This window comes from Thermobia domestica, chromosome 10 (genome assembly GCF_964235325.1).
Source record: "Thermobia domestica chromosome 10, izTheDome1.hap1.1, whole genome shotgun sequence".
NCBI classification, from domain to species: Eukaryota; Metazoa; Arthropoda; class Insecta; order Zygentoma; family Lepismatidae; genus Thermobia; species Thermobia domestica.
Genome location: NC_137463.1, coordinates 226,479,569 through 226,551,657, shown reverse-complemented (window position 1 = coordinate 226,551,657; position 72,089 = coordinate 226,479,569). Strand labels below are relative to the sequence as shown.

Here is a 72,089-nt window from a genome sequence, read left to right as displayed (position 1 = left end):
AAAGAGAAGTGAAACAAATAGAAGATTACAACAACGTTCTTACGAAAAATGAGGAACAGAAACAGTTTCTTTTGCGGATAGTGAAGGTCCGCAGATAATCTTTTCTTAGATGTGTCCAAAGTGACCTGTGTAGCAAATAAGATTGAAAACTTCTTCCAAGTTATAATTTTTCTCTTTCCTCATAATGGTCTATTAGTCATCTTGATGAAAACTTATTTTTAGTTCATAGCGAAACAAAGATTTAGGTTTCTCTAGCAGTTTGTTTCACTTTATGTAAAAAAAAAAAAATCAAAATTCTTACAAATATGTTGTCTATAACTACAATAAGAAGCATTTTGTTTTTCATGTGTAATAACTCTTACATGATTGTGTCATAACGTATCTTGCAAATAATGCCAGATTTGTGCTTCTGGTAAAACGCTACCCCAAAACGATATGTCCTGTGACCCTCTTCCTATCTAAAACTTTTTACCTGAATTCAAGACGGCAGATTTCAAGATGATAATGCTATACAGGATTACATTGGTCTGTTTTTCTAGTTCCATTATTCAAGATATCTTCCCATTTCCTTAAACAGTTTCTAAATTACAAAGGATTCTTCCAGCCCATATACTACGTATTGCAATCGGATTCAAAACTTTAGGTCGCTTGAGGCACCACTTAAAATTATTCAATGGATCTAATTTTTCTTTTGGCTTAATTTAGTCCCATATGGAACCATTTTAGAGGGCTCGTCCAAGGAAATTTCTAAATTTATTTTCCCCCATATAAATAAGGACCACCCTAGTAGGACAGCTACTCTTTTTTGATAAAAATCGTAATTTGGCAGTTATTAAAAGCAATATTTCTGTGTCTAGAGGTAGAAGAGAGGGGACTATGCAAGTTACTATTGCCAAGTATAAAAATGTAACCTGTGTCCAACACTGACTACGTATTATTCAAGGATTTTTTTTAAAGCGAAGTGCCTTTCCAAAAGTAAAATTAATATAATTACTAAAAAATACATTCATTGAAAAATTCAGGGTTAGCAGCACTCTTAAATCCACTTGAGAGCGTTCGAGTGCAAATTCAAGTAAAGTTAACGCATGGAAGACCCAGGTTCGACTCCCGTTGGAAGTTCATGTGATTCGGATTCGACGTTAATTAGTAGGTCCACGTATCATATAGCTTCGCTGCTGAAAGGGACGTTAAGTTCAAAATCAACTAAAGAAAAGTTAAAACAATCAGAAAGTTTTCAGCTGTTTCGGAGTATTCAATTCTATGTTAATTAAAACTACATACAGTATTTGATAATGGAAGCATCGTCAGAAATACAATATCCAATAAAGCAAACTTTTCGAGTAGGGTTTGTCTGAAGATATATACAAATTTGAAAATAGTTTTAAAAGATGCATAATGCAGAAATACTATTTTATCGCGTATGAACTTGAGGCTTCTAGAACAGCAAGTTCTGACCAGGTATTAACATCGCAGAACCAGGATATGATCAAGGGATGGACTAAACCATAGTTTCCAATTTTACCCAGTGTAAATAAAGTAGGATTGAAACCCATTTTATCCAGTGTATACCTGAGCGTCATCGGGGGTTGTAGCCCCTATAAAATTCCACTTGGATCCGCACCTGTTGAAACCAATTCATATTTCATAACTTCACACACGGCACGATCAACCCTGAATCTATTGAAATCTTACTACCTAATAATTATCGAGTGTCTACGCTTTTTCTATTAAAGCTCATAGTATATTCTATTATAATATAAATTCTCACTCATGTAGTGTGTGCTAATGTAACTAGGGATGCGCACGAGACAATATTTGTGGCTGTCTCGTCTCGAAAATGTGCTGTAAAGGTGATGTCTCGACTCGAAAAAAGTATATTTCTCTATTGGAAGAGCCGTGTCTCGACTCGAATTTTGTCAGGGGGGCCGCGGTGGCTCAGTGGTAGAGCGTTCACCTCTGGTGCTTGGGGTCTCGGGTTCGATCCCAGCCCCCGCCAAGTGAACTTTGTGGTGGACAAACACCGTGTGCGTGGGTTTTCTCGGGGTTCTCCCGTTTCCTCCCACTTTCTTCATTCCACCATTTCACTCATCTCTCATTATCACCGTCTCCTTTAGCCTAACCGGCATAACCGTGGGACGTAAAACTCAAAGATTTTTTTTCGAATTTTGTCAGGAAAATCCTGTCTCGATTCATCTCGTGCGCATCCTTAAGTGTAACTCAAGATAACAATGTTTTGTTTTCATATGAAATGAAACGGTTGAGGTGGACGCTGCCGAGTAGAAGACATGCAATATATTAAATCGCCTCGCAACCCACTTGGCCACATACTTAGGTTACACTCTTCAACCTTTTTCCCATGGTATCTAAAGTATCGGCTAATCTTAAATTTGCATTGCCGATTCGGGTTTCCTAACAAGAATTATTATGTTGCAACTTAATTTGGATGTAAAATCCTGACTTAATTAGCATTTAAGAACATTGCAGTGTGCATTAAAATCATGACAGAAATATAGTTAAATCTCAGTTTCAAATTTCATGTCTACCTTGCATCCAAATACTTGTACTATCATATGTTTCAATGTTTCAATGAAAGTTCCAATTGATCCCAATTTTTCGCTTTAATTCCCTCTATTTGTTTGTAAAATTTTAAAGAACTATTATTACTAACAAGTAACACTTCCGAAGCGTAACACTCCGATTTTGATAAAATTTGAAAGGTAGATACTACACATGAAATAAACGAATACGGGTTTCTTATTTTCTGCGGAAAAAACGGTTTTAAGGGACAAAAGCCCCCACCCACAATTTTGAATGTTGGCGCCCGAAAAGCAAAAACAAGTAAACCGAAGTAAACGAAATTTTACACACATATTGCAGACATAAAATGAGGGAACACATGTTTCGTATTTTCCTGGAGAAAACGGTTAGGTGGGGAACGGACCCCTCCAAAACAAAAGTTAAGGCCCGGAAGGCAAGAGGAAGTGACTCGAAGTGAATGAAATTGTGTACAGATATTGTAGACATAAAATGAGGGAATACGTTTCTCTTATTTTCCTGAGAAAAAGAAAACCGGTTAGGTGGGACACAGACACCTCCAAAACTTTGATCGCGAAATATCAAAACTGCTAATAAGAGTATGTCAGAAATGCTTGAAAGACATGAAGAATTGGAACAACACATTGTGTAGGGACAATACGCAAAATAAATAAATAAATAAATAAATACGGCTTTTCTTTTATTTTCTGCGGAAAAATGGTTTTAGGGGGCAAGAGTCCCCGCAAAAATTTTGAAATTTAAAGCCCAAAATGCAAGAAGTGCACCGAATTGAATGAAATTGTGTGCATATATTGTAGACTTGCAATGAGATAATTGGGTTTCGTATTTTCCGAAAAAAAAGCGGTTGAGTGAGGCACGGACCTTATAAACTGTTGATTACGGAATATCAAAAGTGCAAATAAGAATACGTCAGAAGTTCCTAAAGAATATGGAGAATTGCAACGAAACTTCGTAAAGGGACTATTTTTAAAACAATATATGAAACGTGTTTTAATTTTTGCGAAAGAACCGTGTTGGGGCCTAGGCCCCATCCGAAAAAAGGAAAATATTACCATAATAGCGAAGGAAGAAGTGGACCCCAGGAAATCAAACTTGTGTGTAGATATTATATAGACCATATGTAAAATAAGTCCTATCGTGTTTCTCAAGTGTCCCTATCCGGTTTGCTTCAAATTTGACAGATCAACAGCAATACGGAAATAAATCGACACGTGTTTTTGCTTATGCGGAAAAACACTGCAAGGGTTAAAGGTGCCTCCTGAAATACGATAAAATACGCTATACTGTTTGCACTTGCTGTTACTTGATCTGCCAAAATTGAAGAAATCGGATGGAGACACGACATTTGTGAAACACGGAAGGCCATATTTTACATATCCAATATCTACATACAATTTCATTCGGTTCGGTCCACTGGTACCGCCACTCAAAGCCTCGGTTCACTCAATAGTTTTTTTCCTTTCAAGAAAATACGCAACATGTATTCCCTCATCTTACTTCTACAATATTAGTGCACATATCATTCACTTCGGTCCAATTCTTCTTGCCTTTTGGGGTCAAATTCCAAAATTTTGGACGAGGGATTGTGACCCAAAAACCATTTTTCCCTTGAAAATAAAAAAAATTGTATCCATTTACTTTTTGCCTATTGTTCATACAAAAATCTTCATCGCAATTCTTCATGTCCTTTATACACATCTGACATAACGTTAGTAGCAGTTTTGATATTTCGTGATCAAAAGTTTTGAGGGGTCAGTGCCCTACCCAACCGTTTTCTCCAGGAAAATACGAAACCCATATTCCCTCATCTTATGTCTACAATATCTGCGTACAATTTCATTCATTTCGGTTCACTTCTTTTTGCCTTTCGGAAGTCAACTTTCAAAATTTTGTTTGGGAGCTTCTGCCCGCTAAAACCGTTTTCCCGCAGAACATAAAAAACCCGTATTCATTTACTTTCTGCGTATTGTCCATACAAAAAGTTATGTTCCAATTCTTCATGTTCTTTACACACATCTGACATACTGTTACTACCACTTTTGATTTTTCGTGATCAAAGGTTTCGAAGGGTCCGTGCCCCACACTACCGTTTTTCCAGGAAAGTACGAAACTCGTATTCTCACTTCGGTTCATTTCTTCTTTCTTTTCGGGCGTCAAATTTCAAAATCTCGGGTGGGGGCTTTTGCCTCGAAACCGTTTTTCCGCAGAACAAAAAAACCGTATTCGTTTATTTTTGCGTATTGTTAATACACAAAGTTATGTTGCAATTCTTAATGTCGTTTGCACACATCTGACATATTGTTACTAGCACTTTTGATATTTGGAGATCAAAGGTTTGGAGGGGTTCGTGCCCTATCCAACCCTTTTTTCCTGGAAAATAGGAAACCGTATTCCCTCATTTTACGTCTGCAATATCTGTGCACAATTGCACTCACTCCGGTTCACTTCTTTTTGTCTTTCGGGAGTCAAATTTGCAAATTTTGGGTCGGAGCTTTTGTCCCTAATACCGCTTTTCGAAGAACATAAAAGAACCCGTATTCCTTTAATTTTTGCGTATTATCCATATAAAAAGTTTCGGTGCAATTCTTCATGTACTTTGCACACATCTGACACACTGTTATCAGCACTTTTCATTTTTTGTGATCAAAGATTTGGAGGAGTCGGTGCCCAACCCAACCGTTTTCTCCAAGAAAATACAGAACCCGTATTCCCTTATTTTATGTCTACAAAATCTGTGCAAATTTTATTAACTTCGGTTCAATTCTTTCTTCCTTTCGGGCGTGAACTTTCAACATTTAGGGTGGAAGCTTCTGCCCCTAAAACCGTTTTCCCGCAGAATATAAAAAACCCGTATTCGTTTTCTTTTTGGCTATTGTCCATACACAAAGTTATGTTGCACTTCTTCATGTCCTTTACGCACATCTGACATACTGTTACTAGCAATTTTCATATTTCGTGATCAAAGGTTACGGGGGTCCGTGCGGCACCCAACCCTTTTTCCAGCAAAATACCAAACCCATTTTTCCTCATATTTCTTGTGTCTACAATATCCGTGGGCAATTTCATTCACTTCGGTTCACTTCTGTTTGCCTTTCCGGCGTCAACATTCATTATTTAGGGTGAGACCTTTTGCCCCTTAAAACCGTTTTTCTGCAGAAAATAACCCTTATTCATATATTTTCTGCGTATTGCCCGTTCATAAAGTTTCGTGCCAATTCGTCATGTCCTTTACACAAATCTGACAAACAGTTAATAGCACTTTTGATATTTCGTGATCAAAGGTTTGGAGGGGTCCGTGCCCCACCCAACCTTTTCTCCAGGAAAATATGAAACCCGTATTACCTCATTTTATGTCTACAATATCTGTCCAGAATTTCATTCAATTCGGTTCACTTCTTTTTGCCTTTCGGGCGTCAATTTTCAAGTTATTGTTTGGGAGCCTCTACTTCCTAATGACGTTTTTCCGCAGATCATAGAAAAACCGATGTTCCTTTATTTTTTGCGTATTATCGATACAAGAAGTTTCGTTTCAATACTTCCTGTTCTTTACACACACCTGACATACTGTTACTAGCACTTTTCATATTTCGTGATCAAAGGTTAGGGGGGTCCGTGCCGCATTCAACCCCTTTTCCCAGCAAAATACCAAACCCATATTCCCTCATTTTATATCTACAATATCCGTGGACAATTTCATTCACTTCGGTTCACTTCTGTTTTCCTTTCCGGCATCAACATTCATAATTTTGGGTGAGAGCTTATGGCCCCTAAAACCGTTTTCCGCAGAAAGTAAAAAAAAAAGTTTTCCTTTATTTTTTTTAGGTATTGTCCATACAAAAATTTCTTTGCAATTCTTCATGTCGTTAACACACATCTGACATACTGTTACTAGCACATTTGATTTTTCGTGATCAAAGTTTGGGACGCATCCGTGCCCCACCCAACCGTTATCTGCATTAAAATACGAAACTCGTATCCTCATTTTACGTCTGCAATATCTGTTCACAATTTCATTCACTTCAGTTCATTTCTTTTTGCCTTTCGGGAGTCAAATTTGAAAATTTTGGATCGGAGCTTTGGTTTCCAAGTACCGTTTTTTGCAGAAAATAAAAAAATCCGGTATTCCTTTAATTTTTGCGTATTACCGATACAAAAAGTTTTGGTGCAATTCTTCATGTACTTTACACACATCTGATATACTGTTACTAGCTCTTTTCATTTTTTTGTGATCAAAGGTTTGGAGGGTCCGGTCCCCACCCAACCCTTTTTTTCAGCAAAATAAGAAACCCATATTCTCTCATTTTATGTCTACAATATTCGTGGACAATTTCATTCACTTCGCTTCACTTCTGTTTGCCTTTCCGGCGTCAACTTTCATAATTTTGGGTGAGAGCTTTTGCCCAGTAAAACTTTTTTTCTGCAGAAAATAAACCTTATTCATTTATTTTCTGCGTATTGCCCGTACATAAAGTTTCGTTCCAATTCGTCATTTCCTTTACACAAATCTGACATACTGTTACTAGCACTTCTGATATTTCGTGATCAAAGGTTCTGAGTGGTCCGTGCTCCACCCAACTTTTTTTTCCAGGAAAATACAAAATCCGTATTCCCTCATTTTATATCTACAATATCTGTGCAGAATTTCGTTCAATTCCGTTCACTTTTTTTGCCTTTCGGATGTCAATTTTCAAATTATTTGTTGGGAGTCTTTGCCCCCTAATGCCGTTTTTCCGTAGAACATAGAAAAACCGATATTACTTTATTGTTTTGTGTATTATCGATCGAAGAAGTTTGATTTCAATACTTCATGTCCTTTACACACATCTGTCATACTCTTACTAGCACTTTTCGTTTTTCGTGATCAAAGGTTTGGAGGGCCGGTGCCCCACCCAATCGTTTTTTCCAGGAAAATACGAAACGCGGATTCCCTGATTTTATGTCTACAATATTTGTGTACAATTTCATTCACTTTGGTTCACTTCCTCTTGCCTTTCGCGCGTCAACTTTCAAAATTTTGGGTTTGAGCAAACCGTTTTTCCGCAGAGAGTAAAACAAACGTTTTCCTTTATTTTTTGTGTATTGTCCATACAAAAATTTCTTTGCAATTCTTCATGTTCTTTACACACATCTGACATACTGTTACTCGCACATTTGATTTTTCGTGATCAAAATTTGAGACGGGTCCGTGCCCCACCCAACCGTTTTCTACATTAAAATGCGAAACCCGTATTCTCATTTTACGCCTACAATATCTGTGCACAATTTCATTCCCTTCAGTTCACTTCTTCTTACCTTTCGGACGTCAAGTTTCAAAATTTTGGGTGGGAGCTTTTGCCCCTAAACCTGTTTTTATGCAGAAAATTAAAAAAAGCCCATATTCCTTTATTCTTTGCGTACTGTGCATACAAAAGTTTCGTTAATTCTTCATGTCTTTTGCACAGTTCTGACATACCGTTAGTAGCAATTTTGATATTTCGTGATCAAAGGTTTGGAGGGGTCCGTGCCCCACCCAACAGTTTTTCCAGGAAAATACGAAACTCGTATTCCCTCGTTTTATGTCTGCAATATCTGTGCACAATTTCATTGACTTTGGTTGAGTTGTTCTTGCCTGTTGTGTGTCATCTTTCACCATTTAGAGTGGGATTTTATATTAAAACTTTACATTATGTACCTTTTTCTTTTTTATGAGATTCTTTTTTTGGATGGGGAGGATGAAATGCTTTCCTCTGATATCTGTTTCTTGCCATTCGTCTTGTTTGAACTGCTTAAGCAAGATCATTTTGTAACTCTTGATCTCATCTAACTCCGTCACGATAATAAAATTGTTATTTTTAACAATTTGTTTTATTCTCTTATTTGCAAGTTTGCCACACTGATATATTTTTTTTACAAAATTGAGGTTTGGTCCAACGCCTTTTGAATTCGGAACCAACCCAACCGCCGAGCTTTTTGGGTTGCCTGCTATTGCAGGAAAACGAGAAATGCAGGTGGTAATGCACTTTTGGAGTCGTGTATACATATCATCAAACGGTTCTATTACCATTACCTCATTTCCAGAATTAATATCATGTTGATTATATTGTGAATACAAGCAATCAACAGAATTCACTAGACGAAAACGGTCGTACCTGTTCACACTTTGATGCATACCGAAATCACCATTACATGCAGCGGCGGATCCAGGGGGGGCGATCGGGGCGATCGCCCACCCCAGAAGAGGGAACTTTCAGATTTTATATATATAAATAATACCGATCCCAAAGTTTGGAGCCCTTAAAAGTGGCAGTATGACAACCCACCGCCTCCCCCCCAGAAGTCGATCCTGGATCCGCCCCTGCATAAGACAATCAAAAGCATGCGACTTAAAGGAAAGGTTAGGATAGTTTGTTTCAACTAATACGGCGGTGTGCTTTTGTAAAAAACTCCGTAAACTCCACTAACGTAGCTTCAAAGTTTGCTTTCTCCGTGGTTCCTATAATACCTACAGAGTCTTGGACCTCGGGGAATCTCTGCACTATCTTTTCCATCACCTGATTTAATTGTTCGTGTATTTGGTCGCCTGTTTCTGAGTGAATACTTTCTTTAAAAAAAAAAAAAAAAAAAAAAAAAAAAAAAAAAAAAAAAAAAAAAAAAAAAACATGTAGTCTTGACTCGACTCGAAAATTTGAGTCGAGAAATAAGTTTGTCTCGACTCGTCCCGAATTTTACAAAGTGTGTCTCGACTCAAATTCGAGTCGAGTCGAGATTCGAGACACGTCTCGACTTGTGCGCATCCATAAACGAATAGAATATTGGAATGAATAAAATGGGAGGAAGCGGGAGAACTCTGAGAAAACCCACGCACACGGTGTTTGTCCTCCACGAAGTTCACTTGGCACGAGCTAAGATCGAACTAGGAACTGCATACAATAGAACTCTCTACCACTGAAACAATACAGCCCCGGTTCTTATTCAGTTTTCGATAGTTTACTTCTATTAATCAGGATTTTCGATATTGGCCACAAAAAAATCATACTATCCTAACCGCTTGGAAGTGGAAAGTGATCTCAGGTGTGCCGTGTTGAACGTATCACCAAATATGAAGGAACTTGTGAAGGAAAAGCAATGACAATCATCACACTAAGTTTTACCTTTATCTTTACTACTTCATAAGTTTTTGAACTCCGTGTTATACACTGAAATAGCATTTTGGAAAAAAAAAAAAAGCTTTTAATAAAATAGAACTTTTGAATAGGAATATGGAAGACAAAATGTTAAACATGTAGCGTTTTGAAGTTTGTTAAAGCTAAAGTGTACCTGCCTACTACAAGTTATGTTTTATTCATAATTTCACATTTTATTTCTGTCAAGCTTGGACTCCCCTTGCTCACTCTTCACGACCCCCAGTTTGGAAATCACTGTTTTAAAGGAATGTACCGCACTCAAATACGACAGAATATACACTCATGTCCAAAATTATTGTCGCATGTCTATAAATATGTTGTTGTAGGAATATAATTTGATAACGAATTCGCCCGGTATTTCTTAGAATGTTAGTATGTGTATAATCAGCAAAGACATGCATGTGGAAAATTTCATCTCAAAAAAGCAGTAAATAAGAACAACAAAACGAAAATAAAACTTCCTTGTACATTAGCAACATTTTGTTTCACTCATTCTAATTTTCTTATTTATAATTTTTTTCCCTATGAAATTTGCCACAAATATACATTTCCCGATTATACACATAGTATCAGTATTAAAAGTACTCTGCAAAATCATTATCAAATTGTATTTTTACAAGAAGAGAGTTACAAATATGCGACAATCATTTTGGACATGAGTGTACCAGTAATCGAGTCTATAAGTACCGACTGAAAGTCGGTGATGTTCTGATTTGTTAGATACATAAAACAATGATATAAAAAATCAATTTTCATATGGTTTTAATGGTATCCAGAATAGCATGATGTGTTCGTGTGTGTACGAGTTACTACACAGCTGGTTGAAGGCAAGATGACATGTAGATTAATAAGACTGACCTGTACATAGACAACATAATCCTTAGGGTTTAACAGGCTAACAAGTAACACTTCCCAAGTGTAACACTCCGATTTTGATAAAATTTGGCAGGTAGATACTACACATGAAATAAACGAATACGTGTTTTTTTTAATTTTATGCAGAAAAACGGTTTTAGGGGACAAAAGCCCCCACCCAAGATTTTGAAATTTGACGCCCGAAAGGCAAGAAGTGCACCGAAGTGAACAAAATTTTGCACAAATATTGTAGAGGGGTGGGGTGCTGATTGCCACTGGTGCTGACTGCCACAGCCAATTATTGGTGCTGATTGCCACGACTGGCGCTGATTGCCAATATCTAGGTGCTGATTGCCACGATGGCGTGCTGACTGCCACTAGCCTGAGAGAAAGTTGCTAGACGTAACATTACCGGACACCAAGAAGCATGAAAGAAACGTGATGAACCTTAGAATCGTGTTGTTCAGACCAACTCCTAACAAAGGTAAACATGTCTCTGTATGTACACTCATGTCGAAACTTATTGTCGCACGACTATAAATATGTTGTTCTAGTAATATAATTTGATAACGAATTCGCCTGGTATTTCATATAATGTTAGTATGTGCATAATCGGCAAAGATAAGTATGTCAAAAGAGCAATAAATAAGAACAATGAAAGGAAAATAAAATTTTCTTGTCCATTTAGTTACATTTTATTTTACTCATTATGATTTTCGTATTTATAATTCTTTTCCTATGAAATTTACCACAAGTATACATTTCCTGAGTATCAGTATTAAAAGTACTCTGCAAAATCATTATCAAATTATATTCTTACAATAAGACAGTTATAGATATGCGTCAATAATTTTGGACATGAGTGTGCTTCCAGTTTTGTCAGGGAGCGGTGCGTACAAAATTGGTACGATTTATGTGTTCTCACTTGAACTTCCTATGTCAGCATGAACTGTGTATAGCTGCGCAAATTGTTTCGTGCAGCTCTTGAAAGTTCCATCAAAAAAGTACTTCTGGCTGTCCCTCACAAGGGAAGTTCAGGAGAAAGTACTGGCCTGCAGAGAAACTAAGCATGCCATTTGAAGCCCCAATTCCTGCTGATTACAACAAGCTAATAAAATTCCTGTACGGTTGAGAACGGTTTGAGATATTCAACTTGGGAGTTTATATGAGAAAGTGAGGATATGCGCATTTATACGCGTTAAGTACAACATAATTAGTAACGAATATTGACATACGAATTAAAAGCTATCGGAAGTAACAGAAAAAAGTGTTTTGCAATAACTAACGGGTTTGTTAGATACAATTAGTCATTACATTGTTCACAATAATCGTAGGTTAGAGCTGAAAATTGATCACTGTTGTTCTGTTTTATGAAGAAATGACAGGCAGAAGAGTCCCTTGCACCAGGAACATTTTGTATGTGCAATTGCATTGCATCCGTCAAGGGAACAGTTTACAGAACCAAAGCAAAAAGCGAATTCGACATGTGATTTAAAAGTTATAGGCCTATAATTTGTTCGTAACCTGCCTTGTAGAACGCAAACTGAAACAATCCAATGTATCGTGGTGATCGGAAGTGATTCGTATGGACACGAACTTTATTTGATTATTTCGTTGGTACATTATAATGTCCGGATAAAGAAGTTTCATACTATGTACAAATCTCCTGCCATAATCTTTGATTGATCGGAATCAAAACACATCAAGTGGTTGCACAAATCGTGTGCAAATCTTTGGTATCCTCTCAACCATTAACGTCTTTGCCATCCGTCATGTAACTTGTAATGGACAATTTGCTGTGAATGGACTCCAGTGATCAAGCAATAGCAAGTTCAAACCACCAGGTTTCGCCATGAGAGAATACTTAACGAGTTGAAACGTGCATCCACTCATTTTCTCATATAAACTTGAAAGCTGAATATCTCGAACAGTTCTCAACGTACAGGAGTTTTATTACTTGTTGTAATCAGCATGAATTGGTCCTTCAAATCGTTTTTTTTTTTTTTTCAGGAAAGTACGAAACATATTCTCTCATTTTACGTCTACAATATCTGTCCACAATTTCGATCACTTCGGTCCACTTGTTTTTTGCCTTTCGGACGTCAACTTCCAAAATTTTGGGTGGGGGCTCTTGCCCCCTAAAACCGTTTTTCCACAGAAAATAAAAAAAACACTTATTTGTTTCTTTTATGTGTAGTATCTACTTGCCAAATTTTATCAAAATCGGAGTGTTACACTTGGGAAGTGTTACTTGTAAGTTTTAAGTTTGCTTCCTGACTGTGTTGGTCAACCTCTTCTTGTTGGATTCTTCTGTTTTTAGTGTAGCAATCCACAAGAAATTGTTTGCAAAGCCTAAGGGCTCGAGAGTAGATAGTAGTAGATCTTGGACCTATATGGGGATTTGACCTAAGGTCTTTCTAACTCCTGATATTCATGCCGATATGAATTCTTAGAACTTACAAATTGTTATCTCTATTTTGGGTTTCTGGCAGAGGATTTTATATGAAAATAAAGGTTGAAGTCACTGTAGTTATTTTTCAGTGCAATATTGTGAACGTTGCCCTTAAATTTTAAGCCACACAAGGTTAAATTGGAGAGCGCGCTCCACGGTTTCCTGCGCAACATACAATAAATATGTACTTCGTATTTGGTACCAAAACACTACTTATGAAACCTCGTCCTTTTCAGCCTAAGTTATTTCCGGTGGGGTCAGATGGTCGAAAAAGTGTAAAATCCTTTTCAGGCCATCGAACTGAAGTGAGGTTTTCCTCATTCTCACCAGATAAATGCTTGAATGGTACCTCAGAGATTAGTCCAAAGGCGCCTTTTTCCTTCCCCGTTCCTTTCTTCCTCCGCGATTCCCCGGAGAGTGTGATTGCCGAGGAACGTCACCCCTCATACGTAACGGACTAACATGGCCGTTGATTTCGAATGCCCAAAAATCTAATTCCTAATCTATTCCCCTTAGCATTAAGACAATTAAATATAAAAATAAATCATTTGAAAAATCTCGCTGTATTGCTCAAAGTAAAATATTTTGACACATTTCTTCCTTATTTTTTTTTTTTTTGGACCATGCTAAAAGTTACGTTGATAGTTGTTCGAGTCGGTGGCAATAGAAAAATGTTTATAGAAATAAAATTTTTAATTTAACGTCCTACGATTTATCGTAGTAGGCTAAAAGGAGATGGGTGATTAATGAAACTGGTGATAATCAGAATGTGAAAGGAAACGAGTGAAACTGAAGAAAATTGTCGGACATGATACTGTCCGCCACAAACTTGGATAGTCCGGGATTCCTCGCACCAGAAGTGAGCACTCTACCACTGACCCACTATGCCTCCTAAACATACTTTAAAAGCACTAGTAATGTTAAGTAGATCGAAATCAATAACCTCCTATCTGTTTTTTTTTTAAATTCAAATAAACATATTGTATTCATCAACTACTGGGCCTCAGATTGTGCAGGCGGTAATTTCTACAAGAATAGTAGAAAAATACAATATAGAGTAGTAGAGAGTTATAAGTTACTATATTGACATTAAAAATTTAGAGATAATTTCATCTGTTATACCTGAGCACGCAATTTCTTACATTCGGGTAATTCCCTTTCTTACTGGAGTGGCTATCAATGTTGCCAACTTGTAATCGTAAGAACTATCGTATTTCTGTTAAAGTTAAGGAAACACTTTTGTCATTGATAACCGACTGTGGTGGTTAGCGGTTTCCCAGATGATGAGAGGCACAGGTAAATACCGGTACTTTTCTACTTGAAGCCTTGCTCTTATTTATAGAATTAAGTAGCGTTAGAGACTGACATCCTGCCAGGCCCGCCCTACTTCCACATGAACAGCCTTTGCGAATGATTGATTACCGGGTGCATGTGGCATCTTTGCCATTACATGAAGTAGGCAGAGATGGGATTGCATCCGTCCCCGATTTCCAACGGTTCTCAGAAATGGATAGAACTCTACCGGGCTATGTGGTCAGTGCCTTGGTATATTGGGACATCTCATCACACCGAAAAGGGGATGTGAAGTTAGCTTTAAACACTACGTTACTTACACAAGAATTGCCGATCGACTCGCTCTCGTTAGCGAAAGTTCTCTTTATGAGTAGATACAACTGGAAGAAGTGCCTCGGTCCATCACGCTAATGAACGTACCCCATTACCCTTCTTCGGAAGGTTTTTTAGTATTGCATTGGCTATTTTGAACTAACATAATACTACGTGTATTTGCAATCACGGACTGTTTTAAAAATATCAGGTACTATAAAGATGCGAAACCACTTGATTCACCACGGGTGAAAATAGGAAGCAATTTCAAGCTTGTTCCACTGCTTTGCACTCTAGGCTAAAGGAGGCGATGAGAAATGGATAAATATAATGAAATGAATAATAAAAGAATAATTTATGCGCAGAGTAGAGCTGTGCGTCATTTCCATATATGGATCGATATTTTTGAAATATCGAAATTTTTTACTAATCTACGTATATCGAAAATTTTCGAGATTTTGTTATTTTGATATATCGATCAATTTCAATATTTGCTAATATTGAATTTCGATATCTAAATCCGGATATTGCATAGCCACTACTTAAAATTATTTCTTGGCCTGCCTTCGGTTGTTATTTTTGGAGAGCGTGGACAACGCACGTTATGTATCGCGTTATTTCACTGATATTTACTTTACTGTACGTACATCATATTAAAACTGTTTATTGTAAGCCAATCTTAGAAAAATCTTTCGTACAATTACGCTAAGTTCCTCAGTCACTAAAACAACGTATCTGATTTAATCACTTTATTCTTAATCTGTGCTCATACTAGCTTCTTCATTTATTCAATTATATTCGTACATACCAATATCATAACCTAATTCACAATCTAAATCTTCGTTATCAAATTCGTAGATTCCATGTAATCTTGATTAACAAAATCAATCTATCTTGAAAACTCAATCTTATTTCTTTCTTATTTGAACATATTTCCGCCTATTGACTTAGCAATTGTCAATGTTACATTAAGCAGCACTTTGTGCCACTCTTACATTCTAACACATCCTTTACGCATTTGTAAATGTGGGATCAATCTAATGTCTCCTTCTTGGGGTTGCATTTTTGTTGTCCAGCAGAGTAATAACTGGTATATTTTCATAAATTATTACTTTTACTTACCTATAAAAGTCGTTCTGAACCGTTGCTACTATTTTATTTTCATTATCCCTTAGAACCAAGATAAATACGAAAGCTTAGCAAAAAATACTATACAAACGAAATAAATTATTGCGCAGGTGTGTTATGCACTACAAAAAGCACCCATCACTTGAGCAGGAAGTATCAAGTGTTTGATAGCTTTAATCGGTAGGTTTGGCAGTAGGAGATACTGTATATCATGTGGTGGATGGCTGTGATCCGATTTATGGCGTCCTGATTGATTTTGCACGAACGACCCCGACTACACACTTTGGAAACGTTGTCAAATAACACTTCTTAGTTCATAATGTTCACTTTGTTCTACAACCAAAATACAATCAGGCTTGGACTTAGAGACCAAATATCAGATCCTGTAAGTAGTTAAGGGAACGTGGTCCTTTTGTGTTTGGCAATTTAGAAAAAAAAATCTTTGGTTAGTTAACGTGCTTGGACATTACTCATAAAGAATAATTTATTGTTAGCTTAACCATAAACCACAATACTAATAACCATAAACTAATAACTCTCCAATACTAATAACTATTATCACAATACTAATAACTATAACTACGTGTAGACTTACCTCTCTACTGCAACTTGTATTGCAGTTTTAGTCGATTCTTTGCAAGAATAGATCTACCCCACAGAAAACATGAATGTGAAAAATAGAGGCAAGCTCTCGTACAATAATCACTTCGTTCTACTTGGAAAACAATACAGATTTGAAACGAATTCAAGTTCTGTTGAAATTCGAAAATCGGAATATGAAATTTGCAGCTTTAGTGCTGAGAACAATTTGACAGGCAGCGATACTGTATTGAACTTGCTTGCAGAACAAAAGTTGAAAATTTCATCTTCAAATGTTCAAATTTCAATAAAATTTTGCATCGTTTCAGAATACTTAGGCCTACACACAAGCGTTCAATACTGGAAATCTGCAATACCGAGGGGCATTTGTGTTTAAGTTTGCATGTTTACAGGAAGTGTAATATAGATTTTGAATTGTTGTCATAAATGATGTGACAATATGTAGGTTTTGCGTTTCTCAAATAAGTTTTCTATTTCGTTAAAAAAAACACACACATTATTTTCATTATCCTATGCCCTCAATCGATACAGTTTCGTGCCATAGCTGGGAACCCTTTCGAGGTTGAAGCTCCCAGACAGCTGTTTACATATTACTCTGTATCTCGTGAGTAACAATTATAGGTTTTGAATTTAATAGTGAATCCGATTTGTCTCAGATTCATATATTTTGTCCATGATCTGGGATTAGGATCATACGTCAAGTTTTGGGTATTTATTTCGAAGTTGGTCGCCCGCTTGGTTTTCGACAAAAGGCGTAGTTTAATACCAGCTGCGAAAATTTAAAAATAATCAATTTTTAGGACCACTTTAAAAAGATATAATAGAGTAGGGTAGGGTAGTAAGGTAGGGGTAACTAGGGTAGGGTAGGGTCGTGTTAGCTTAGGGTTAGGGAAGTTTGGACCCATTTTGTTAAAATTAATAGAGTGTAAGTTCTCGTCTCTGCATAAGGATACCAACTGGAGTGTCTCTATACACCTGCAGCCATGTTCAGAATACAAATGCTCGTTACTTTACCACGATTCAACCATGTGGTAACCCTTTGCGAAGCAGTTCCCTCCGCTTGCCTAATAGTTCTATTATTATTATATGCGCGTATATAAAAAGTAAATACAAATTCTGCTTTCCTTACATATTATCAAGGTCACAAACGAGCAAATTAGACATTTCTTCCCGGTAAATTTTCAAAATTATGCTAGAAACGGATGATCAACTTTGGAACTTAACCCAAGTTTTGTCCTGGAGATAAACGAACAAATTCGTACGGTTGGCAACTGTGGACATGCTTCTCAAGATATTCTTAGAAATGAATTAATGGTTTGATAGAATATGCGGTTTTATCAAACTCTTATCAGAATAAACAGCTTTCATTGTTATAGTAGCTAAGTAGGCTGATAAACTAATCATTCCAACTTATTTTAATCCACTTGCCTGATATTTAAAGTTGAATTTCTGTTTGTTCGAGTCAGATAACTTGAATTTGCAATGGAATGCGTTAAGTGCGAACAAGAGGAAGAATAAATAGTATTTGATATACTCGGATTTCAAGTGTACATTTTGTGAATTGTTCGTTTTTCTAATAGATAAGGTTGAGACTGACCTGAGACGATCAAGACGGGGGAATACAAGGTGAGCAAATGTTTGATTTTGTACCGTAAACTGGGTTTACTTGGAAAGTTTTTTTTTTTTTTTAATCATACTATCCCTTGTTATTTATTGCAATTAATTTTCCTTCTTCCTGTGATGTTTCTAGAGCTTAGTCCATGTTACTTTTCCTGCAGTCATAACAAAATTTTACTGAGACTGCAGCCTCCCAGGAGCCAAAATGTGCTGTTTCCAAGGAGCACCGCTTTCGGGGCTACATGGAAAATAAAGGCATTTTCATAGCAGTATGAGCTGTGTAAAAGATGGGATTATTTGGAAAGAACCATTTGCAAGATTACACTTTCCTCAGAAGATTGATATCCAATATGCTTATTTTTCTTGGCTGTTTTAAATTAAAAAAAAAGCATAGACGCCGACTTGAAGAACATATTGGGGGGCCAAACAATGAATAAATATATAATCATATTCAGCCGTTTTCTATCAACTGCTTGATAAAGGCTCCTTCCTCCCAGATCTCGGTTCGTTGCATCCGCTCCGCTGCGCAATTCATAAGCTAAGTCAAATTTGTCTAAAGGCATTAAAAAATTTAAATTCAAGTTCAAATTCTGGGAACTTCGCTGCACCACATTGATCTTCAGTTGTCATATCGATGTGCCATAGTGTTGGTTGAAGCTTCAGCGCTCTATTAAACACCGTTTTGAAAACGGGGCTTTTTATCGAATAAGAAGGGTGTTCCTAACATTGAATTAAAGGCAAGACGAAATTTACGACATAAATTGTTGCTCCTCTTTGTAATTCTTCTTCAACTGAATTATATTGGGGGCGCGAGGACCTCACCTTTAAATATTGGGAGGCCAAAAAGTGCCCTGCTACCCCAAACTCGCCGCCTATGAAAAAAAGAGACATTTTTGCATAACCTTTTAGTTAAACTCAATAAATTGTTGAACAATTCTAAACTAACTACAGTGATAAACTTGTCTTCCTGAAGGTCTACAGAACAAAAAAAAAAAAAAAAAAAAAAAAAAAAAGTTTTTGCAATATGCTTTAATAAACGGCAGGTTTTCAAGCAATGCAAGGGAAATTTTGGCAAATGGCAATACACACATAAGCTCTTGAGACTTCTTTAAGACATTAAAACATGCCCTACATAATTTTATGAAATTTATGTATGTGTCAGATCAGTAATTGCCTTACATTGGTTTACAAAATTACGTGATAACATTTTTATAAGTGTACATTTACATTAACTCTTTGCAAAAATATATGGTACTGTTATAATAATAAGAATGTAACACAGTACGATAAGGACAAAAAATTCACATACAGTGAAACCTCTCTAAAGCGGACAGCCGTGGGGAATCAATAATTGTCCGCTATAGAGAGGTGTCCGCCTTAGAGAGGTTTTGATATTTTCTTACGTAAATTAGTAAAGAAGGTAATATGCAATTAGTAACAATATTTTTGGATGAATCATGTATGCACGAATATTACCAAAATGTTACTGTACCTGTGTTTCCTCTGCTGTCTAATACTCTATGTTGGAGGCACAAGATGGAAATAAGATGTTATAGTTCTCTGCACTTTACACTTACGTTTTCAGTATGTCGCTTTAATTTGTGGGTTAATTGCAGTCCAGTAGTGTCTTTTTTGTGACAATATGCGTACCCGCGGGCAAAAACTACCGAACATGTCTTCTGCTTAGTTAGAGATTCCAGCAGGGCAGTAGAATAATGTGTTATTCCGAACGACGGGCAACTGTCAATCACTTTCGTGTCTAAAACAGCTTGGGTGGAAGTGGAATGAAAGCAAAGGACATGAGAATGTTGTTAAACAGAGATTCTTCGTCTGGATTGCTGAGTAGACAGTTCAGGAGACAAAATATCACAGTGCTTTCTTGGTGACACATGTATGAATTACTAAAAATGTATTTTTACAATACTTTTCAACTTATTTATAGAGAAAGTGTCCGTAATACGGAGGTAAATAATACCTATAAAGGACAGAAAAGACTGTCCGTGTCCGTGCTAGAGAGTGTCCGCTTTAGAGAGGTTTGCCAATATGTTATATCCTATTACAGTGTTCGGGGATTACAAAATATGTCCGTTACGGGAGGTGTCCGCTTTATAGAGGTGTCCGTTAGTAGAGGTTTCACTGTATTAGAATTCTTTGCTGCGAAGTCATATGGAAAAACAACTTGTTCTCTGTGGTTGTAGATAAGTTCATGCAAAACTTGAATAATGTCATCGTTGTCTACCCTCCCCCACTGATCAATATCATCTTTTTTAGTAGAAAAACAGAAGGAAATAAAAAAAATGGCCACAGGTTGTCCCAGAAAGGAAGTGGAAATAAGTAAAACTAATTCGTCTCGTTAAGAAACTTCTGAAAGCAATGATATTTGGCACAACCAGGTAAAAATCACTTTTCATTACTGAAATACATGGACAATTTACAGAAAATTCAAAAAACATAAAATAGCATCAATTGCTATGAGAATTTTCAGAAATAAGACACAGCACTTATGACCATCCACAGTGGCGTATTTAGGGGGACTTCCGGGCTTAAGCCACAGTAAAGTATATAAAATATCTTGCAGAATTGTCACATTTTCAGGCAAAGCCCCACCAAAACAAAATCGTAAATACGCCACTGATGCCTATTTCGAATTGGTCTGGAAGTAAACGATATATCTGTCATAGTTCTCTCATTATTATACCATTTAACACAAACAAATGTCAGTTTTCCAAGTAGCCCCAGATTTTTTAAGTAGCCCCATTTTACGGTATATTACTAGTTACAGGTAGTAGTGCGTCACTGTTAAGAGGAATTATAATAAATAATAATAGATACAAACTGCTACTAAGCGGTTTACGTTCTTCTTGTAGCACATAAATTAATAATTAATTTAAAAACTATTTCTGTAGAATAAGAACTACCTCGTATTAACTTAATCGAATTGGCAACGAGACACTATAGTGATCACGACAATTCGTGAACCCTGAGCTCAGTACTAATCACAGAACTGCTTTGCCTCACGTGTGATGTATCGGAAGAATTCGGGACGATTCGTGGGAGGTGCCTTCCGAACTAACACTTGAGAAAATGTGAAACAATTGAAGTGCAATGTTGCCAAACTTAAAAGACTTGAGGAACTAGCGACCAGATCTACCAATCTATCAAATAATTACATCGATTCTTCCCAGATGACAGTTAAGGTCAATAGATGTTTACACTAGCATTGCTTAGTAGCGTAACAATCGATGTAACTGTTTGATAAATTTGTAGCGCAGTGCTTATGGTTCAAAGCTAACATGCGATGTTGCCACGTAATGAAACTTAGGATTCCTTACAGCAGCTGAAGGAAGACATTTGAACTGAGTATTCAGCACATTCTGGTTGAATATCTGAAATACTCAGATTTCAGACAACATCGCAGAACTGCCAGTTATGCAATTTTACTGTAGTCGTGCTGTGAGTGAGAATGCTGTTTTCAGTATCCATATTGTCGCTTTCACTGGTGCTATCGAATTTGTTAGCGTCTTCTGTTTTGTAGGCTTTACCTCTTTCTTCTTATCTTATCTGTTTTTTAAAACTTTTTTCTCACGAGCTCGCCTTATTTATATAATCTCTCGTCACATTTTATCGAATCTATCATTTCCTCTTTACCTCTGATGCTTCCAAGTTGTGTTCTTTAACTAAGCAGTCATTTGACGAGAGACAAACTGAGGCTGTTGCTGTTGGTCGTTGGATATGGAGATAAATAGTCGTCTTGCTAATGTCCCCATTAAATGTATATCAATTCACTCACTTATCACGCGAACGTACGTATTAATAAAGAAATATGAAGTTATAATTCCTTAGAAAGTACCATCCTACGAAAGTACGATGGCTGATCAATAGAGAATGATCATAAATGAATAAAACATAATTATTTATACTAATCCTCCAAATGTTGATGGCCTTTTTCAAACTAGTCCCCATTACATGCAATGCACTTGTCCCAACGTTTCTGCCAGTCATCAAAGACATGCAGGGAGCCAATCAGGCCCGTATCCAGGGGGGTCTAGGCCCCCCCTAAATTTTTGCTGGTCCCCTCTAAAATTTTCACGGTAGGCTTGCAAATGCACTATAATATGGTGATGAACTATAATATTGTTCGATCGGGCCCCCCTAACTTCAGCCGGCTCCCCCTAAATTTTTGGGCTGGCTACCGGCCTGGAGCCAATTTGGACAGATCCTTCAAACTCGTCTTCACAGCTTTCACCACTGCTTCTGAAGATGCGAAATGCCGTCCCCGGAGGTGTTTCTTTAAAGTTGGAAAAAGAATAATCACAAGGGGCTAAATCAGGGCTATATGTAGGATGGGGTACACACGGAACTTTTTTATCTTTACAAGATAGTTAACAGAATGTCTGTATTGTTCTTCGCGTGTCACTTCCATGTTGCCTTATTCGAAACTGAAACTACGGGTGCTTGAACGGCTGCCAAGGTCACATTCCTGACGTCATGGCCTTCAAATTTGCTCGATCTGTTCGTCACTTCTCCCATTACACAGACGTGTTTCGTTTTCTGTGCCTTACTGTTGTATTCACCTCATAAACACTGATGATCAGTCTTTACTGATCAGTATATGTATATAAGGCTCTATTTAATTAATTATAACAATTTCGTGTTTAAATTATTACTTAATGTATTGTTATTAAACTGTTCAGCTGCAAAATAAGTTACTGAATTATACACGTTAGGTACACGAATGCAAGTTGGATTAAGATCGATTTTATTCCCAAGGATTATATTATTTTTCACTGGATTGCAAAATTTTAATCTTGAACAAGAGTTCACTTACAGTGATGATGTGTAACACAAAAGTTACACATTTCTAGTATATGAGTTCTGAATAGAACAAAATGAAGCTTTAGTCTCCCTTCGCAAAAGCAGCTAGCTACCTTGTCTATGTAACAAATGATACTTGCATAATATTTTTCGATTAAACAAAAAGAAAAAAATCTCCGTTAATATAAAGTAATGTCTTGATGTCTGCTCCATTGTGATAGTTTTTCAGTGTAGAGAGAAAGTAGAAACTGGAACAAATCGGCTGAGGACAGAAGTCAATGGAGAACTTTTGTGAATGGGACATTGCATCTTCGAATTCCATAGATCATCAAGTTATATCACTACTTTGTAAACGTGGCAATACTAAAATAAAGTTTGAGTTTCTAATCGTATATCATTTTAAAATATGTTCCGGACACTATGATGAGACATTGTTCAAGGTTCAGAGTACACAGGCAGATAAAGACAGTGAGCATTAACTAGAACTCAGTCAACATTGCAGAATTAGAGGAAACAGCGTTGGGGCCGCGATGGTTCAGTGGTAGAGCGTTCATCTCTGGTGCATGGGGTCCCTGGCTCGATCCCAGCTCGCGCTAAGTGAACTTTGTGGTGAACAAACACCGTGTGCGCGGGTTTCCTCGGGGTTCTCCCGTTTCCTCCTACTTTCTTCATTCCACCATTTCATTCATTTTTCATTATCACTGTGTCCTTTAGCCTAGGCGACATAACCGTGGGACGTAAAACTCAAAGATTTCATTTCATTGCAAAGAAACAGAGTTGTAGCCGCTCTTTCCTAGCAGTGCATACCATAGATGGCCATTTTTCATTGGGCTCGCTCGCGCTCGCGCTCACTTCTCTCAACTGAGCTCGCACTCACTCGCGCTCGCGCTCACCCGTCTCAGCTGGGCTCGCGCTCACTCGCGCTCGCGCTCACTTCTCCTAACTGGGCTCGCACTCACTCGGGCTCGCGCTCATCTCTCTGGACTGGGCTCGCGCTCACTCGCGCTCGCGCTCACTTCTCCTAACTGGGCTCGCACTCACTCGGGCTCGCGCTCATCTCTCTGGACTGGGCTCGCACTCACTCGGGCTCGCGCTCACTTCTCCTAACTGGGCTCGCGCTCACTTGCGCTCGCGATTACTTCTCCCAACTGGGCTCGCGCTCACTCGGGCTCGCGATCACTTCTCCCAACTGGGCTCGCGCTCATTCGCACTCGCGCTCATTTCTCTTAATTAGGCTCGCGCTCACTCGCGCTCGCGATCACTTCCCTCAACTGGGCTCGCGCTCACTCGGGCTCGCACTTACTTCTCTCGATTGGGTTCGCGCTCACTGGGGCTCGCGCTCACTAATCTCAAGTGGGCTCGCGCTCACTCGGGCTCGCGCTCAATTATTGAGCCCGAGCCCGGTTGAGCGTGAGTGCCGAGCTCACGAGCGTCGGGCTCGCGAGTTTGGACACCTATGATACAGACACGGACAATGACACGGAGAACCAGTCGTATTAACAAATGCTGAAACAAATCTTCAATTATGCGCTTATTCACCTAAAAATCACCTTCACTAACATGTCTGCTCACTAGGAGCGAATCCCCAGCGTGTACGTTAACATATACTTACGAGAGAATACCTATAACGACAAATGATGTACTCAGATTTTGAGTACAGTTTCAAAAGTTCATTTCCGTAAGCTGTAAAGGCAGTAATTGCTATGCTATCACAAATTGCTATCACAAATTAATTGCAACTTTTGAGTTGCATACACACAAACTACTAGGGAATGAAGAGCATGTACTAACAAAGAATACACTGGAAAATGAAATAACATGTTATAACAAAAATTAAAATAAGATGATAATCGATACAAATGTAGAGGATGAATATGGCATGTCCGAACTTCGCCAAGTATGGTGGAAGAAGCTATTTGTTTACTTCTTCTTGACCAACCGCTAAGAACATTTATAAATCCATATGTGGCTTTGTTATACGCAATTAGTACATTCAAATTCACGAACGATGACGAACTGAAGGGTACGAAGGTACAGTTGCAAGTAACAACCATAGTCATAATAATATAGTTCAACTAAACAACGTTGAAAATAGTGGACAATCAGGTTTAAGTAGAAATGACCAAAACTGAATAGTTTTGCATCGATCATTCCGAAGAAATTTGGAGTTATATTGAGCATAGTTTGGGGGAGAAGCGAGCATCCCCGGTGGATATACTTCAGCTGACTTCTTTGGGGGGGAAGAAAATGTGATTGAGGGGGAAATTCCCCTCATCTCTCCCGGTAATTTGCACCCTACATATATATATATATATATATATATATATATATATATATATATATATATATATATATATATATATATATATATATATAGATAGATAGATAGATAGATAGATAGATAGATAGATAGATAGATAATTGGCTTGGGGCAATATAGTGCTAAGCCGCATTTGTAAAAACAAATTCTACCCGTTGCTGTTGACAAATTTGCAAAAATTGAGATTAGATGGCAGTAAATATCGTAAATGGTGTTCTTGCCTTCATTAATTTGTATTGTAGTGCAGCGATAAATTTCGTTGCACAATACGTATAAATGTGGCTTAAAGTTATATTACTCCAAGCCCTTCATATATATATATATATATATATATATATATATATATATATGCAAGTTAGTTGGAAACCTGGGGCCCGTAAAATAGTGTTTCTAATCGAGTCCCACGTCTTGTAATTCCATTAGGTTATCTTTTCTCTCTCACTTGAAGAAAGAAAACTAATTTTTTAACGGTGACTTCCCTCCGGAGCAGCCTCTACTTTTAATTATGTGTTTGCTGTTTGAAGGCATATTGTCCTGTTACAATACAGTAAATATGAACATTTCTTAATTTAAGTCAAATTTAAGAGTATTAAAACTGAATTTTTGAAATTGTGCGTTGATTATAGCCTGTAATTTGTTAAAACAAAACACCTATCAAAGAAAATTACAAGTTAATGAAAGGTCAAGCAAGATATTTGTGAATATGAAACTTACATCATAATATCACTTTGAGTCAAGAAGTTATATATGATAAGCATAATGATAATGATAATGATAAGCATAATGTGGTTCTAGTTTTCGATTCATCTTTACATTTCTTTAAGTATATAAATGCCAGTTTTTAAATCGCATAACATAACGGAAAAAATAGTAGCTACATTATATAAAATGAGGTAATTTTACGAACTGCGTTAAAACAGGAAATACAATTATGTTAAAATATTCAGGTAGTTTGGAATCTTTTGCCTGTCAGATGTCAATTAACAGATTAATAATTTCCTTCTATAACAAGCGAGACTTTATTTTACATGAATTAAAGACCAAAATATAAATTCAGATTACGCTCTTTCGCAGGAGACCAATCCGACAAGCTTGGAGCCTTATATAAATGACAGCGTTTTGGTACTAATGAAAAATACAACTTACGGTATAAATGTTAATTTTCGACCCATGTTGTGTAGATGCTGGTCGATAACTCGACGAGATGCTGTTTGGTTGCTCAGATGATTCTTGGTCCTCTCCCTTACCTTTTTATATTGTATAAATTTCCTCAGTCAGACCCTGAGGTTCTCCATAACAGCCTTGTTTGTTCACTTAATTACTTTTTACGCTACGTGACTGCCGGAGAACCTCATTAGTCCACGATAAGTGTGACTGTTTATCCAAAATTCTTTTGTAACCTAATTTAAGTACACATACAATTTTTACATATAATTACTAGAAAACAGTGCTAGTTATTTCACTAAACTTTTTTGATATATTCCTTTTTGCAATATGTTGAGCTAACTTTTTTTTTTCTCAACTCATGTCATAGTTCCATTACAGTCCCCCACTGATGAGGAACTGTTCCTGAACATCACCGTAGTGTGTGTCACTCCTTTTTTTTCCTCAACTCATGTCATAGTTTCATTACACAACTGTGAGTTGAAAAAAAAAGAAAAAAAACAGAAGTGACACACACTACGGTGATGTTCAGGAACAGTTCCTCATCAGTGGGGGACTGTATTGAAACTATGACATGAGTTGAAAAAAAAAAGTTAGCTCAACATATTGCAAAAAGGAATATATCAAAAAAGTTTAGTGAAATAACTAGCATTGTTTTCTAGTAATTATATGTAAAAAATGTATGTGTACTTAAATTAGGTTACAAAAGAATTTTGGATAAACAGTCACACTTATCGTGGACTAATGAGGTTCTCCGGCAGTCACGTAGCGTAAAAAGTAATTAAGTGAACAAACAAGGCTGTTATGGAGAACCTCAGGGTCTGACTGAGGAAATTTATACAATATAAAAAGGTAAGGGAGAGGACCAAGGATCATCTGAGCAACCAACCAGCATCTCGTCGAGTAATCGACCAGCATCTACACAACATGGGTCGAAAATTAACATTTATACCGTAAGTTGTATTTTTCATTAGTACCAAAACGCTGTCATTTATATAAGGCTCCAAGCTTGTCGAATTGGTCTCCTGCGAAAGAGCATAAATTGAATTTGTATTTGGTCTTTAATTCATGTAAAATAAAGTCTTGCTTGTTGTAGAAAAAAATTATTAACCTGTTAATTGACATCTGACAGGCAAGAGATCCCTAACTACCTTACTATTTAAACAATTATGTCAATTGACGAAGCTATCGTAAAATTTAAAATGTTTTGCGTTTTTTTTTTTTTTTTTTTTTTTTTAGCAATTAGTATATGATACCTCATTTGTCCGGAAGACGAGAATACATACCACTTAATCACATTAAATCAATATGAATATAAATGCCTGGTAACCCTTAGCTGTTTCGTTAGGTATGTGCTAAACTTCACTGTAATATGATCTGATAAATCCGTATGAAAATATTGTGACAAACAACACCAAAATCGAGTAGTGGCAAACTGAATGCTATCGTTTCAGAGTAGATTTCGAAAAAAAAATAAATAAATAAATAAATAAAAAATAAAATAAAAAGACTTTAAAGGAAGGAAGTGTGTATGTATGTATGTATGTATGTATGTATGTATGTATGTATGTATATACAGGGTATCCAATATACAATGCAACGCGGAGTTTGGGATAGTAGAACTTTTGAACCTGAAGTGATACACGAATAATGGTTATACCAAAATGAAGCCTTGTTCATGTATATACTTTTAAACTAGGAAGCATAGATTGAAGTACACTAGGAACCACACAGTGTTGCTACATGTAACCGAAGGTGTAAATCAATTTTTTTGCAAAATATGTTAATTGAATCATAACTTATACGTATGGATGTTCTGTCATTAATTTTCAGTTTGTTTAGTTGGAGTAGCTTGGAAAGTATGGAGCAGAAAAAAGAATTTTTCATTTCCACCGATAACTAATCGGATGAGGCCCCTGTAAGGGGTTACTAGGGAAATCGTATTTTTCATAAATTAACACACTGAATTGGCAACTGCTGATGTTTCAATGCATCAAAAGGTGTGTTAAGGATCTGTCTACGTTATTCAATTCCTGAAAACAATGAAAAACAAACTTTGAAATTATCATGATAAAACGTTTACTTACATGCACCCGGTAACACTGCTACTATCAGAAATGAGTTACCAGCTCTACAGCGGATGCTGGGAGTGTCCTCTGTTTTGATTCAAACACTGGTTCACACGTTTCACCAGGTTGGCAACAACTTTACGAAGATTAGAAGTGTTAATGTTCTCAATGGCACCGCGAATGTTCGTTTCCAGGTCTTGAATAGTTCGAGATTTGTTCTTGTATGCCTCTTGCTTTAAATAGCCCCATAGAAATGAATAGCAGTGTTGCCGGATGCATATAAGTAAAAACAAATTTCATTATAATTTCAAAGTTTGTTTTTCATTGTTTTCAGGAATTGCATAATGTAATTAGATCCTTAACACACCTTTTGATGCACTGAAACATCAGTGAAGTTGCCAATTCAGAGTGTTAATTTATGAAAACTACGATTTCCCTAGTTACCCCTTACAGAGGCCTCATCCGATTAGTTATCGGTGGAAATGAAAAATTCTTTTTTCTGCTCCATACTTTCCAAGCTACTCCAACTAAACAAACTGAAAATTAACGAAGAACATCCAAACATATGAGTTATGTGTCAATTTACATGTTTTGCAAAAAAAAAAACAATACACCTTTGGTTACATCTGGCAACACTGTGTGGTTTCTAGTGTACTTCAATCGTTGCTTCCTAGTTTAAAAATATATGCATGAACAAAGCTTCATTTTGGTATAACCATTATTCGTGTATTACTTCAGGTTCAAAAGTTCTATCCCAAACTCCGGGTTGCATTGTATATTGGACACCCTGTATATTTCTCCTTCTGGTCTATTTAAGTGTCCCTTGTTTTCAAATTTTCTAAAATATAAATATAATATTGCTTCAGTTTTTTAAAAAATAAATATTAAAATTACATAGTGCAGTAATTAAATTTCGCGTAAAATACATTTAAAGATCTCAAGAAGAATTCAGTAAAATTAACTTGCTAAAACTGTCGTTTTTTTTTTTTTGTTTTTTTTTAAGAATAAATAAAATGTTTGGTAATATAAATTAATAAGCTAAGAAAAAATTATGTTACATGTATTTAACACTATTAAGAGCTACTCTTGTTTGTTGAGATTTAAAGAACCTACAATTAAAATAATACATATTTCGCTCGACTTTTCTATGAACGTAAGCTTCACATTAGTTGCTATATATAAATTTCTTACCTTGTAGGGTCAAGAAGTTTCCTTACTCTATGATCTATTAGAAAAAGAAAATGGCCATGGAATTTGCAAAACAAAAACAAATGCCAGCCTCAAACACCATTGATAATAAGTATGAAAAAATGGGATTTCCATTCCCAAAGATGTTTCGACAATGAGATCACAGGTCAGATGTCAAACATTCGTCGAGTGGATAAATATAATACACTTCAGATAGTACAGAATGCACTTTTCCTTCATTTTCGTTTGCATAGCGGTTAAAATCTTGCAGGTCGTTATAATCTGGACTTGGAATACATTTCTTATATTTTATTCCTGAAGCAAACACCTGTTTAATGTCGGTCTGCAACATAAGCTCAGCTATACACTACCGTATGTTTACGCGCGTAAACTAACGATGTGAGTTTATGCGCGTCATGCAGTTCATGCATTGTGCATGAATTTACGCATATAAGCTGAGGAAAGCAGTTGCAGAATGGATCGATCGAAAGCAAAGTTTTAAGGGTGGGTACTACCAATGTTATATTGTTGAGAAAAAGAATAAAGAAAAGACGCTAAAGAAATAGGTATGTTTGGACAAGGAATAGGATTTTAATATTAGACAAGGAAGGATAATCCAACTTTTACAGATTATATCCAATTTTTATTTAGATTGTGATGGCTCAGTAGTAGAAGGTTCATCTCTGGTGCGTGAGGTATCTGGTTCGATCGCAGCTCGTATCAAATGGGCAGGGGTGTAGCCAGCAGGTTTGTGTAGGGGGGTCCGTCGTTTTTGAGGGGGGGCAGCTACAATGTACAAAGCCAAAAAAATGTGTTGCTGCTAGTGTTTTTGAGGCCTGAAAGAAAGGAAAATTTTGGTTTCCTTCTGGAAAACTAAAAACACTATTTTAGCTTCTTCTTCTTCTTCTTCTTCTTCTTCTTCTTCTTCTTATTCTTATTCTTATTATTATTATTATTATTATTATTATTATTATTATTATTATTATTATTATCCATAAATTATATTCAAGATAGTTTTTATTATGCTTAATCAAGAACTACTGTCCGGGACCAAACGCTATACTTTTGTGCATAACTATAAAGGTAACCAAGAAAGTTCTGTCCCTTTTCGTGGATGTCTGTGTTCAATTGGACCTCACACCGTGTGTTGAATGCGAGTGGAGATAAGGCGAAGGTCAATTGTTGGTGTGTATATCCAACCATACTACCTGGTTGTGGCAATTCAAATACACCGTAAAGACAGAGGGAACGGCTTGGGTACAAAACCTCGCGGCCAGAACCTCGCGGCCCAAAACCTCGCGGGACAAAATCTCGCCGGGCCAAAACCTCGCCGCCCAAAACCTCGCCGGGCCAAAACCTCGCCACTCGAAACCTCGCGGGCCAAAATCTCGCCGGGCCAAAACCTCGCCTTGCCATAACCTCGCGTCCCAAAATATCGCCATACCCAAAATCTCGCCTAACCAAAACCTGGTTGTAATGATCGCGCGACACAGAATCTCGCCTGGTCTAAATTAAGCGAGACGTAGTGTCGCCTGGGAAGAAATGTTGTCAGGATAAAACCTCTTCACGACGATTTCTTCAATGTAGAATGTTCTATCGCCAGATTTACAAAACTTATTAAGTTTTGAAACTTGACATTTTGTATAAATCTTCTTGCTCCACAAGGGCACTAGCTCCGGATAAGACAATATTTTGCGAAATGCATGCCCTGAGGAGGAATGGAATGGAATGCCTTGAATGAATTTTGCCGTTCTCCAGATCTAAAAAAAACTACTAAGCATAGAACCTTTACGTTTTGGTACAAATCTTCTCCTTGTACCATAAGAAGGTATGTTGCAAAATGCTCCTCGTAAGGGAGTGTTGAAGTTTGGATAATTCTTGAACGTTGGCTTGATCTCAGGACCCACGAGGTTTTGGCGGCGAGGTTTTGTCCACGCGATGTTTTGGGTGGCCCCGTGTCATTTTCCTGTTTCACTTTTTATTATGTTTATTTATCTCCAACCGTTTTCTGTTGGACTTCGCTTATCAAAATATTTCTAAAACTGGTTTACTGGTCCCAAAATCTAAAATTCAGAGTGGGGGTGGGGCGACTGCCCTCCTGCCCCACTGGCACCTCTGTCTAGCGGCTGCAATATGAAGCTATTCCACGCCCTTTCATATGGTTTTAGTTACATTTACTTCGGACTCTTGACTGCGAAGACATTAGGTTTTTAAATAAAATTAATTTGCTGAGCAAAATTGAACTTTATTGAAAATGAACTTGGATTCATTGTCCTCTGAACGTCCTAAATATTACTTTACTTCAATAAATTATTGACTTAAAAAACAACCAATTACATAGGCTTGCAGAAAATATTCTAAAGTTAGCACAACATGAAGTGTCCTTCAAACATTACTTTTGAAGCAATGGTTTTAAATGCAGGTACTATCAATGTTGTGTTGTTGAGAAAAAGAATAAAGAAATAGACATATTTGGACAAAGAAGTGGCTAATATTTAACAAGGCAAGAAAGAATAATCCATCTCTCACTGATTATATCAAAACTTTATTTAGATCGCGGTGAGTCAGTAGTAGAGGGATCATCTCTTGCGAGTGGAGTCTCTGGTTCGATCCCAGCTTGTGCAAAATGGGTTTTGTGGTTGACAAACACCGCGTGCGTGAGTTTTCTCGGATTGTCCCGTTTCCTCCTATTATTTTTACATTCCTCCTCTTTAGTGATGAGCGCAAGAGTCTTTGTCTTGCAGTTTTTACAAGAGTCTTCACCAAGACCAAAACCAGGAATCCCGATGCAAGACCAAGACCAAGACCAAGATCAAGTGTGCCAGTGCAAGACCAAGACCAAGACTCGGTGTGCAAGACCAAGACCACCTGGGTCTTGGTCTTAGTCTTGAATTTGCTCATCACTACACCTCTTCGTTCATGTCATCGTCGCCCTCTTCTGTACCCTACACAGTAGCCTATAAGCGTGGAACGTAAAATTCGAAGATTTAATTTTCTTTTATTTATAACATACAATGTAACAAGACTAATTAACATATGTAATTTTTATACTTGCGAAAGTCTTCTATTCTGTACTTTCCTCCTGGAGATGTATTTTGGCGAATAATCTTCGCAAGAAATACTCAAAGTTTACATAGAAAAAATAAAACTGGGAGTAGGCGGCTTCAGCCTTGAATCAGGGGTTACTTTCCACCGGTCCAAAATATAGCTTAGAGAGGAAATTATTACTACTGGCACCTCCTACTTTCTAATTTTAGGTAAATATCCTATAAAGGTAGATGCTGGAATTAATTTCTTGTCGGAAAATAAATTGCGAACAATGGCGGATCCGCTTCATTCGCTTCACTCAGTAAGGCTTAGCTTTTTCTTTCTTTCTTTTCTTTTTTTCTTTCTTTTTTTTTTTTTATCTTTGGACGTTTTGGGGGGCTTGAAGCTTACACACATAGGACTTACTAACATTATTTTTTTAAAAAAAGAAATCCTGAAATTTGGCTAGGCTTCAGCCTGAAATCCCCAAACCCCGTAAACCTTCCAATGATTACAGTTGGATGATATTCTTGGGCACAAAGAGCTACCAAGGGAAATCAGTTCACGAGGATTTTTTTTTTTCGTTCCTGAGTTGACATTTTTGTTGGATATATGCTAAAAAATCAGAATGTGGTTCCTGTGCCGGTCCAGAAAATACACAATTTTCTTTACAAATATCGATAAATCATACTAAGTACTGATACCAGTACCATGATTCTAATATCAATATTTGTAGATTTCATACAGTTTTGTGTAGGAAGTGAAATGTATAAATACTGAAGGGAAAACATTGCACAGAAACATTATGTTCCTATGTTCAACATATTTTTTGTATATGGTGCAAAGTATCCTGACCTATGATGTTACTTTGCACCAAAGTTTATATTATAGTAATCACGGTCATCGTGAATGTTTACAAATGCACTTGCACGAATGTTTTCCTTATATATCTAGCTATTATATGTTTAAAATATAATGTTCTAAATCATTACGTTTATAAGTTACATGCGATTTTCTTTAAAATTCATTACATCTGCTGCAAAGTAACCCCGTCTTACAGGAATACGCGACAAAACGTACTAGCGACAAAACGTACCACCGACAACACGTACCACCGACAACACGTACCACCGACAACACGTACCACTTACCCTGAGGGATGCTTGGGAAGGGTTTTCTAAAGACACTTTAAATAATGACAAGCGACAAAACGTACCACTTGCCTGGAGGGCTACTTGCGAAGAGTCTTCCAATCAGCCATCAAATAATGACAGGCGACAAAACGTACCACTTGATAGGACAGCATATAAGTATATATATATATTGGCCAAAATAAGGTTAAAAGTTGAACAGATTGGTGGTGAGAAAAGTACCGATGCAAGACCAAGACTACGACTAAGGCTAAGACTAAGACCATACCTGCAAGATTCTCGCCAGACGAAGACCAGCAAGAATCTTGCATATGCAATATTTGAATATTTGCTGATTTCCATCACACTTTATCCAGGCTTTGGACCAGGGACGGATAGGTATTATTAGAGGGGCGCGGGCGCCTTCTCCCACAAGGGCCACCAGCATCTCAATGTCACAAATCAAGTTGCACAGTTTTCTTTCTACAGTAAGTCAATAGTATTAACAATTGACAATTAAAACCTGATATTCTTTCATCAGTATATTACTCTGAATTGTTCAAAATATTATATGAAGTTCAAGGAGAACGTATACTATATTACAAAATTAGCAGATGTTTTAGTGTACTAGTTTTTGATGCTACTGTATCTATCACTTTTGCATTCGAAATATTTTTTAATAAATCTTTTTCAATAGACATCAACATAAATGTTTTCAAATGTTTCTGAGACATGGTACTCGTTATTAGCCTATTTTTAATGTATTTCAGTTTATTTCAGTTTTGAAAAATTTCTTAATTCTGAATCACTTGCACCATCAGCACAGTCATTTTTTCTCGGTTGTGCTCGTCATCAAGACTGACTTTCAAGAATATCCACGTCCTTCAAAAGTCCAAGAGAATACATTTATAGTATCCTTGGAAACTTCTTTACTGAAGTTTTTCAGAAAATATGTAAGTTTATCGAAAGGCACGTCTGGAAGTTCTGTTATTTGGTTGAAGTGTCTAGGGTCCAAATAATCCATAAAGTACATTGCTTCTTGAATCTTGAAGAAATACTCGAAACTACCATGTCCAATATTGTGTTGAATGCGTCGATGCAGTACCTGGTCATTGGATAGAAGCAGCTTCATCTTCATATTCACAGGAAAATCTTTGTCCATCTCTGAAGGCGAATTGTCGACAGGTCAATAGAAAAAAAAATCACGTTCTAAGTCTTCAAATTTGTTATTGGCCCATTCTGCAAAGCTTAATGCGTTCTTAACGGATTCAAAATCATCTCTCTACTCTTTCACTTGGAACAGAGTAGTCTGCACCATCCGATAGGACTACACTAGCAGCACCCTCTATTTGGAGATAATTTGACAGAGAGGTCGTCACTTGAAATATCTTAAGGAACATTTGTGCTGTCCGAATTGTTTTGAACTTGAGAAGATCTTTTATATATCCTTTCGCTTTACACCTAGCTTTAGGTTTGATATTTTCTGTAGAAGCAATTTTCTTAATTATTATGGTCAACTCTATATATAAAGCACTTTCTGGGTTCGAAAAATGACCAAACTTTTACTGATAAACAGTGTGTTTTCTACCATCTTGTTTCCGCAATAACTGTAAGACGCCTTTGTTAACATTTGATCTTCCAAATGTCCATTCGCTGATAAGACTCACGCATAAAGATCGCACAGTCATTCAGCAGAACAATGACACAGAATCAATGCATTTTTTTTTTGTCAAATCACATATGACATGATTGAGTATATGAGCGTAACACCACACGTGTAACTGAGTTTCTTAGTGGTTAAGCGGTTAGCGTATGCGCCTTTGTCGTGGGAGACCTGGGTTCGATTCCTGGCGGGAGCTCATGTGCTTCGGATTTCCCGTAAATCAGTATGTCCCGTCTCATATAGCCAGGCTGCTAAAAGGGCCGTTAAACTCAAAATCAACTGAATCACACGTGTAACTGATCATAGGTGAATTGAAAAAATCCGAATATTGTCCTTGCATGTTACTTGAGCCATCGGTTGAATTTCCAATACACTTCTTAATATCAAGGTTCAACTTCTGCAGAATTTCCAGCAGTAAACCGCAAGGACACGGGCCTGTGGTAGATATGCATTTTACAATGACAACAATACTTTAACAACCATTTTAACAACATACCGTAAAACAACAGAGCACTGGCCTGAAACTACTATATCTCGAGCAGTGTCTAATAGAACAGAAAATATTGAAGCTTGAGAGACTTCTTTCGAAATATCTTCTCTGATAAGTGTGTTGATAGCATTCAAAACATAATTCACCGTGTTTAGTAAAAGTTATGCGACCACTATCCTGCTTACTTCCTCGTATATGACTCTTCTCGGTGATCTCATCTAAATTACTTTTAAGCGGAAGATCAAATTTGCTTAAGAAAGGAATAATATCCAAAAAGTTTCCAAGATCTATAGCTGTGTCTTTCAGTTTATAGGCGGTTACATTTCCTCTGTAAATGAGCCCTCTTTTACCAATGAGTTTCCACACTTTGACAACTCGATACATTACCTGTCTGCTCTTGTCAACCTTATACTGCCGTTGTTTTACCTGTTCGTGAGGAAGTAGTTTCTTAACATTATGTTCTCTTTTGTTAGATATGTAAGCACCCACATTAGTCTAATGTATTTTGGAAGACTCGTGTTCTCTTACTCGATGATAAACGTGTATAATGTTACGTTTAAGAGAAGTTTGTTCGATCTGGAGAATAATCTGTGAACACACTGGAAAAAAAAAATGCTTGAAGTGGTACGTTTTGTCGCGGATTAAATATCCGAAATATTTTAATTAGTCCAAGACAGGTTGTAATTTATGTAAGTGGTACGTTTTGTCGTGGAATAAATATCAGAAATGCTTTAATTAATCCATGACAGGTTGTCATTTGTGACAGGTCGTCAAAAGTGGTACGTTTTGTCGCGAAAATTCAAGTGGTACGTTTTGTCGCTGGTACGTTTTGTCGGGACACCGTCTTACAGTACTGGATGATCTTTGTCTTAAACAATATCACCTACTCACGAAGCTGTATACATTTCTTGGAAAAGCAATCAGAACGAACATAATGTTTCTGTGCATTCACTTTACGATACCCAAAGAAAACCTTTTATCTGCAGCTATAACGCCTACAGGTAATCTATTATTGAAATCTAGGCCCTGATCTAGGACGGGCTCCTGGGAGGGAGGGGCAGTGAAAGATTTCTGCGATGGTCTGCCAGTGGGGAGCGGCGAATGACCCTTCGTCCCGTGCTGCAGAGATTTCTTTGAATTTAGTGCAGGTGTCTTCTGTGGTGCGTATTGTATTCAAATTTTAAAAAGTGGATCAAAGAATTTTCCACATAAGAAATATATACCATATAGGCCTATTACAAAGAGTATTATTGCTGGAATTTTAAACGAAATTTACTAAACTAATTTCGTGCAAATTACTAACTCAATCCTTTATATAAATTTTATATCTCTCTTTATTGTTAATAATTATAAGAAACAATATGTTGAAAGTTACTGTTGAAAATAACACTTTTTGAACCTCGTCACCGTTATCACTCTTACAATTTTCTCTACGAGACGAGAATTTTTTCGAGTCTGGTGAGCAACACTAGTTCATCCAAGTCTTAGATTTCAAACATCATTTCAGTGCTAAATGATCCGTATATAAAACCTATAAATTATAAAAGTAATTATACGATCACAATGAATAGCATATAGGAACGCCTAAGATATTCAAATCATTACACAATATACTCCAATAAGAAATATGGTTTAAATATTGTTAAATTACATCCTTCTTAGACTTCTCTCCTGAAGCAGAAGGATTCTGAGAACTATTAGATAAGGGAATACATTTTGTACTTAAATTTACAAAATGAGACGAGAAGTGAATCCTCGAGAATCCAGACAAGAAAGAAGTTTTCGAGAATTTATACAAGACGAGACAAGACTTAGGGTTCAGGAGAAGTGGTGTAATCACCAGTGAGAACTGGCAAGTCATCTAATTTAGATTCCAAATTAATATAGAGGTTTCCCTTTCATAAACCTCGTTAAACTTAATCAGTCAACTAAGCTTTATTAAGCTGAACGAATGTAACTTATGCGTCCACATGTAAACGTTTATTTACAGATATTTCTCTCGAAGATGGTTTGAATTATGTTGTCCAAATTTAGCGCTATCATAATGATCGTGTATCTGGTTTCAAAATTAACTAGATAAAAGGCCCATTTAAGGGCTGTATGTCAACTTGACATCGAACAACTTGCACCAAATTTACTTAAATCTGGCCATTTTTCACTTCCATTCTTGGCAATTTGCCGAACAGGTAATTTTGTCACCGAAAATTTTGTCACAGTAATTTCGTCAGTGGTAATTTTTTCACCAAAATATTAGCATATAGGTAATTTCGTCACCGGAAAATTTTACACAGTAATTTTGTCATCGGTAAATTTATCACCACAGCATTAGCATATAGGAAACTTTGTCACGAAATTTTTTCCCCTTTGTTGAACTAGGTATAAACAAAGTAAACGACCAAAACAGCTTATTTATCTTAATCAAACTTGGAAAATAATTTAGTTGGTGTTATATTGTCATTTTGAATTTATTCCTACATGCATATTAATATATGTATCTGTATACGAAAAACAACGTATCAGTCTCGGTCTTGTTTCGATCAATATTTGCAGCTCCTTCCTGACAAAGCGGTTAGCGAACGTACCTTTGGCGTGGTAGACCCGGGTTCGTTTCCTTGCAGGTTATGTGCTTCGGATCCCACGTTAAGCTATAGTTCGCATCTGATGTGGCCCCGCTGATATAGTCGCAAGAGCCTGAGCAACAGGAAATTTGTTTGAGATATCCTCGGTACCGAAAACCAACATTAAACCCCAATAAATAAAGTCCAACACTTTGCATTACATTATACTTGAATAGCCAGAGCACATGTCTTTGAAGCATGGGGTTCCAGGTTTGAATCTTGGTGGGAGACCATTAAAAAGTTTCAACTCATAACGGTAGCTTACATTCCATCTTAAACCGTAGGTCGACATCTCGTACAGCTTTGATGTTGAAAGGGACGCTAGATTCCAAGCCAACCAACTATGCAATTTATATTTTGATATTTTAACAAATACTCTGGTTTAATCTGATAGTTTTCCTTTTCCCATGATCTTGCCTTATACTGAAATTCTAATCTCTACCAATCGCTGCTCTGTTGAGTGAGCTGTCGGCTCGACTCGATAGTGAATGAGCTGTAAGCCGACCCGCTCGAGCCGTTCAGAACCCTAAACCCGAGCCGAGCAGTTTTGAACTTGTTTGGCCGGCGCTCTCTAACTTGTAACGATTTTTGGTTCGAGCCCAAATACTTGCTCCTCCAGAAATCAGACCCAGAACCACGTGAATAATGCCTTCCCTCCTAGACTTCACGACTACCGAAGTCAACAGTCAACTCGCTTTTAGTATTTAGATACAAATCGCCTATCTTTCATGTATATACACGGTGTTGTAATAATAATAATAATAATAATAATAATAATAATAATAATAATAATAATAATAATAATAATAATAATAATAATAATAATAATAATAATAATAATAATTTGTAGTAGCAGTAAGTATCATTAATAATAATTATATTGTCAATGTAGGATATCTGAAGAAAGTATTTGAAACTACACACAACATTGGGCTCGATTTGGCTCGACTCGACTCAAATTCGAGTCGAGTTTAGAGCCGAGTTGGAGGAAATTTTTCGATCCGAGTTTTCGAGTCGAGCTCAAATATGTCTGTTTCGAGCCGAGTTGAGTTTCAATGAAAACTCGCTCGAACTCGCTCGTGCCCATTCTTAACTGTCTCTCGCTCACGGTTTTGTTTAGGACTCTCAAGTAAGGCTCGATCGATATGTTGTATCTCGGTCTAGTTTCGATTTACTAAAGTCTGTCTCGTCTCGAAATTTAAAGAGGAGAAACATGATACTTAGAGTAATCTTAGTCTCGGCATCACCATTAGAATATGTTACGTATGTTCAAGTTTAATTCTAGAACGCTTGGAGCAATTTCAACGAAGTTTGATACACATATGACATACAATCACAATAATATTGTAGGGCAAGATATCTCCGGTCTCCCTAGCGGTGGATAGAAGGGTGACGTATAAATAATCGAGAACGACCTACATTCATGTCGAATACACATTTTTAAAGAGTCGCTATACTTTGTTGAGAGTCCAGATGACATTTAAGCTCAAGTTTAGTCTAATAGAACAATAGATCTCCGTAGAACCTTATGCTAACTGTTAGAAATGAATAGAACTATTGAACCTACTAGAAATTTTGAAAACAAATAAATTGCACGTCAAATATACATTTCAAATATTTTGAATAAACTTTTATTCTTCCGTGTATACAGTTCAAAGACTAAACCATATTCGATTACCGATTAAAGAAAGAAAAAAAAAACGAAAAAAAATCATAATTTAACGTCAAACCATTAAGGTCTTTCGGCTGAAGGAGGTGAATGATTAATGAAAGTGAATGATGATGAAAAATTAAACTTTGTGCTCTCCTACTCTGAATCAAACCTGGAACCACGTACAACAAAGGAAATACGCGCTAGTCACTACACTAGCAGAGAAAATTGCTTATTGCACTCTTTCGAGTACAAAGGCTATATGACACGGTGATCTTCAATTTAAGGTAGAACCATAAGCACCGCAATACGATCAAATTTCAAGGCTCTCCTCATCAGGACTCCAACCCAGGACACGGTGTAAGGAAGGCGCAAGTGCATGATTGTAAATATTTTGCCGTAATTTAAATGTGTTATACGAAGTATTCATATACTTTTTGGCCAAGAAGAAGAAAAGAAAAGTTGTAAGCTGTTGTAGTTTTATTCATTGCTTATAGCATTGTTTCAAATTCTTTAGAAATAAATAAATAATAATAAAAATAAAAAACTTCCACTGAAATCTAGTTTCATACTATCCTTCGATATGGACAACAAACCCATGTGCAAAAATCCTGCTGCTCTGTAACAATAGATAGCAATTTCCAAGAATTGCCTCACTTCCCTCTATGCTCTGTACCTTCAACCATAAAATACAAGCATCATATGATCTCTGCATCTTTCGGAATGATGGGAGAATTTTGAAAACGCTACGTCTCATTCAGAGCTTACGAAGCAGAGATGGGTATTTTTGCTAACTCTCACTCACACTCACCTACCAAAATCTTCCTTTTCAATGCTGCACATGGAATGCGTTTCTTATGTTCTTGTCTCTGAAGCAAATGAGTCCACGTAAGCGCGAAGCGAGTGCGGGCTCGAGATCACACTCACTTCTCTCAACTGTGATCGCGCTCACTTGGGCTCGCGATCACACTCACTTCTCTCAACTCTGATCGCGCTCACTTGGGCTCGCGATCACACTCACTTCTCTCAACTGTGATCGCGCTCACTTGGGCTCGCGCTCAGTAATCTTAACTGCACTCGCGCTCGGTCGCACTCGCGCTCACTAATCGTAACTGGGCTCGCGCTCACTCGCGCTCGCGCTCAGTTTTCCCAACAGAGCTCGCGCTCACTTTTTTCAACTGGGCTCGCGCTCACTCGGGCTCACGCTCACTAATCTCAAGTGGGCTCGCGCTCACTCGGGCTCGCGCTCACTTTTTTCAACTGGGCTCGCGCTCACTCGGGCTCGCGCTCACTAATCTCAAGTGGGCTCGCGCTCACTCGGGCTCGCGCTCACTTCTTTCAACTGGGCTCGCGCTCACTCGGGCTCACGCTCACTAATCTCAAGTGGGCTCGCGCTCACTCGGGCTCGCACTCACTTTTTTCAACTGGGCTCGCGCTCAATTATTGAGCGCGAGCCCGGTTGAGTGCGAGTGCCGAGCTCACGAGCGCCGGGCTCGCGAGTTTGGACACCTATGGTGCATACATTGCTAGTGCCAACGTGATCGTGTATACCTCAGTTTTAGATTGTGGCTTCTAGAGATGCAATTTGAAACGTCAGCTGAATTTTTCTTTCATAATATACCATCACCTACTTTCTTGGGTTCAGGTTTTTCCACGAAAGTTAGGTACTTCCAATGTATGTACTGGTTCATGTAGTTCACCAAAGCTGAGTTTGGATAGACCGTCCGTTGTTCTTAATTTTCTGGTGGTTTTAAACAGTCCCTGTCTTCTAGAAATTTTCGACTCAGTTAGGTTACCATTTTATACGAAATAACATTTTTCCCTTCATTCCACGTTAATATGACCCATTGATTAATCATTCATTCGAACCATCAATCAGTTATAAATCTTCAACCCTAGCATTCCATTTCAACTAGCTGAAAAACAAATAAATTATTTCAAGGCTTGCTAGTTCCTTCGGTCAAAAGCTTTATTCTAAATCGAGAAGTCTCACATACATTTTACTTAAAGTTTACCTTAATCTTTTATATTAATTTTACTCACAAGGGAACATCTTATTTTGATAGTAGCATTGCCCAATCAAACAATGTGCAATCGATAGAGGATTGAAGGAAAGTGAGAAATCCAAAGTTTTACGGGCCGACACACCCAAAAACACAGGAGATACAGAGGAAAAAGGATCTAGAATCATGTGAAAATAGCAATGCAAAAGATTCACTAACACAAAAAGAACTTTAAAATGATTAAAGTAATCAAAATGATTTTTACACAAGAGTATAGTAAGCAAACATTGTACCCACAGATATGCTCAATAACATCAAATGCAATTCAGTGTTGCCAACTTAGCACAAAATGAAGTTTCGTTCAATGGCACGGAACACAAATTATAACATCTAGAAAATCTAATTAAATCTAATCTATATATAGGGTGATTATAAATGATTCACCGGATTTGAAAAGAATGTATGAAATACACTAATCAAGTGATATATATAATTACACAGAGACTTTTTCAATTTCGTTTATATTGTTATAAATGTTCGATGTGGCTTCCTTTCGTCACGACACATATCTACCTAGTATATCGTAGTCTACTTTGTTCCACACACACTAGCATAGCTCTGCTAATGCAAAGTGCGTGCAACTATAAAGTATTTCTCATGTTTCAAAACACAGAATGCTTTCTCATGCAAAGATGCCATTTTGTAAAGTAGTCTTGTGTTGCCATCTGTCGTCACGATCTAAGATTATGAATATGAGAAACTAAAGTTTCAAATGTGTTTTTTCGTTTCATTATTTACCACAAACTTTATTTCTATATATTCCACTTTAAAATCCGGTGAATTATTTATAATTACTCATTATATACAGTGTGTTTCAAAATAACTTCGACAACGTTTGGGAGGTGATTCCTGACACGAAGATAAGACAAAATATATAGACTAACCTGGATGCAGAAACTCGTCATTTCGGAGTTATAGGCTGCCGAAAACATGAAAAAATGAACTTTAAAGGTCCAAAGCTGCAAACCTGTGCTACATATCGTAGTCGGGTCAAGATTTTACTTAGAAGCTAGTGTGTGTGCCCTATCCAAATATCCAAATTTTACAATCCTGTGGTACTTCTGCAACGATTTTTATAGAGGTAGTTGGAGAGTACTTCAAATTATGTGCCCGTACCCAAACTGGGCATATAATTGTTGCTATTAAAGTAAATAATTTTATTTATATTTTCACGATGATATTTGTGCCTGTTTAAATACACACAGTCAGTTGATTCGTAGAGTAATTGTTGACAATGCAAGTCTCACTTCTGTCGACGGATTTGTGTTTTTTCCTCTTTGATATTTGAACTTCAGTCAACATCAAGAAGACCAATTCACACAAATATGTACTAGGGATGGGCAAAACCGGTTTTTATAAAAACCGAAAACCGGTTTCTATAAAAACCGACATTTCGGATTTCTCCAAAACCGGTTCGGTTTTAACCGAAACTGGTTTCGGTGAAAACTTTTCGAAAAAACACAAAACTATTTCTGTGGAAATGGATTCGATTTCCGGAGAACAACGAAACACCATTCTCTTTAGAAATAGAACAAATTAAAAAAAAACGGAATCGGTTTTGAAGAAAACCAAAACCGGATCAGGTGAAAAACCGAACCGGTTTTGGAGAAAACCGATAACCGGTTTCGGAGAAAACCGAACCGGGTTTGAAGAAAACCGAACCGGTTTCGGTGAAAAGCCCGAAACCGGTTTTTCGAAAATTTTCAAAAACCGGTTTCGTTTTTTCTAAAAACCGAAAACCGAAAAACCAGTTTTTGTGCCCACCACTAATATGTACGTAGTTTAAAAATGAACGTGGTGACTGATTGTGTCGGCAGAGAAAGGATTTTTAAAATTTTACTAGCAACTTCTGAGTACCGGACTATTTCTCTTTACAAGCAGACATTAACAATAAGTTTGGCTACATTATGAAGTGAATTAATGAAATGAAGTTTTTAATTTTACGTTTCGCGCTTATGACCTTTAGGTTAAAGGAGTCGAATAGTTAATGAATTATGAGATACAGTAATTGGTGGACTAAGAATATAAAAAACAGGAGAACCTTCGAGAAAACCTGCGAACACGAGGTTGTAAACCACAAACTCGCATCGCCAAGAATCGAACCAGGGGCCCCTCGCACCCTCTATGACTGTATTTTAGGTTAACTGAGTAATCGAACACTTCTCAGTTACGTGCTTTTTCCTAATCTCCCTGATTTCACTGTTTTTTTAAAATTCATTTTCTATTTAATATAACAGTGACACAAACACAGAAATATCGAGAAAAGTTAAAATTTCAGATAAGGTTTTCCTTCGGGAATCCTATCTGGGCCACGTACACTAAGAGCCACTAGGCTAACGGCGAGGGCTCCACTGAGCTCCGTGTTCACCAGCTACCTTACAATTAGCATCCTGTGATTTTTTTCCAAACACATATTGTGTAAGTCATGAATATTCTCGTTTTTTCTTGTTTTGTTCCAACTGACGAAAATACTATAAAGAGAATAAAATTCGGCAGAGAATGCACAAGCATACGAAGCACAGTAATTTTCATAAAATAATAATAGTTTGCGAATTAGGCAAAAGTACCCGTTATACCTCTCACTTTAACGAGGCACACCGGTTGCTGAACATTGGCCTAAAGGACTTAATCATGGGACAAAAAGTTGAGATTTCATTTCATTTTACTTTTTTCTTCACAGTATTAAATATGTAAATGAATTCCTTGATTATATATTTCTTAATTTTATATATGACTTTATATATTTTATTATTGATTATACACTGAGTGCTCACTGAATTGCGACCACCCGTCCACACAAGAAACTGTGGCCAGCAGCCAAGCCGAGCTGATGACCACCCCCGACTAGTAGTTTTACAGAGAAAGAACACACTCAAGGCTACAAGTTGATAGACAGCATACTGTTATAATCGGAGGTGGGTAGGATTTATCAACATTCCAATAGGTAATGATTGTGAGTATCTGAGGAATAGATGCGTTAATAACCCAGACAGCGACACTTGTCGGATGTACCTGTTCCTGTGTAGTGAAGGTGTACAAGGAGTGGGAAGAAAATAGGGTAACGGAATCCAAGAGACGGAACTGCAGGGACGTACGCAAGTTCAAAACGTGGAGCGAACGTCGCGTCAAACAGTTCATGACAACCAAACGCATAATCAGTGTCCAGGAATTACGTGACCAATACAATGTTGGATGCACAACTATACTGCATAAGCTGGCACTCATAAAAAGGTCCACAGCAAACGACCCATTCGTCACCCACTCCCTACGACTCGTCACCGCAGACTTCGTCGCGCTTGGGCGCGGAAAAAAGCTAATTGGACCGTGGATGATTGGAAAGAAGTTGGTCCGAGAAATCACGGTTTGTGTTACTCCTCTTAGACGGGCGTGTGGATATGTGGCTCACACGCACAAAGCTATGGATCCCTCATGCACGGTGAGTAATGTACAGGCAGGTGGGGGTGACTGTATAATTTTGGGGATGCTTGTGTTGGCATGGAGTGGTACCTTTGTTATGCATTTACCACAGTAAGACATCCGTTGTGTACCCCTAGGTGTTACATGGTCACGTGACCCTATAATGCAACACTTCTACCACACGAAGACGGTACTTTTCAGGAGGACAGTGCATGGTGCCACCAAGCCAGGACTATACTTGCTTGGCTCAAGGAACATTCCACGGAGCTGCAGCATATGAATTGGACCCCTAATTCAGCGAATTTTAATCCTATAGAACGTTTGTGGGATGTTGTAGAACGAGCTCTTTGCACCATGACTCCTGTACCGACATCTTTGGGCTCATTGTGGGATGCCATGGCCATCACGAATATATCCCCTTGGAAACATATCGTAGAATCCATGTCCAGGCCGTCCTTTGAGCGAACAAAATATTAGGTAGGTGGTCGCAATTCAGTGAGCACTCAGTGTATGATTGATTACATTACTGATTATATGATTCCTTGATTATATATAAATTATATGATTCATTGATTATATATAAATATTTTTCTCCTTTCAGGTTATTTACTATGGCCACAAATTCCACACGTCTTGCTGACGAATTGCTGTTAGCACTTTCATTAAACGCGATACATAATGATCATAACAGTCGCTATCTTGATAATGAAGATACAGAAATCTCTGAGAACATTCTTAAGCAGCTACAATGCCCTATGAACTGGAACCCACCTCGTGTTTCCGTTACAGAAGAACCAAACAAAATCATTGGGAAGATAAAGGAGAAACTGTTGAAAATAGATAATGCAGAAGAAGAAGATGATGAAGAAGAATCAAAGTGGTGTCAGTTTAAACTATTCATAGTACTGTGTTATGAATATTACGGCAAGGAAGAACATGAAAATGCGTTAGCAAATCTGGAGAAGAGTAGCGAAATATTGAGCGCAAATATTCACAGTGAATTGTTTTCAACGTATGAAAATGCTGCGTTGCATATTGTACTAGGCTGCAAAATATATATTTTGAACAAAATGAAGAAATTTAAAGAAGCAAAAGAATTACTAAACAAAATGACAATGTATGAGGAATTGAGCTTTTCGGAAAAAGCTGCCGTATGGGGCATAAAAGCAGCAGTATTTCTGGAATACGGATACACTGGGATGGAAAAGGCCGTTGAATTTAGCAAGAGAGCAATTCAATTGGATGATAGGCAAGCTGAGTGGCATTTTTTACACGGTGTATGTCTTGGAAGGATTCGTAGAATAAACGAAAACTTTCAAATTCCTTCCAGAGATGAATTGCTGTCTTTGGAAAAGTCAACAGAATTGAGCAACAGACCCAGTTATTCTCTTTTCCTAGCAGATGCTTATAGGGATGCGGCCTTTTGGTCTTATATGCAAAACAAGTGTAATTTAAGTAATTTGAAACCTATAATAGAAGAAATGACAAGAAAATCATGGGAATTGTACAAAGAAGTTCTGAATAGAAATCCGAATAATGTTAATGTTAACGCAAGGTGTGCGAAAGCTTTCATGCGCTTACCCCAACCATACAAAAACCAGAAACTGGCAAAGGAATGCATTGACAAAGCACTAGATTTATTACCTACAGGTATATACATAATCGAAACCGCTGCATATTATTATTTAAATTTTGAACATAACAAGGATATGGCTGAATTTTACTACAAAATGGCGGCTGCTAAGGGATCTTTTGGGGCACATATGATGCTATTGAAAATGAAAATTCGTGAAAATCACTGTCTTAATCCTGTTCCCGAGTTAGAAAATCTCTTACTGAAATATAAGGAGGAACCGATGCAAAAACGGATACGAAAGCTGATAATATATTTTTACGTATTTGTTGAAAGAAATATTGTGGAGGCTACTAAAGTTCTTAAAGACGCACTAAACCACACAACTGAAATCGACAATTTTCACGTAAGTACTGTATTCCCATCCTTCTTCTTTGCATGATTCGTGTCACGAAATACGTACAGATTTTCTTGCTGACTCAAAAGCACTCGTGCACTATAACCTTACATATAAGAAATAAAATACTTTACTGCATAGGGTTCATCTAAATATGCAGGACATTCTTAGCACTCGTAGATTAATTTTAGTCAAACAATCCTTTTTTTTTTTTATATCCCATCAGGACATTCAATTGTTCTGTCATTGAGTTCTGCTTCGAAATCAAGTGAGTAACAAACTTCTTAACAGAGACGAAATTGGCTTGTCTGAAAATTATCCGACCTTCTTTGTTTTGGGGTAAACTGCAGTGGTCGTTTTCCGTACTTCGAGTCGTGAAAGGGATAGTGGTGTCCGTGTGTTAGCCTGCAGGTATCATTACTTTCACTTTTGTTGTTGATGTACAGACATGTTCAAATTATTAGACTCACGCTCGAAAAATGCAAAATTGATGTAGGAGTCCTAATTTCAGAGTTCTAGAACATTTAATTTAATGGTTAAACCACCAATATATAATTCTTCATTTGTATATTCTACAGTTGAAGTGGTGATATCACCGTTGAACAACAGATGGTATTAGTGAGGGCGGAAATTCTGAAAGTGATGTTTCAATTGCTTATAGCTATTATGATTCCTAGCAACAAGTTACAGTCTGAAGTGTTGTGGTTGCTGTCGTAAGAAGTTAACGACATTCAAAGCGTTCAGCAGTTCGAATGGGCCAGTTTAAAAGGATCGTGATGTGTTTCGTGTATCAATCTTTTATTCTATGTAATTGCAGCATAATGGGAAAAGCAAAAAACCTTTTTCCTCGCAAAATGGAAGTTAACAAAATACTTCTGGTTGAAATAAGATATACACGGCAATACATTGCTAGTAGAGTTGGGATAGAACAAAAATCTATGAGTAGAATCTCTGTTGAAATGAACAAGAGCCAAAATAGGGTTGGAAAGAGTGGGCGAAAACCAAAGCTATGGCTAAGAGGTATCAGAAAACTAAATAGATTGGCTCTGGGAAACAGAAGTGCAATCTAATAGACTTAAGCATAAAAATGGCTGAGTATGGCGCACACATTTTGTCTGAAAGTGTTCGAAGGATTCTTTGTGCCGAGGGAATAAAAGCATACGGTCAAGAAAGAAAACAAAAATTAGAGTCTACTCCAATCATGGTAAAGAAGCACCTCGACCTAGAATATTGGACTACTGACGATTGGAGAATAGTGTTTCAGTGATGAATCATGCATCTTGGTGTCTGATGAATGTTCACAATATGTGCGACGTTGATCTGGGAGAAATTCAAGTTGGAATGTCTTTAATAAACCGTGAAGCATCCTACTTCAGTTATGGTCAGGGGTGTGATCGGTTCTGGAAGACTGTGTATACACTGCTCCACAAAACCTAAGCAACCCGAGAGAACATGGTATAAGTCACGTGTGGGGCCCATTCAACACTGGTTAGTGGCATGCACATACACAGAGACACATAGGCAAGGCGAACACCCACTCTATCGCATAAGCAGCACCATTGCAAGCGCGGTGAACAACTTATGTCATGAGGCGTATACCACAGCCCAGAAGTGTCCGAGGCTCCAAGCATTGAGTTAGTGGTTCTTGTGTGGGGTACACACCTTGCAATGACTGGTAGACGACATTTAAGTGACTTTGACCGCGGGCGAATAATTGGGTGGTTGGAATTGGGCCGGTCGCAAGTGGAAGTGGCGCAGGAATTCAACGTGAAAATAGTGTTGTGTCGAGGCTGTGGAGTCGCTTCCAAAATGGAGGTGAAATCAGTAGACGTCATGGAGGAGGCCGTCCGAAGAAGACGTCAGACGTCGAGGACCGATTTCTCACAATTTCTGCCAAATGTAACCGTCAAGCTTCATGCTCTCAACTGGCCAATGAGTTGTTTCAGGCTACAGGACAACGCGTGAGTCGTAAAACTGTTCGTCGGCGGCTCAATAGAGCAGGACTGTATGCAAGAAGGCCTGTGCTGTGCACAAACGTGCGCGTTACATATGGTGTCAGGAACATGTTGCATGGGGGGATCACCAGTGGGTGCGTGTCATGTTCTCCGATGAGTCGAGATTCAGCCTGTCGTCAGATTCTGGTGGGACTTTAGTGTGGAGAGAGCCAGGAACACACTATCATCCAAACTTCATTGCTGAACGGCCGTCCTATGGCGGTGGTTCCATTATGGTGTGGGATGGAATTATGCTGGATGGGAAAAGGGACCTCCATATTGTGCAACATGGCACTTTGACAGCACAACGGTACCGGAATGAAATTCTCAATACACACAATTTCCGCGGAGCATTTGACCCAGACTTCCTGTTCATGGATGACAATGCCCGCCCACACCGTGCACATCTTGTGTCCGAGCATTTGGAGAGCGAAGACATTACGCGTATTGCATGGCCTGTATATTCTCCGGACTTGAATCCCATCGAGCATGTGTGGGATGCTCTTGGGTGGCGAATAGCGCAGCGCAGTCCACCAGCACGCACTCTCCCTAACCTGCAAACAGCTCTCCTCGTGGAGTGGCACCATCTGCCGCATGACTTGATCAACACTGATTTACAGCATGGAGGCCAAATGTCATACCTGTATAGCTGTTCGTGGTGGTCACACGCCATATTAACTGCATATGCCCTCGCACAATCCAGCTTCACCTGTTGAGGTATCGTTGTGCTGAACTTTTTGTCACTCTGTACATCCTAACTGTATTGTTCGTCTTCACTTGTGTTGCATTGTGCATCTGGACCGTCTGTTTGTTCATTATACTTGGTGCAGTGATCGTGTCGTTTTATTTTCTGTCACTTTCTTCGAGTTGCTTAAGTTTTGTAGAGCAGAATAGTAGAGAGAACAGTGAAGCACGACCAATACCTATTTTACAAGTTCTTCAAGAAGAACTGCTTTCCCAGACTGCACTCTGGTTTGATGACGTATAATTCATTTTTATGCATGATGGAGCCTCATGCCACCGAACCAAAGCCGTGACAAAATTCTTCAAGGACATCGAAATTAGTGTTCTTCCGTGGCCAGGCACTAGTCCTGATATGAACCCGATTGAAAACGTTTGGAGCTTCATGAAAGAAAAGCTAGGAAAGAAGCACATTAGAACCAAACTTCAATTGATCAAGGATATCAACAATTTGTGGTATCACGATGCTGAATTGAAGGTAAAATGTGCTAAACTCATACATAGGATGTCAGAAAGGATTAAAAAAACTTAATAAAGAATAAGGAATTTCATAAGAAATATTTGTGTGACAGATAATTTTCTTGTAAGTATTCCATTTCATTTTTTGTTTCTAATTTGGATATACATACTTTATAGTAATTATATTTGAATGTTACGTATTCATTTGTTTTATTGATATTGAAAAGCATATGTCACACCCACTAGAAATTAGAACAGAGTTACAAAGTAGTAATTTGGATTAAGTTCGAACGTATTTTCTCACGTAATATTGTAAGAATAGTAAAATATTCAGAAACTGAACATTGAGTCTAATAATTTGAACAAGTCTGTAGGTAAGTGGTCATGTTAAGTACTATTGTGTGGTCTCGACACGGGTCTAGGAGGTTGAAGATATGAATGTACCGATACGACCAGGAAACGAAGACAAAATCATTCAGGGGAAACATCTAACCTCAACAAGACCCAAATGGTTTGTCAGATTTGTAGCAAAATCGAAGTAATGTTGATTGTGTTTTTCGATTAAGGGCATTATGCATTATACGCGGATAAAGGAAAGATGTCCACTTACAAGGAGTTGCTCTTTGAGCGTCAATCGTTTACGTGACGCTGTCAGTCAAAAATGGGCAGACCTGTAGAGCTTAAAAGACATGGCAACTGCACCAGTATAATGCTCCTGTTCATGCGGCTTTGTGATTGTCTATGTTGGTTCAACACAATGCTCCGATGGTTCATCAGGTTCCCAATTCTCCGTACAGCCCCATGCGACGTTTGGCTGTTCCCGAAAATTAAAAGAGACTTGAATGCAATTTCACTCTCGAGAGAACATATAGCGCAACAAGACAATAGTACAAACAAGATTTTCTGAAGAGGAGTTCTAGGTCTGGTTCGAGCAGTTATAGACCACTGAGCTCGGTGTGTGTAAGGAGGACGGAATTTGAAGTGGGTAAGGGCAATGCAAACGCCAGAGTGCATTGGTCTTTCTCGGGACTATGACCGTATATTTTCAGACCCGAGGTCGCATTTCATTTAAAAACACTCCCGCGTCAAATGGAGAAAATATTCCTTGTCAGGTACAAAATATAGAGAACTGTGCCTTTGGTTCTTCAAAATAAGTAAGAAGTCAGTATTTTTCATGAAATATCAACAAGGGTTCGGATAAAACTATTGTAAGTATGAGGTAAAGCATTACGGGTGTTGAGGACCTTTACTATCTTTCCATTTTAGCCCATCGATTTATATGGAGAAGTACAGTGTTATCCTTCTGTTTTATGTTTCTCAAATGAATATTGGACTTGTATCGGTTTAATTTTTCTGATTTCGTCTTTCTTGAAATGAATTGGAATTGTATTGGTTTAATTTTTCTGATTTCTTCTTTCTGAAATGAGTTAGAATTGTATTGGTTTAATTTATCTGATTTCTTCTCTTCGAAATTAATTAGAATTTTATTAGTTTAATTTTTCTGATTTCTTCTCTTTTTGAAATGGATTGGAATTATATTGGTTTAATTTTTCTGATTCCTTCTTTTTGAAATGAATTGTATTGGTTAACTTCTGTCATTTTTTTTCTTAAATGAATTGCAATTGTATTGGCTTATTTTACTGATTTCTTTTTTTTGAAATAAATTGGAATTGTATTGGTTTAATTTTTTGATTTCTTTTTTTGAGGTGAATTGGAATTGTATTGGTTTTTTTCTTCTTTTTGAAATGAATTGGAATTTTATTGGTTTAATTTTTCTGATTTCTTCTTTCTGAAATGAGTTAGAATTGTATTGGTTTAATTTATCTAATTTTTTCTTTCTGAAACGAATTAGAATTTTATTGGTTTAATTTTTGTGAGTTCTTCTTTTCCAAATGAATTGGAATTGTATTGGTTTAATTTTTGTGATTTGTTCTTTCTGAAATGAACTGGAATTGTATTGGTGTAAGTTTTGTTATTTCTTCTTTTAAAATGAAGTGGAATTGTACTGGTTTCTTCTTTTCGAAATGAATTGTAATTGTACTCATTGAGTTTTTCTGATTTCTTCTTTGTGGAATGAATTGGAATTTTATTGTTTTAATTTTTGTGTTATTTTGAAATGAATTGGAATTTTACTGATTTAAATTTTCTGGTTTCTTCCTCTTGAAATGAATTGGAATTGTCTTGGTTATTTTTCTGATTTCTTCTTTTCGAAATGAATTAGAATTTTATTAGTTTATTTTTCTGATTTCTTCCCTATTTGAAATGGATTGGAATTATATTGGTTTAATTTTTCTTGATTTCTTCTTTCTGAAATGAACTGGAATTGTATTGGTTAATTTCTGTCATTTCTTTTTTCTGAAATGAATTACAATTGTATTGGTTTAATTTTTCTGATTTCTTCTTTTTGAAATGAACTAAAATTGTATTGGTTAATTTCTCTGATTTCTTTTTCTGAAATGAATTGCAATTGTATTGGGTTATTTTTCTGATTTCTTTTTTTGAAATGAATTATATTGGTTTATTTTTTCTTTTTTTTGAAATGAATTGGAATTGTATTGGTTTAAGTTTTGTGATTTCTTCTTTTCCAAATGAACTGGAATTGTATTGGCTTAATTTTTGTGATTTCATGTTTTTGAAATGAATTGGAATTGTACTGGTTTAATTTTTCTGATTTCTTGTTTCTGAAATGAATTGGAATTGTATTGGTTTAAGTTTGGTAATTTCTTGTTTTTCAAATGATTTGGAATAGTATTGGCTTAATTTATCTGATTTCTTTTTCATGTCTAGTTAAATGATCCTTACTTTTTCAAAATGCATTAGAGTTGTATACAACTTTTCTGTTATTTATATTAAATTTGTAATGTTAATATTAAAATTACACATCAACTAATTCATTTTTGACAAAACATATTTAAAAATAAATTTGATGAAGACATCGGTAAAAGTACTTCATTAAAATTCCAGTTCATTTCAAAGGGAGGAGAAGGTAACTCCCCAACATTAATGAATGAGTTAGAAAACTAAAGATGGCATAGAATGGGAGTACATTGACGGAATAATGTAACATTAAAATACCAAAAATGTTGTGAGTTTACTACGATTATTGTCAGGTTTATTTGCTATTCAGTGACATTTACACTTTCTAAAATGAAACTATTTTTTTTCTAAATTTATGAATCTTTATAAATAAAAATCAATGTAAAGATGTTTTTTCGCCGCTGAACCAATTTTGATGATTTTTGGCACATGAATGGATCATGATTTAAATTCCTTTCCTTTTTATGTCATTTAGATTAAAACGCCTATTCTAAAGAGGGAATTAAATTAGTCTCTTGTTGGGGTGACGATGTTGCCAATTTGTTGCTTTCCTGTGGTAGTGTGCCTTCACAGAGTTGAACGAAGTTCTAGCTGTTAAAGATTGAATAACATGCGTGCAACGGAATAGTAGACCCATGAGTTCGATTTCGTTTGCCAGGCAGAATTTCAAGGCATTGAAGTTTGTGTGGCATTCATGATTGTCCAGTATTTGCAAATCACTCTCAGGAGTTCTGAATGTACAACAATATCCCAACCACCTAAGTAAAAGTTTTTCATTGATGTAGCCCAACTTGCTCAACGCCACTATTGAGCAGGGAGGCATTGTTTATCCATTGTCATGGGAGGGAAGAGTGCAGATGAGAAGGGGTGACGTACAAAAATAATCAAAACGATCGATATTAGTATCCATGATTTTAGGGGTCGCTTTGATGAATAGTGGCATCATTAATGTCATCTCTCATCGGCATGACGTGGAAAGGTGGAGGCACATAAAAATAACCTTAAACGACTGAGATTAGTGCCTAATCCATAGTTTTTGGGAACGTTGTCGTAAGTAGTGACACTTCTGATATCACAGTTTAGCTTCAGCTCCCATCGGCATAGGGGTGAGGGTTGAGGTGAGAAGGGGTGATAAGTAAAAATAATAAAGAAGATCGATATTAATGTCCAATCTATAGTTTTTAGGGTCGCTGAGATTAGTGCTCTCAAACGGGTCGGGTTGACCCGATCCGACCCGACTCAGGTTGTCGGGTTAGGCTACTCGGGGCGGGTTGTCGGGTCAATCGGGTCAGCTCGGGTCGGGTTGTCGGGTCAGATCAATCGGGTTGGATCACGGGTCGAATCACTCCGACCCGACCCGACCCGTTGAGAGCACTAGCTGAGATGAATAATGACACTCTTGATGCTGCTTAATCCAAATTCATCCCCCGTGCGTATCGTAAAAATGGTAAGTGGTTATAATACTCTACATATCAGCATTCTCCTCGTGCAAAGAATGGAAATTTGATGTAGTTAGTAAGGATACAAAAGTACTGGGCAATCCTAATAACGATAATGATAAACTCTGGTTGACAGAAAAAGGAATCTCGCACTACAATTTTCAATTTGTTCCACTGGAGGATGTTTGCTGCTATCTAATCATGCAATGTGTAACTTCTACTACCTTTGTCTCAATAGTAAAAAGAGATATGGATAATAACCTTTAAAGTCACCTATGTATGTGAAGATGTAAACATATTGACTCTATTAACAACTCAAACGAGATAGTCATTCTAGCTACCTATTGCGGAAAGCAGAATTTAAAAATTTCGCTTTCGTCCAAGAGTTATCTTGTAGGTGTAACGGACGTATGTACTAACAATACCATCGATAAATCGCACATGCGTGATCCTAATAATGTGATAGGCCAATATTGAGCCTAAGATTACACCACTGTCTAGTGGTTAGACTGTTGAGCTCACTTCCGTCCATTCCCGACCGGCACGTCCAAATTTCTAACGTCGTGAGGTAAACTGGGGAGTCACGTGAATGGACTGATGGCCAGTAGACCTAGAAAGCTGCTGACACGCCTGTTGGCGACGCAGCGCGCTGAACACATGTTCGTTGCTAGGTTGGAGTAGTTCAGCTGGTCGCTAAGAGATGGCGTTGGAGTGTCCCAGGTCCATAAGGGCTGTCATACCAGTGATTAGTTAGTTAGCTTTAGTGTGGAGCCTTAATACTTGGACAAATTTCGTACAATTTGATACGACTCTTAATACAATTGGGCAATTACGTCCCAGGCAGCACAATGCACGTACAGTATCCGTATAGTACATGTACAATTGCATGGATGCAACATGTGCATCATCTGTATAAATGCACGCCTGTACATGTGATGCAGATATACATGCCAGGTTCTATTCAACATCTTCACGTGCACAGAACATGTGCAATGCACACGTACACGTCCTGCACAAGTGATTTACCCCTACCGCGCAGGTGATTTACAAGTAGCACGTATTCGATTTACATGTAGTTCACAGGTGATTTACATGTAGGACAGCGGTGATTTACACGTAGCACACAGGTAATTTACATGTAGCACACAGGTGATTTACACACAGTAACCAGGTGATTTACATGTAGGACAGAGATGATTTACACGTTAACACATAGGTGATTTACACGCAGTACCCAGGTGATTTACATGTAGGACAGAGGTGATTTACACGTAGCACATAGGTGATTTACACGCAGTACCCAGATGATTTACATGTAGGACAGAGATGATTTACACGTAACACACAGGTGATTTGCATGTAGGACAGAGGTGATTTACACGCAGTACCCAGATGATTTACACGTAACACACAGGTGATTTACATGTAGGACAGAGGTGATTTACACGCAGTACCCAGATAACTTACATGTACGATAGAGGTGATTTGAAGCAGTACCCAGATGACTTACATGTAGTGCACAGGTGATTTCCTCGTAGTACAGAGGTGATGTAAAAGCAAATTCGAGATGCAACGAAAAAAAGGAGTTTATATATTTGGCGTCTTACGCAGTAACACCATCTATAACTGCAAAGACATCACCTTCAAAGTATATAACAAGTAACTAATAATTGTCAATGAGAATTTTAGTTTTGGAGTTTATTATTTGCAACGAGCAAAGCTTTAGGTAGTATCTTTGACATGTTTGCCAAGTAACAAATAACGCAACATATTCTGCTGTAATCGGTCACGAAAATAATTTTGTAAACCTATGAACTGCCTGACTGTAGTTACATCAGTACAATGCTGCCACCTGTTTATCTTGTATCATAGCTCAGTGGACGTTATGGAGTTTTTATAATCATTCAGCTGTTATTGGTCGAAAAGTCTCTACCACACCGCCTGGAGGAAAAACGACACCTACTAAAAATGGAGGTTACTTTCTGTTGATGAGAATGAGAGTAAAAGAATGAAAGTAAAAGTATACACTTGCACGGTATTATGGACGTCTCATACACACGTGCAGTAGCCGTGCAAATACCCATGTGCACACAACGGCTTAAGCACCGGTAATTTAAATGTGCTTCATCCACGCAAATGCACATGTGCACATGTACGACTCAAGCATGGGTTATGTACATGCGCTGTATCCACGCAAAAGCACATACATAACGGTTACAGTACGGGTTATATAAACGTGTGCTTTATCCACGCAAATGCACATGTGCACATAACGGCTTAAGCACGGGTTACGTACGTGCGCTGCATCCATGCAATTGCACATGCGTATATAACGGCTTAAGCACGGGTTATATAAATATATCCTTCATCCATGCAAATGCATATGTGCACATAACGGCTTAAGCACGGGTTACGTACGTGCGCTGCATCCATGGAAATGCACATGTGTACATAACGGCTTAAGCACGGGTTATATAAATGTGTGCTTCATCCATGCAAATGCACAGGCGTTATATACACGTGTGCACATAACGGCTTAAGTACGGGTTCTGTACGTGCGCTGCAGCCACGCAAAGGCACATGTGTACATAACGGCTTAAGCACGGGTTACGTAGGTGCGCTGCATCCACACAAATGCACATGTGTATATAACGGCTACAGCACGGGTTATAAAAATGTGTACTTCATCCATGCAAATGCACATGTGCACATAGCGGCTTTAAGCACGGGTTCTGTACTTGTGCTTCATCCACGCAAATGCACATGTGTATGTAACGGCTTAGGCACGGGTTATGTAAATGTGTACTTATCCATGCAAATGCACATGTTCACATGCACGACTTAGTCACTGGCTATGTACGTGTGCATAACCCACGTAAATGCACATGTGCACATACACGGGTTATGTATGTGTGCTTCATCCACGCAAATTCACGTGTACGGCTTATGCACGGGTTATGTATGTGTTAATCATCCACACAAATGCACATGTGCAAATGTACGGCTTACGCATGGATAGTGCACATATGTCGTACACGTACGTGTTGTCTGGGGTACTGCACATACGAAATATCGGAAATTTCGTGAAAAGATTGCAGAAATTCATTTGGACATTGGTTCCCAAACTGTGTAAAGATCTATCTAAGGAAGCATAGAAATTCCGAAAGTTGGACTCGGGATACTGAGATTTCATTGTGTATAATAATTGAGATGTTTAAAAGATCTGCCGTTTTCAGTGTAAACAAGTACAAGCTATTTTCTGATTAAATCTTCCGTTTGACACTTGACAATTTCAACAGCAAACAATAGGGAACTAAAGCATTTAAGCTTGAACGAAAACACTGACCGTTCTTAATGAAAATATATTTTTTAGAAAGTCATTGCAGATTTTTTCTACATTTGGAGACGATCAAATCCTTTCCATTTTCCTTGACCAATTTCAATTTCAATGAATATGCCTGCTTGGACAAAGAAAACACGCCATACTTTACAAAAATCGATCAGTTTTTAAACGAAAAATTTCATGAAAAATTATTTTTTTATGCATATGCCAAAATTTTGCAAGTTGGACTTGAGTTTGTGCCCCCTCCACATCTTTAACTTTGGTCAATTTCAACACACCGATTTAGAAATTTAAAGAAAATACACAGAAAGTTACATGAAAATCGGAAAATTTGATGAAAATTACACGTTGTACTATGCGTATGCAGTATGAATGATTTCCTATATTCTCATCTAATATTAAATCTGGGTCATATACGTTAAAGGCACTGGTAAAAAATCAATGAAAGTTATAATTTTGCAAAGTTTTCAAAAAGGAGCGCTGGTATTAAAATGGAAACCTATGACTTAGAAGAAAGTACTTTGTGCTCTGAAACTTGTCTTAGGACAACGGCGTTGTTTACCATATAACATAATATCTCTGGAGCAACATAAGAATACTTATAATTTCTTTTTTAAAAAATGTAATTTCTCCTTATGGAGTAATATTTGCACCAATTCGTATTCAAGATGTTCTGAATAGAAGTACACAATTATAACGACTTTTTTAAAAGAAGGAAATTAACATCAATGCATGAAAAGTGTAAATATTTTTTTAATGATGATGATTATAATTAGCATCAAATATCTCTTGTAATTTGAAACCCTACAGCCTTGTGTTTTGCATTGATTTCGTTTTTGTAAGATTGATTTTCTTCTAATGTGGACAAATCACAGTAAACAGTAACTTTCGTGAAAATTCTCCTGAAGCATTTTATATCCCAAAAATGGGATTACCATCTGTCACAGCTGCAACCTCACATTCCACTTACCATCTATCACAATTCCAATTACCTTCATGATGAGTGTTGGGACATAGGGCTTTAAGTTTGAATGAAAAAATCATATCTGGTAAGTCCTAGCTTTTTGATGCACACTTGATTTATTATATTAGTTTTAAGGCAATGGTTTACTTTCTACTTAATATTATATAGATTATGCATTCTATTTCTTTATAGATTCATGAATACATCGGTGACATTTTTGAGACTCCCATAAACATGCTAGATATAATGCATTACCTGTTACAAAGGGCTGTAGAAGCAAGATTGGAGCCTCATATTGATGGAATATCTTTCAAAGGCTTGATTGTCTCGTGTAATCTATTGGGATCTTGCAGTCAAAGGGGAGAAAGAGATTGGAGAGAACACATTAAGAGGAGAGAACGTAAATTTCCCCAAATTTCTGAAACCAAGACAGGGAACAGAACGGGATATCAACTTAACAACGAAGCGCAGAGCAATTCAACAAGAGAGATACACTTCAGAATCACAAGTGGGAACAAAACTATGGAAGAGAAAAACAAATCTGCGAGTGATGTAAATCAGAGGGACATAAACATCAAAGAACCATCTGTAAGTACTGGGAAGAGTAGTATCATAAACGTAGCTAGACGAGTTCAAAGCAGTTCTACAAACCCGAATTGGCGCTGCAGAAGTTTTGGCTCCTTAGTCGAAGATGAAACGAGTGCAACAAGGTCTAGAAGCAACACGAGATATCGAACAAATGCACGATCTGATCTGGATAAAAATTGGCGTCGGAGAAGCCAAAATGTAGATGATGAATAATCATGTAAAATGTGAAACAGAAAATGTAAAATAAACTTATATTAAAATTATATTAAAAGTTCAAAAGTTATATAAAACCTATATAAAAATGTATCATTTTCCACAAAGAAACTTATAGAATAGGATTAAGTCTTGTGATAAGTAGTTATACATTCTTGTACAGATCTAAAATGCATTTTGCGAACTAACATTCAATACCTAACCATATACCTAGGTAGTATATGCATTGGTTTTATCGTTGTTCATAATAAAATAACATGGTTTGTAAAACTTTATGTTCTTGATAGAACAGATGGAAAATTGGACACCGCTCATTTACACCTCAATCACCGGCTTTCTGCTCGCGACAAAATGCTTGTGCAGACTGAGAATATCACAAAAAATGAGCATTATAGGATCACCTACATTCGCGGATTAAACTACACATCTCTAACTACATTTGTTTACGTAAAAAAAAAAAAAAAAAAAAGATTGAATACATTTTGAACAAACCACGAGCTCATTAAGAGTATTGCTTTTTTTTTTTTTTTTTTTTTTTTTTAATAAAAACGATACTGTAAGAGAGATATTTTAGTGCTATTTCCTTTGACTTTACAGTGTGGAAACATATTTTCAACACGTTTTATAAGGATTGGTTAAGAGATTGGGGAAGACAGTAACACTAACGAATCAGAGATAATTGCCATACACTTGGAAATTTCATATTATAGTTGAAAAGTAATAAGACCAGTAGAGGCTAATGTTAGTGTTGCAGCGTTGCGCAACGACCAAAGTGTTTCAAGAAAAAAATATCATTATCAATAGTAGTAAAGAACAGAAAAATACTTTTTAATACTCGCATATATACACTTTAAATAACATATTTTTTTACTTCTTAACTGTCCGTTCCGTTAATCCGTTTTAAAAAGCGAAAAATAATCCGTCACAGAGTCTCTAATTTATATTGTGTTGCAGCGAGCACACAACGACCAGATTTCTTCAGCGCGGCAATTGGAGCGAATGTTAAGTCTCTTTTCTCCTCCCTATCTCAGAAGTTAAAGGGACTGGTCGTTGCAGTGCTTCTGCAACACAGCACGGTTTCCAGTGAACGAGATTTTTCGCGCTAAATATTTCTGAATTTTATTTCACTAGCAATTAACAAATGGAATTTGTTTTTATGCATTCATATTTTTAAATTACAGGACCGTACTGAAGTAAATCAATATAATGACAATTTAAAAAAGTGATTGCAGAATTACAAAATAAGAAAGAAAATATCTAGTAGAGCAGAAAACAAATGAAAGTAGACCCGCATTTACAAGTTATTTCTTAGCTTATATTGATAATGAAGGCTTCTTTCACAATAATTTGAGATTCAAATATTAATAAGTCAGTATGTGGATAGCCTAGTATTTTAGTATATACATATTTCTTTTATAAAATCAGTATATTTTATACTATTGATAATTTCCACATAAAACTGTATGATGGGGAACGCCACATTGAATTTGGGACTAGTTAGCAATGGGCTCAGGGGCGTAGCCACGAGGGGGGTCCACCGGGTCCGGATCTCCCAAAAATTTCGAAACTTGACTAACATTTGTAGACTTTCCTAACGAACTATACTTGTTTAACAGAGAAACGATTGATGTAGGCTAAATATTTTATTTTATGCCTCATAATGCACTGTCTCTTTTCTTAAAAAGAATCGTTCTATTATTTTTTGCTAAGAATATAGGTGACAGTTATTATTTATCGTCTTTTCGGATGCAGAATAAGAAAGGCATATATTGCATAGACGTATCGAACTCCCCCCAACACACATCTCTGGGTATAGAATTGGCAGTGTTGTTTGTTTTGATGTTCTTCGACTTTTACCTTCTGTTAGGTATACATGCTGATCCTACATCTGGTGGGTTTCGAGATTTCCTTTCCAGAATATATGACATTGATAAGCATTGTTTCACCCCATGTGGAAGTATATTGTGTTCATCGTGCATTGCGTAACAACCAAGACGGATGATTTGGAATGTAATTTTTTTCTTTTACGCAAATGTGTGTGTGTTGATGTATGAATATGTGACATTCGGAATTCATATACTAATACCTCTTTTGTATCGCTGTTTTGGTTTTTATTTATTAGATTTAATTTTGTTGTGTGTGCTTTAATTTTGTAAATAACCTACAAATTCTGAATGAATTGTATACTGTGACTTCTGTAAATAACTTACAAAAAACAGCTTTCAACTGAGGAAAAACTTGCAATTAAGGCTTTAGACAAAACAAGAAAAGGACAATTCAGTGTTCGAAAAAAAAAAAAATCCACTTTAAATTTACAGGATGTTTTGTGGCAGTAATGTTGTTTGCACTAGATACATTTCCTCAATTTACTTTAAATTTTCCAGGATAAACTGTGAATAAAGTGTATTCAATGGACATTTTTTTATAACACTAATCTCTGTTACGAACTCTCTTCAGTCAACGCTGAAGAGGAATTCGGACCACTGTCAGGGACTGAGTTTGCTAGAGTGAATCGTTCGCAATAACCTAGAAAAAATATTTAGTGGATCTACAAAGCTTCTGAAATTAATACTAACTGTACCTATGGTGTCAGCAAAAGACTAAAAGTGTGTTTCTACATGAAAAAGAATTGACACTTTCAAGGAATTGAATGTCCCAAGAAAGGTTATCACCATTGGTTGTGCTTTCCATCGAAAAAGACCTGACAATAAAAATACCAGAGTTCAACCAGCATGTATTAGACAGATTTGCTCCAATCAAAGAGAGGAGAATGAACTTACTAATTAAATAAGATGATTAATTGGATAAAATGGTGTGCATTTTTTTTATTTTTTTAACAAACAGAATTTTATTTAATTTCACATGTCACATAGTATTTGCATCTAAAGTTATGCTGATTAGTCAATGAGTCCACTTTATATCTTCTGTCTCTTATCGTTCGTACTGCAACACCCGAACCCCCGCCAAGTGAACTTTGTGGTGGACAAACACTGTGTGCGTGGGTTTTCTCGGGGTTCTCCCGTTTCCTCCCACTTTCTTCATTCCACCATTTCATTCATTACTCATCATCACCGTCTCCTTTAGCCTAACCGGCATAACCGTGGGACGTAAAACTCAAAGATTTCATTTCATTTTCATTTTTGCAACACCCGAAACCACAATCCACCGGCCGTCACTGAATAAGACACCTATTATTTTGGACGAACTGGCAAAAAATGCAGTCCTCCTCTTACTGTAGCAGATCGGTTAACAGACATAGGTATCTAGTACGAGTTGCAAGTCATGTTTCAATGTATAGGCGAGTATGCAATGACCAACGTGCTATCTGGAGTTATATAAATATAAAGGTAATCCGAAAAGTTCTATCGCTTTTCACCCACCACCTTTGAATATCGATATGTCATCTAAGACGTTCTTGGAAGATCAAAAATACTCCCCATCAGCACCGACGATCTTCTGCCAACGTTCTGAAAGGCCATAGGTTCCATCACGGTAAAACTTGGTGGGTCGTGAAGGGAAGAAGGAATCAGGTGCAATTTGCACCTCCACTATGGATTTGAACTGGCGTCCTCTAAGGTGATTGTCCAAGGAATGGAACAGGTGATAATCGGATGGTGCTATATCCGGGCAGTGTGGTAGATGCAATAGTGTTTCTCATCCAAGTCGTAGAATGGTATCCCGGTTCATCCTAGTCACTTGGGCCTTAGCGTTGTGCTCTAACAGGAGGACTCCTTTGCGATTCAGAAGTGCTGGCTCCAGAGTTTTGAGTTTTTTTTGAACACGACTCAACTGCTGACAGTACACAGTTGCATTGATGCTCTGACAAACTGGTAGCTGTTCCGGATGCACGATGCCGCGAGCAGTCCACCAAACACACAGGAGGACGTTCTTCTTGTGTAATGTTGATTTCGGGTGTTTTGGAGGGGGCATGGTAGCTCAGTGGTACAGCGTTCACCTCTGGTGGTTGGGGTCCCTATTTCGATCCCAGATCGCGCTGTGTGGACTTTGTGGTGGACAAACACCGTGGGTTTTCTCGGAGTTCTCCCGTTTCCTCCCACTTTCTTCATTCCACCATTTCATTCATTTCTCATAATCACCGTTTCCTTTAGCCTAAGCGGCATAACCGTGGGACGTAAAACTCAAAGATTTCATTTCATTTCATTTTCGGCTGTTTTGGAACCGGTTCATGGGATGCTAACCAATGATGACGGCGCCGTGAAGCTTCGTACAGGACCCACTTCTCATTACATGCCAACACTCTGTTGAGAAATGGCTGCTTCCTCAGACGAGACAGCAAAGAAACACATGTGTCCTCTGGCCTGGAGTCAAATCATGTGGGACACATCGACCGAATTTGTGGTGCTTCCTAAGTTGATGGAGGTGTTGCCGAATGGTTTCTCCATTTACATTGAATTGAAGTCTCAGTTCCTCACATGTCTGGCTACTATTCGCCTTAATTGCTGTCTGAAGATCTTGATTTTGTACATGTGTTGGTCTTCCGTTACTCGATGCGTCTCCGAGTGTTTCGTCACCGTCCTCATACTTGTTAAACCACTGCTGCACTGTACACTTAGTCAGGATACCCTCACCAAAGGCCTAGCATATCTTCCGCCCCGCTGCAGCGGCGTTTGTCCCCAGTTTGAACTCATACACGTCCTTATGACGCTCTGTTCTTACGCAAGTTCACAGTGTAACTGAGCTGCCACTCCAGGTAGTATGTTGGATATGCCCATACCAACCATTGACCTTCGCCTTACCTCCATTTGCATTCAACTCACCGTGTGAGGACCAATTAAACACAGACCTCCACAAAAAGCGACAGATCTCTCTTGGTTACCTTTATAAATAAGTACATTCATAAGCTTCCTGTCTTTAGTAGTAAGGGTGTATGTCTTTGAAACGTATATTGTATCAGCTTATCACGGGAGAAAGCGATGAAATTTGAAACACTATGTGATAACGTTTTATTTAATGCTAGGGAAAATGCAATCGAAATTTTTAGAAAAGTGAAATATTTGTATAAAGTTTGTGGAAAATGCACCTGAAACGTTTTTAAAAGACAAAACTCTAACACAATGTTGCAGCAGGTGACACAAAGCCTATAACAATACTGTTATTGGAGAGAATGGCCACTGTAGAAGGTTTCCACGTTCAAAATGGACAAACATTCAGGAGGATCAAAAGATCTTGCAAGACGGGCAACAGACATTGAAAATTACGAAAGTACTGAGGCATTACAACAATGGCTCATGTTGCAAAGCGTTCTCTCTTACTGTAGTTTTGACTCAAAGGGCCATTTAGTAGATATACAAATCATTTAGTGTTCAAATTTCAAAACCTGTTGACAATACATGAGAGTTGATGATACATGAATGCAACAAAACTGGTTATGTAACTAAAAGTTGAAAAGGGTTAGATATCTAGAAAAGCGTAGAAAAGTGAATGCTTTGGGGAAGAATAACGGCAAAGACGACAATTTTACAATATTTTGGTGACAGACGACATACAAAGGAACACAACATGGACTGTTAAATACGTAAAGATCAGACGTCTAAAATGAGTACCTCTCTAACACCGTAAGATCCCTTGGGACTTTCCTCTGAATGACATTGTAAAGTGGCTTACCTGCGATAGAGAGAAATTGAGGAATGTCTTAGAAACAGTGTTGAAACTGTCTGCCATTGACTTTGGGATGGCTTTGAGGCATCTGGTTGCTTAGTACTGTCAAATACATTTAGCTCTTCTGAGATCAGTATGGAAGCATCAGTGACATGGCAAATGAGGTCCTCGCGTGTAGGAATACATTTTAACACTAAGCGTTTTATTTCACCCCACAGAAATAAATCCAACAGAATTGTCAGTCGAGCGTAGTTGCCAAGCTATGGCCCACCAGGGCCAATCCAACGCTCTGCTGGTATTTGATTTAAAGAGTTCTTAACATCTACTTTAGTGTTGGAACCACATTCATTATTTAATTGCTAATGACACATTCTCTAGAAGCATCGGATACTTCACGTACAAACGTAAGGTAATTGCCGCATATAGTAAACCACAAAGACGGATAAATTAGCACCATTCAGATGGCCTTGCACTATACCACAACATATATTTAATGTAAACCTGTGCTGATGGGGGAGGGAAGTAGTAGCATGTGGATTTTCAACAACCTCCACATGGCTGTTGTGACTGTTGAACATTACCTCATCGGTCCCCTGAACCTGAGTGGTAATGTCCTGTATAGCAACATTTTGCTTAAAATAGTCAAAATGCTTGATTTTGAATGTGTGCATCTCTTTCTCATTGAAGACGCTCTACCCATTGACACTGCTATCGAGACAATCACGTCCTCTTCAAGCTGATCTGTGTGCATTGTGTGACGCCGTCCATGTTCTTGTTAGGATGGCAAAACATATTCTGTCCCTCAAAGGCGAACATCAAGTTCTCAATGTAATGGTAACCTGCGATTCAATAACTGTTCATTATCAAGGCGCCTCGCTTCCAAGCTATTATCTGACGTCTTTCCATAAATGAAGTGCGTGTCTGGAGTTTGGAGTAGAGTAGTCCGCTGTCCTGACTGCTGTAGATATGCGTGTTTTTCAACAAGAGATCAAGAGGTGTGCAATACAGCCACAAACATCAGTGAATCGCTAGCGAACTGTCGTTTTACTTTTCTCACAAACTGGCTAAAAGTGCTCACTTTAAGACGCTATTAAACCGCAGCACTGCAAGAGGAACCTGCAGCGAAGAGGGAAGTTGCAGTGGCATCTCGAAGAGTTTTGCTACTACTAGAAACCCACACTGAAAAGCACCTCTATTGATTGGCCTATGTACTTTATATGCTTCTACTGTATTTTTCAGCATTAAAAACAAGTCCGTTCCACATACCTTCGTCTCCTCTTTACGGCGTCTCGCAATCTCAAGGAGACACGAAAGCTATAAGCATCACCTTCCTCATTGGTTAAATTGGTAAATTCATAACATTAGTTCTTTATTCATCCTGGACGTTTGATTTATCTGGTGCATAAAACCGTCCAACTGTGTTGTGCATGGAGCCATTGTGAACCGTCTGCCACCAAACTTCCGTAGTATTGCAATGTTTGCTATTATCTGTCTCGACGGAAGTTCATTTATCCACGCTTTTCGAGATGTGTACTCTCTTAGCACACTCCTTTCCAGTTGTTTTCAAGTGTCGCCACCTCTCATACGTTGTCAACAATCTTTTGTCTGCTACGAGAAGGAAGGATGGAGGTATATATGGTAACTCAGTGGTAGACCGTTCACTTTTACTGCACGTGTTCCCACTTATGATTCTAGGTTAAATGAGTGTTTGGTGGGAAGACATTGTGTTTGTGTTTTTTGGTGGGAATACTTCCATTTTTTCGCACATTGTCAATGCACTAATTATTCCAAGACATTAAATATAATTAACGTGTTTCTTTTAACCTACAGCACATGATTGCAGGACATTAAACAATCGAAAATTTCATTCAGTTTAATTTTATCCACTACACATTCCCTACTATAGTTATGCAACCACACAATACACATCAACAATCCTTAGTTAAAATGATTCTGTTCAAGATATCAATATTTTGTTAACGAAATTTTGTTAAATGCTAGAACGTCGTTCCATGCACCATGAATCAAACCGCCCTTTCTAATCATAATACCCTGGAATCTCTCACTTTCTTTGGCGGAATACCTTACCAAAAGTTTCTAATCATACATATTTTGATAGAACATATTAGAAACCTAAGACGATAGATAATATATCGCCTCAGTTCAGTGGTTAATAGTTTCGGATATTCTCATCTTGAAGTTCATTTTGCTACGCTTTCGGCAGCATATAGCTCTGAAATTAAGCATATGAGAAAACAGTGGCGGATCTAGCCCGGGGCCGGGGGCCTAGCCCCCCAGGTTTTAGGGTGACGAAAATAATTTAAGCTATTTTTTTTTATATATAGTTTTGAAACTTTATAGTAAACTCATAGTCTAGGGTCTGGCAGTCCCCCCCCCCAGTTTTTACATTCTAGATCCGCCAGTGAGGGAATATTTTTTGTTTTGTTTCTATAAATAGACTTCCCTCCTGGGCGTTGTAAACGACCTTAGAAACATTTTATTATTGAACAGCAGTGTCATTTTAGATTTTGCTTGGTGGAGGGAGGGAAAAAAAATGAGTGTTTCACGTTTTTGTTAGTATATTAACAGAAGTGTCCGTTCTTCGCACAGAGTAAATAGTATGCAAGAGCTTCGTACGCGATTTGACCTGGTAAAGACCTATCTGTATACAAAATTTGGTGACTCCAGGTGACTCATTTCTTTGTGAAGATCTGATGACACAAACACAAACACACACACACACACACAGAAACACGTTATTTTACATGTTAGTATAGTTTATTAAAAGGTAATAATTGATTAAAAACAAGTGATTAAAAAGGTAAATATTTTTTTCAAGTTAGGATCGATTTCGCTCCACTCTCTTCTAATGACGTTCTTGTCCGTAATCTCTTAAAACTCAATAATACATGTTTCTACTCAAACTCGATGAATCCATACTTTAATAGACCACCTGAAATGGAAAGATCGAAGACTTCTAAGAAACTTATAGATGAACCAACAAGTAAGTATTAGAATAGGGAAGAAAATGGTAAAGGGGAGTACAACTGCAAGCCGAGTTCAACAGGGATACTGTGTCCCGCCAACATCATTTTATGTCTATCTAGAAGAGATGATGGAAAACAGCTTATACAATGAAAACAGCATTTCGCTTCGAAGTATAATGATTAGGTGTATACGGTTAGCAGATAATATGGGGCTTGTTTGAAAATCTGGAAAGAAAATCAATAAGATGTTAGAAAACTTGAGGAAGGGCTGCGAAGAATATAAGATGAAAATGAATGTTAGGAAGACAAAAGCCATGGTGATTGGAGCAAAGCAGTCGCTGTCAAATATAGAAGTAGGAGGGGAGAAAATGGAACAGATGACTAGTTTTCGATACCTGAGTAGTATTATTAGTGATGATATGAAGTGTGAACATGAAATAAAAGCAAGGATAGGAATGACGAAAGAAGCCTTTAGAAGAAAGAAAACGCTACTTTGTGGGACCTTGAATAAAGAGTTGAGAAATAGACTCATAAAATACTTCGTGTCTACTATTGTACTGTATGGGTCAGAAACATGGACATTACCTAAAAATGATGAAAAACGACTGGAAGCCTTCGAAATGTGGATGTGGAAAAGAATGAAAAGAATCAGCTGAGTCTAGCGGAAAACGAATGAGAGGTTGTTAGAAATGGTGGCCTGGGGAAAATAAAAATGTTAGATATTATTAAGAAGAGGAAGAGAAACTGGTCGAGACATTGGTTAAGAAGGAACCGTATCATGAGGGACGTGCTAGAAGGTATGATGGGAGGAAACAGAGGGAGGGGCGAAGAAGACTACAATTAATGGACGATATGAAAATAGAAAAATGAAGACGAAGAAGTTAGCAGAAAACCATGACAGAATACCTATGATGATATTCACTTTTACAGTAAATTCAATATTGAGTAGAAACTATTTGTGCACTCACCATTAACAAACGTTATCATGAAACATCCAAGAAACGTTAATTAAAAACACTTATCTGGATTATAGGTTGCGTCTTACGATTATCACATTTTGAGCCCATTTGAATTCGATAAGCAATGTTAGCTACAGGGGTGGACTGGCCATAATCAAGTACCGGCCCGATGGCCGCTGCGCCCTCCTCACATCAGTGCCTTTGCGCCCTTCTCAGGAGGGGCTAAGACCCGTCTTAGCCTCGGGAAGACGCACAGTTTCCTCTCTGAACACATTTTCTTTTTTAAAAACAAAGCTATATAATTATTTTATAAATTCGCTAGCCTTTGGCCAGCTAGGGCTCCACCCCAGACCCCGGTATTTGCTCGACTTGCGGCCTCGCTCTTTCTGTTTTCGGCGTGGGAATGCTATTAATGATATTAGATTTACCTCTAAGTATATAGATTTGACTCTAATATCGGTCATTTTGGACGATTTTTACATATCACTCTTACCAACCCCACGCTCCGCCCCAAATCCCAGTATTTGCTCGGCCTGCGGCCTCGCCCTTTCTGTTTTTGGCTTTGGGAATGTCATTATAATGATCTTAGGGACCCTGAAATTTATAGATTTGATTCTAATATCGGTCATTTTGGATGATTTTTATATATCAACTCTCCCACCCGCACTGCTCCGCCCCCAGGTCCCGTCTTTACTCGGCCTACGGCCTTGAACTTTCTGTTTTAGGCTTTGGTGGTACCATTAATGATCTCAGCGACTTCGAAATATATTGATTTGATCAAGGATGTTATAAAATAGAGGATCTGCCCATACGTATCTTCAACATAAGAATTCAATGAAGCCAGAAAACAGCCGAGCATCGTCTGAGGCGGCACGTCTGATTAGCTACTCTCGTTTCCGCCATGATTGTTGGCTCGAAACATTGCGATCTTAGTGGCGCGGAGTGGGCAGAGTAGGTGTGGCGAAGATGTGACGTATGGCTTCACGATTTTGTTGTATGGGCAGATCCTCTATTTTATAACATCCTTGGATTTGACTCTAATCTCGGTCATTTTGGATCATTTTTACATGTCTCTCCCTCCCACTCCCGCCGTTAGAGGCGCTAGTGGCGTTACATAAAAACAAGACTCCGTTCAAGACTTACAGATGAACATCTGGAATCATTGTTCTTGATGAACTCAGAAAGAGACATTCTGACGAAAATAGACAATAATCTTATTATTGACAAAATGTGTGAAAAAAAACAAGGAGATGCGAAGGCTCCTTCAAGCATAAAGCAGTGACTTTACTTTCATTTTCCAGTTTTGTTTTTGAATTTCTTTTTTCGCTAGGTAGGTATATAATTCTAAATTTACTTTTGTTAATTTGTAGTAAATGTTTCATTTATACCTTTTATTAACGGTTTTAAAAATAGATGAAAAATACGTTAATATTATGATGAACATAGCTTTAAAAGGACAGAAGTATGAAAAATAGCATAAGCCCCAAACTTAACTCAAATCTTCAGTTAAAATTTGGCTGTTAACAAATGTAGCCGAAGAATTTAAACAACTGGTGTGATTTTTGTAGTCTCAGTTAAAGTGTGCAGATTTATATAGGCCTAATATACGAGGCGTGTTTTTAAGTAAGGCCGTTTGAACATAAGTACACAACGAAAGGTTATTATAAAAAGTATATGTATTTTCAAAAAGTACATACTTTACTCTATTTTTCGACATAGTTGCCAAGTTTGTTCAAAAACTTATCATACCTCTCAACCAATTTCAAAATACCCTCTTCATAAAAACTTGCCGCCTGCTCCGATAACCAAAAGTTCACTGCCGTTTTCATATCGTCGTCATCATTGTAACGGTTGCCACTGAGGTGTTGTTTGAGGTGGAGGAACAGATGGGAATCACTTGGCGCAAGATCAGGACTGTAGGGTGGGTGGTCTAAAACTTCCCAGCCAAAACTGTCCAACAAATCGCGGGTATGACCTGCACTGTGAGGTCTTGCATTGTCATGGAGAACAATGCCCTTTGTCAGCATGCCGCGTCGTTTGTTTTGAATCGCTTTGCATAGCTTTCACAGGGTTTGGAAGTATGCTTCTGTATTGATAGTGGTTCCTCGTTGCATGAAGTCGACCAACAAAACATCATGCCTATCCCAAAACACCGACGCCATGATTTTGCGCTGGGACAGAGTCTGTTTCGCCTTCACCTTTACAGGCGAGTGTGTGTGTCTCCAACCATGCTCTATTGCTTCGATTCGGCCGTGATATGCGAAACCCATGTTTCGTCTCCAGTTACGATCTGACTCAAGAAGCCGTCACCTTCTTCGTGATAACGAGTCAAGAACTTCATGGCACACTCAAATCTTTGGTTTTTGTGCTCCTCTTTAGGAGTTTCGGGACTCAACGGGAGCACA

The 72,089-nt window shown here is 37.6% G+C and overlaps 1 protein-coding gene across 1 annotated transcript; it reads left to right on the top strand.

Annotated features, from left to right (window-relative positions):
* The first annotated feature begins 17,854 nt into the window (after positions 1-17,854).
* LOC145663021 (uncharacterized) lies at positions 17,855-60,367 on the top strand. Its single transcript, XM_081729151.1, has 3 exons — positions 17,855-17,985; positions 46,193-47,570; positions 59,511-60,367. Exons 2-3 carry the CDS (start codon positions 46,203-46,205, stop codon positions 60,117-60,119), a joined length of 1,977 nt encoding a protein of 658 aa, XP_081585277.1. The 5' UTR covers positions 17,855-17,985; positions 46,193-46,202; the 3' UTR covers positions 60,120-60,367.
* Positions 60,368-72,089: the final 11,722 nt, after the last annotated feature.

Excerpts from the sequence above, each read along its gene's own strand:
- LOC145663021 (XM_081729151.1), top strand. The coding sequence starts at position 46,203 with ATGGCCACAAATTCCACACGTCTTGCTGACGAATTGCTGTTAGCACTT. Across the intron at positions 47,571-59,510 it reads CTGAAATCGACAATTTTCAC|ATTCATGAATACATCGGTGA; the intron begins GTAAGTACTGTA and ends ATTTCTTTATAG.